Source organism: Cyprinodon tularosa, unplaced genomic scaffold, assembly GCF_016077235.1.
Source record: "Cyprinodon tularosa strain WSP-4 unplaced genomic scaffold, ASM1607723v1 ctg253, whole genome shotgun sequence".
Lineage (NCBI taxonomy): Eukaryota > Metazoa > Chordata > Actinopteri > Cyprinodontiformes > Cyprinodontidae > Cyprinodon > Cyprinodon tularosa.
Window position 1 is genome coordinate 414497 of NW_024038941.1, and position 72089 is coordinate 486585.

General features: G+C 39.9%; 1 protein-coding gene across 1 annotated transcript; it reads left to right on the forward strand.

Moving 5' to 3' along the window:
* The first annotated feature begins 13673 nt into the window (after positions 1 to 13673).
* Positions 13674 to 26815, forward strand: thbs1b (thrombospondin 1b). Its single transcript, XM_038288375.1, has 23 exons — positions 13674 to 13728; positions 13838 to 13915; positions 14015 to 14574; positions 14784 to 14859; positions 15372 to 15455; positions 15819 to 15928; positions 16267 to 16392; positions 18671 to 18767; positions 19526 to 19699; positions 19820 to 19996; positions 20085 to 20258; positions 20369 to 20496; positions 20586 to 20738; positions 21452 to 21670; positions 21763 to 21870; positions 22179 to 22338; positions 22427 to 22545; positions 23715 to 23949; positions 24045 to 24272; positions 24413 to 24684; positions 24767 to 24864; positions 24960 to 25099; positions 25210 to 26815. Exons 2-23 carry the CDS (start codon positions 13852 to 13854, stop codon positions 25215 to 25217), a joined length of 3510 nt encoding a protein of 1169 aa, XP_038144303.1. The 5' UTR covers positions 13674 to 13728; positions 13838 to 13851; the 3' UTR covers positions 25218 to 26815.
* Positions 26816 to 72089: the final 45274 nt, after the last annotated feature.

Consider the following 72089-nt stretch of genomic DNA (forward strand, 5'->3'; position numbering starts at 1 on the left):
AATTACGACTATGGAGCCAGAAAAGACCATTGACCCACTGTTTGACATTCTCCAGGGGGAACTAAAAAACTCCTGAACAGCATTGTATGGTTTAAAAAATGTATGAGGTTTTGGTGAGCAAAACAGAGAAGGAAATCATGTGAAAGAATCAGAAATGTAGCCAGGCTTTGCATTAATTATTATATTTATCAAGTTCTTAACTAAACATTAAAAGAAAATCTGCAAGAGCTTATTGTGACTGCTAAAGCTAAACTAAAAAAGCCCTCATCTGTACTAAGACTGAATGCAGACCTGTGGACTATTGGATTAATAGCTGCTCAAACACCTCAACTCAAACTATCTATTTGCCTTTTCTTCTCTTATCACATCTCCAATTCTGTGACCACTGTATCATATAATTAATTATATTCATTTACAAATAACTTGTATGGTCATTGGTATAATAGAGCATCAAATTGAGATACAGAAGTGAGAATGTATGTGCACACACCTTTTAAACAGGGAAATGTTTGTTGGTTTCTAGTAGTGTTGTGGCGATGCCATTTTTTGGCCCTGATACCTGGCTGTGCAGGATTCTGGGAAGGACACCTTTTTCTGGAGACGTGAGTCCCATTTCAGTCTTTGTTTTCGCAAGTCGTCGGAACCTGAACTAAACTCTGAACTTCCCTTCTCACTTCCAGTTCAGGTTCACCAGCGTTCTGAGTAACACTGGATCCAACGCATCATGCTTTCAATAAACCTGTTAAACTTTTTCTCTGGTTCTCTGAGTGGTTTCCTGCATGTGGGTCAGACCGTTAAAAAGAACATGACAGCCTGTTGCGTGTCAGAACAGATGTGTTCCACAATACTTTATCTGGCCAATTCATTTAAGAACCTTTAAGCCAATTGGGTTCTGAGTCTTCCTATATCAAAGCAAAAGTGGCACAAAACCTGATCTAGTTTATCTATTGTTAGGGTAACCGTTGATGTAGCCTACAGAAGACACAAAATCACTGAGCTAATTTCTTTTGATAGATTTTGACACCTGCAAGAGGCTGCCAGACTTTAGCACAAAATACTGTACCTGCCACAAATCCTGGCCTCTAAGTTTTCTTTTAAAGTACATCTATTAAACTTGTCTATCAATACAGCCCAATACATAGCAGTAGCTTAATGCATTAAGATGTGATTAACATAAATAGCTGCAGTTCAAACTGAGTATCAGAAGAGGAATGAAACAGGATAAAGTGACTGTAAACATGACACAGTTTCAAAATACCAAACTATTTTTAGGCAGATTCATATCTTGGCTTTATCGAGCTATAAAATAAAATATCCTGTGTGTGCTACTTTTATGCATAGTAAAAGAACAGAGAAGGGCAGTATCAGCCCAAAGAAAAGCCACATAGATTGGGGAAGTATGTAAAATACCATCTCTAAAAAAAAGGGTTTGGTCAAACCGCAAGAACCCTCCAGTTGGCACTACTGTTAGCTAATAACAGTGCAGTGGGTACCACTACATTCCAGCTACTCTTTATCTGCTCTGCTTTGGTAGTTTGTCTCCTTTTGTTGTAATGTTGTGCTATACCTTGTTAAACAATAGTTCCAAAATCACAAGTGAATAATACATTTAAATCCAGAAATATGTCCCACAATCTCAACCATATACAGACCAATAATAAAACAATATAGTTGGGAGAGGAAGAGATGATACTCCTCTAAGAGCAACTGTTGTTCCCTGAACTTTGCTAATAGGTAATTATTATTTTAATTAGTATCAGCCCCACTATGACCATTCAAATAAAGTTCTTATTTTAGAAGTAGAGCAGAAAACATCTGAGTCAGACCAAAAATACATTCTAAACATTTTTTTCTTTCAGTTCTAAAATAACCTATTTACAAATTATTTTTACATTTCTGCTTTTTACTATAAAATGTATTGAATATAATTAATCCAGGAGCAATATTGTAGGAAGTGTCAGCATCTTTTTGTGAAAGCAGCAGTTTAACTGCATCAACACTGCTGATGCTCAAAACATTTTACTGGAATCCCTATTAGTAGCAAATGGGATCTGCAGTAACACTCTCAGCAGCAGTAATTATATTAGATGATTCAGAAGATCCAGATGTCTGTTTCTTCCTCCTCAGTGCACAAAGCTAGGGAATGCAAATTACAATGTGCAAGGAAAGCCATGAAAAGAAGCTGGCACAACATAACATTCCTTCACATTGTGAGATATTAAGAATTCACTTGTAGGTGAGCCAGCATCTTTCCTTGAGTGCAGGGTGGAGCTAATGATCCTGGCTTAGAAACTTGGTAGAAATTTTAAGTGCTGTAATTTATTTTAATTTGTGGGATTGTCTGTGTGTTGGTTTCCATATAAAGTAACACATTTAATGCTATGATTAAAACTTTCCTTTTTATAAAGCTTGTAGATAGAGTGGATCAATTTGTCCCGAGCTATCTTTATAGTTATACTGCTATAGGATTAGACTGCTGGAGGACATAGGGACCACTTTCCATCTCTGTTACCCTTCTATTCTCCATTCTACAGTTTTAGTTAGTTCAATTCCTAACTACTGTATGTCCTTTCTGGTGAGAGCATCAGCTGGGCTGCTGCCATCAGCAGGTCAAATTACAGATGATGGATTTGGGCCTGTTTTTAGTGCTTGTTCTTTTGTCTTCATTCCTAGATTTAGCTATGGGCTCCGTTTTTACTGTGACTAACTGAATGTGCTCTCTTTCATCCCTTTAGGCATAAAAACTGTCTCAGAGCTTATCTGCTTGGCTAGAAACACCTATGTTGCTAGTTCACTGATACTTTCCTAGCATACAAAGTTTTGTATGCCTGCTTCTGTCTCATTGATACCCCAGTGTGCCTCAGCAGAAGGCCACTCACACTTTACCAGGGTCTGATGGGAGTTTTTCCTCTCTACTAACACTGCATGCATGCTTGGTTTGAGGGACTGTTGTAGATCTAACTACACAGTGCAAGCAGATATCTATTGCTGCCACATGTTAAGCCAGAAGGAGGGAATCTTGCAGAATCAATTGCTGAATTCAATCAGCTGGTTTTCCATTGATAGAAAACTTTTTTTTTTGCTTTAAAAAAGTATAAATATACAGCGTGCAGGTAGCACAGAGGTTAGTGTGCACAACGGAGGCCTTAGTCCTCGACACGGCCAACCCGGGTTTAAATCAGACCTGTGGTCCTTTACCGCTAGTCTCTCCCCTCTCTCGTACCCCCTTCCTTGTCACCCTATTGCCGTAAAAACAAAAAAATATATAAATATAAGTGATTTTTGTATCTAAATGTGTAATCAATTCTGTGCTGCAGTTCATAGTAAGGATCAAAATGGGGGGGATTATTTAAGTGACTGAACGTGGCATGGTTGTTGGTGTCAGAGCGGCTGGTTGGAGTATTTTTGTATCTAGATGGCAAATGCCTTCCAGAGGTCAGATGAGAATGGCCAGAGTGCTTTGAGCTGGTAGAAAGGCAACAGTAACTTAAATAACCACTCATTCCAAAAGAGATTTAAAAAAAAAGAATCATCTCAATATATATATCAAACTCTCTGATGAATGTTTCCAGTACTTTGTTAAATCTAAGCCACGAAGGATTAAAGCAGTATAAAGGGAAAAAAGGGTCCAACCTGGTATTAACAAGGTGTGTCTAAAAGTGGCTGATGAGTGTATATGGACACATTCTGTCTTTTTGAGGTCACCAAGAGCCATCGTAATCATCTTAGCAGACAATCTATGCACAAATAGTTTATCCACAAAAAAAGGGCAGGATTTTCTCTGTTGAATCAAAAGATATGCTGCAAGGTTTCTTGAACTTTCCTACTTTATCTGGAATGTTCTGTTCCCTATTCCAGCTTTAGGTATGATGAAAGATGAATATCTTAAAGAGGTGATTGGAATCTTGTTGAAAAGTATGACATCATTAATCCTTTGAAATGCTTGGATGTTTTTAACAAAATCTAGCAATTGTGATTTTTATTGAAACCAAATATATTGTTACTTATTTTTTTATTTGTCCTAGTATAAGTGCCTTTACATTTAAGACTGAGTTTAGAAAAAAAAAATCAGAGTGATGAATGTTTCTGTAAACAAATAATACATCTATTCTAAGGCTATACACATCTTGTTCTGCAATGGACCGGCATCCTATTTAAGATGTACCCTGCCTTTTGCCTATAATCCGGTGGAGGAAGGCACCAAACTTTTTTTGACCCTGATGGATGGATGGATGTACGGACGGACGGACGGTTGATTGGTGGCTTTATGTATCTTTACTGAGCCTGCAGTCAAAGTCAACTAAAGAATTTACTTTTTTCTGGATGACTGGCCAAAGTAATTGAATTACAGCTAAATCTTTTGTCCTCAGTCATGGCATTCTATTTGAAAACTAACAAATAAAGGTTTTGCACCACAAAAGACCGTCTAACTCAAAGGTAAATAACCCTCTCTTTACAACTGTCAATAGGTGAAAGAAATAGACAACCATGCACACTCCACTCTGTTCATACTACATACTCAAATAGATAGCATCATAGATTTGTCAGCACACGTGGTGATGAGTTGGGCTGTTATCAGTAACTCACTGGCATTATTAAAGTGAGAGATGATGAAATATAGGTCAGTGTTTTTTCCTTGCTTATCTGGAAAGAATAACTTTGGCCTTTAAATGTCTTATCCACTTTATAAATATCTTTTGACTGATGGATGTAAAATTGAAAGCCCTAGAAAGGGGGAAAAATGTGTTTCTGCTTCAAGTGTTCATCTATACGAGGGTCAGGAAAAATATACCTACACTCCTTGCTAGTACTGGGTTAAATGTATTATATATGCAAAGAAAGAAAACAGTTTTTGTTAGCCATAAACAGTTACTACCATAGCCATAACTAGCTTTGAATTTGCATTCCTCATCAAAGTAGTGAACTTCCTTTTAAATTGCTAATTTCTTGCTATAGATTCAGCTTTTAGACATAGTTATTAAGTTTTCAGATGTGTTTGTCAAGGTGGGGTACAGGTTGGTTGGTTGCACCCAAATGCAAAGACGAGGGAGGCAGAGATGAGTTCTTGCAGGTTTTATTAAATCAAAAAGGCAACAAAATCAAAATCCAAGAACAAAAAGCAGGAAACCAAAAAGCATGAGACCAAAAATTCTAAGGCCGATTAGGTCATAGCGCAGCGCCGAGACCTGGTCGGATTCCAAGACTCCTTGTTATGCTGCCTAAAAATGCGCCCTTGTTTTGTTTGATTTGAACAGTGGTGTCAAATGTACACACATTTGTTACTTAAGTAGAAGTATAGATAATGCAGTTTAAAAACACTCTGGTAAAAGTTGAAGTATAAACTTGACCTCTTTACGCAAGTAAAAGTGAAAAAGTATGTGCTCCAAAAACTACTTAAAGTATAAAAGTATAAAGTAACCTTTAAAAAAAAACACAGCCAGATGCCACTTTACATTTTAAATCTCAATCTAACAGTGGTGAATATTGGAAGTTCAGTTTTATATAATACAAGTATGTGAATAGTTCCGTGAATAGTTCCGTCTGAAATAAATTTAAATAATTGTTTAATTGTTTTTGAGTATATGTGGTTGGTAATGTTTGATTTATCTAAATGCTTTTATCTGTTACTGTGTAAATGCGTTTGGCTGTAATTAAGGACAGATTCTAATATATGATTTTTATTTTTTACAGTAATTGCTATTTTGCACAATTTGCTTAACTAAGTATCTTTTGTTGTTGAATATTAGAGATTTTGCATTTATATTTTTTATACATACATTATTTAGATTTACTTACAGGTGCTGGTCATAAAATTAGAATATCATGAAAAAGTAGATTGATTTCAGTAATTCCATTTAAAAAGTGAAACTTGTATATTATATTCATACATTACATACAAACTCATATATTTCAGATGTTTATTTTGTTTAATTTTGATGATTACAAATGACAACAAATGAAAATCTCAAATTCATCATATCAGAAAATTAGAATATTACTGAAGACCAATAAAAACAAAGGATTTATAGAAATGTTGGCCAACTGAAAAGTATGAACATGAAAAGTATGAGCATGTACAGCACTCAGTATTTAGTTGGGCCTCCTTTGGCCTGTATTACTGCAGCAATGCGGCGTGGCATGGAGTCGATCAGTCTGTGGCACTGCTCAGGTGTTATGATAGCCCAGGTTGCTCTAATAGTGGCTTTTAGCTCTTCTGAATTGTTGGGTCTGGTGTATTGCATCTTCTTCTTCACAATACCCCATAGATTTTCTATGGGGTTAAGGTCAGGAGAGTTTGCTGGCCAATTAAGAACAGGGATACCATGGTCCTTCAACCAGGTACTGGTAGCTTTGGCACTGTGTGCAGGTGCCAAGTCCTGTTGGAAAATGAAATCTGCATCTCCAAAAAGTTGGTCAGCTGCAGGAAGCATGAAGTGCTCTAAAACTTCCTGGTATGTGGCTGCGTTGACCCTGGACCTCAGAAAACACAATGGACCAACACCAGCAGATGACATGGCACCCCAAACCATCACTGACTGTGGAAACTTTACACTGGACTTCAAGCAACGTGGATGAAGTGCCTCTCTTCTTTTCCTCCAGACTCTGGGACCTTGATTTCCAAAGGAAATGCAAAATTTACTTTCATCAGAGAACATGACTTTGGACCACTCACCAGCAGTCCAGTCCTGTTTCTCTTTAGACGCTTCTGACGCTGTCTGTGGTTCAAGAGTGGCTTGACACAAGGAATGCGACAGCAGAAACCCATGTCTTTCATACGTCTGTGTGTGGATGTTCTTGAAGCACTCACTCCAGCTGCAGTCCACTCTTTGTGAATCTCCCCCACATTTTTGAAGGGGTTTTGTTTCACAATCCTCTCCAGGGTGCGGTTATCTCTCTTGCTTGTACACTTTTTTCGACCACATCTTTTCCTTCCCTTCGCCTCTCTATTAATGTGCTTGGACACTGAGCTCTGTGAACAGCCAGCCTCTTTAGCGATGACCTTTTGTGTCTTGCCCTCCTTGTGCAAGGTGTCGATGGTCGTCTTTTGGACAACTGTCAAGTCAGCAGTCTTCCCCATGATTGTGTAGCCTATAGAACTAGACTGAAAGACCATTTAAAGGCTTTTGCAGGTGGTTTGAGTTAATTAGCTGATTAGAGTGTGGTACCAGGGGCCATCAATTTTGAACCTTTTCACAATATTCTAATTTTCTGATATGATGAATTTGAGATTTTCATTTGTTGTCATTTGTAATCATCAAAATTAAACAAAATAAACATCTGAAATATATGAGTTTGTATGTAATGTATGAATATAATATACAAGTTTCACTTTTTAAATGGAATTACTGAAATCAATCTACTTTTTCATGATATTCTAATTTTATGACCAGCACCTGTATATCTTTCTACACCTTTTATAGAATAGAATAGAAAATCTCTTTATTGTTCCACAATAGGGAAATTCAAGTGTTGACAGCAGCAAGAAGATGATTGAAAAAAATTATCACACAAATGTGGACCTTAGAAACATGTATAAGTATAACACCACAGGGAAGAGTTAAAATATAAACAATAAGTACTGTACTTTTAATAATATAAAATATGTGAACCTGGAGAATAAATAACCAATATACAGCTATGGACATTTTTACAGTGATAGATATTTGAAGCATCAGAGATGCGCAAAATGACAGCAGCATGTTATTTAACCGACTAAGGTTTCTATCATTACATTGGCTTTTATTTGTTCATGCTCCAACTTGTTGTCACCTTTATTAGACTTTGTAGTCTTTGTTCACTGTACAATAAAAAAAAAGAAAAAAAAGAACAAAGAAACAGTTTTGAAAAGTTTGGTATTCATTCTCCTCCTGCTTTGTGTGTCAACCGTCACAGTTGCTAAGCCACAGAGCATAGCAGAAAAAACTGTGGAAGGCTAGACTTCTTCACAGCCAAAACTCTTTCGGTCTCCTTATTTTCAAGGACTTCGAAGAATCCAGTTCAGGTAGACTGTGTCCTTGGAGGACGAAGCCCATAAACACTGCCAAACACTTGGCTAATCAGTTGATATGGAGCAGGTGTGGATAGAAGTAACTAGAAGGGAGCTTGGGGTAAGGAGACATGCACAAGGGGGCAACAGAGAGTAACTCAAAAAAAAGAAACATAGCATAAAAATAACACAGAATGAAAAATAAACCAAAGATCAACAAAACAGAATGACATAGATAACTCAAACGTCAAAGTCCAAAAAGGGAGAACAGTGCTAAAGTCAAGGCCATTCGAAAAGCTTAATTTTTGCTTTCCTCATCTGTTCAAACTCGGTTTTGCAGGAGGTGCAATCTTAGAAGTTGGAACTGTTGGAAATAGTCATCATTTATTTTTTCATCCACTTTCCAAAAGCTTAAACTGGTATTAATAAACCTTTAACAGCATTTAGGCTGCCACTTTGGGGAGAAGATTTAGATGATGTTACACTATTTTCTAATGAGCATCTTTTTTAGATCTTTCTTCCCTTATTTCAATCCTTAGCTCTTGATTTGAAAGATGTTTATAATGTAACGGATGAGTGCATGTAAACCTTTTCGCTTATCTAAACCAGGCATCTCCAAAGTCGGTCCTCAAGGGCCGCAACCCTGCAGATTTAAGAGGTTTCCCTGCTCCAGCACAGCTAATTTACATTGATTAACAAGTTTTTGCTGAATTGCAGTCAGAATCAGCTGTGCTAAAGCAGAGAAACCTCTAACATCTGCAGGACAGCGGCCCTCGAGGACCAACTTTGGGGATGCAGATCTAAACTCCCCTTTCAATTCTTTAATGATAAAGTGAAAAAGAGGGTATGCAGAGTTGAAAACATGATGAATTTGGTGTAAATAGGAGAAGCTGGCCAAACCAGTGATAAATTGCAAGGAGGGGATGGATTAACTTCAAGACCCCAGGGGAAGATCCTAAAGTTGATTGTTTTTTCCGGATATTAATCTGTCAACCCATTAATGCTTTACTCCGTGAGGTGTGCTGGAATTTATCGCAGTCAACAAGTGAATTACTCCACCTGCTATCACTTCCACTTAGCTTCAACTCAGCCAACTATGTATTAGTGTTTTTCCAATGAAGCATGATCTAAATTCAACACATGCACATGGAGCCCTCAGGATAACACACATGTTTTACCACTCTTTAATCATTCCCCTTTTTGACGCTACATTACCGGAAGGTGACTTACAGCAGGGAGGCCTGGTGGAAAATCATGAATGGGAAGGAAGCCTGCAGCTGGGTCAGGACCTGTCACGAGGCTGACCCTCTGCAGCAACAGTGAGGAAGGTAAGTTCTCTTCAGCTGTCATTAAATGTAACCCATCCACTCCCCGTATGTAAATGTTAATAATTTATCATCTAATAACGTACATATCTGTTGTACATTATCTTTTTATTTCTTCTTTTTTTAAAACCTTTTTTAATTATTTTGTTGTTTTTCCAAGTCTTCCTTTCTCTCCCTTCTCTGTTTTATTCCTAAAACATGAAGTTTAGGTGAAATGGTTTCTCTATCTTCTGTGTCTCAGTGTTTATCCTGCTTCTTGCCCAGTGATCACTGGAAAAAGATACAGTCCCCCACTACACCCTAACCCTGAGGATAAAGGCTACAAACAATGAATGGATGTTTTAATTTGAAAAAGCATTTTAGTAAAGTTTATTTTCTTTGCAAGGGTTGAGATGTGTATGTTTATCTTTTTACTGTACAGTAGAAACATGCATATTACTTATTCAAAACAGACATGTTTAGAAAAAAAATGTATATAGAGGGATTTTGTCATAAACCTGTATCAAGCAGATTGTTCATTCATCCATCCATCTATTTTCTAACACGCTTACTCCATAGTGGGGTCACGAGGGGTGCTGGTGCCTATCTCCAGCTGGCAATTGGCGAGAGGCGGGGTAAACTCTGGACAGGTCGCCAGTCCATCGCAAGGCAACACAGAGACAAACAACCATTCACGCACACACTCACACCTAAGGAGAATTTAGAGAAGCCAATTAACCTAACAGTCATGTTTTTGGACTGTGGGAGGAAGCCGGAGTACCCAGAGAGAACTCACGCAAGCTCAGGGAGAACATGGAAACTCCATGCAGAAAGACCCCAGGCCAGGATTATACATATTTTGAGAATTTCCTATACTTCAGAAAACCACCAGTGGTGATCAACTTTTATTTGGCCTTTTGCCTACATGAGTTAACACTTTTCTGAAGTTGTAATTTGTTTGTGTTGCAAAGCAGAATAGTTAACTTTACCCAGAGAAGTAAATGTTTCTCCTACATAGGTTCAAACAAGTACCATCTATAAAAGGATCTGATCATTGAGACTCTTTGGCACAGAAAAAACCCAGCTGGACTTTGACCTGAGGACCCCTCAAGGTACCGCTCCATCTCAGGACATCGAACAAGCCGTTACCATCATTTAGTGCCTCCATGTGTTTTTAAGCACATAGCTTTGAAACCTGTTACACAGCATACAATATATGTGGGTCTTAAAAATCCAGAGAGGTAGTCAAAATAAAATCGGTTTGTCTACCTTTTCTTATTCTCTACACTCTTTGCTCCTTGCATGTTGTTGTGGTACATACAACGGAGGCAGCAGTGGCATAGGATGCAGAGGTTTGCCCTACAGTTGGAGGGTTGCTGGTCTGAACCCCAGCTCCATCCACCTTAGTGCTGTGTCCATGGACAAGACGCCGTCTTTGCCTACCGATGGTGATCAGAGGGCACGGGGAAACCTATGTGTGGCAGTCCTCTTTTTCTGTCAGTGTGTGTCAGCTGTGGCTACAATGTAGCTTACCAACATCATTGTATTTACTGTATACCCAAAAAAAGAAAATTAAATACAATCCACTGGACTTTGTTTCCAAGTTTGAAAACGTTTCGCTTCCCATCCAAGAAGTCAGGAATAGCGTTGGGTCCGAGGCTTTATACAGCAGCACAAAAATACCTTGTTTTTGTTTTCAAAATATGCAAATTGAAACCGACAAAGGGGTCCACCCCTTTGGAATGGGGGTTGTTTGGCTTTTTTATTGGCCTGCAATGCCCCATACCCACCTAAGTGTCTGAAAGATTGGTCGTTAAAGGTAATTGTTGGCATGGATGGATGAATTGGTGAGGTCCTCTGCTCTCCTGTGCAGAGGCTGGGGCTGCCTCTGTACAGTGCTTTGGAGTCCCCCAACTTGAAAAGGTTTTATTTTTAATCTTTACTCCTGCTTATTAGGGGTATAAATATGATGAGACACCAAGGTAACTTTGTTCTGAAATAAAGCAAAGTACAAACAGTAGAAACGGATTGGAATTCTGGCAGATGCAATCTGGAAAATGGATAGGAAAATTGATTATTACTACAGTGACTTGGCTGAAAATAAATGTAATATTGTTAAATTAAATTAAACTGGTTTACCAAACACTAAACCAACCTCCTCGTATGGATACCCCAGTCCTAAATCGTACATAAAAAATTAAACTGTGGATTAAAGAGAAGAGAACATTCAAGAGAAAACCTGGGATTCTGAATGATCTGAAAGTTCTTCAGTGAATCCGGCCTCTTTGGTCAAAAGAAGAGTCACATATTACTATTACCTTTCAGAAAAACCTGTCATACTCCCAGGCCTGGGTGTAGGCCGGTTTTTCCCTTTGCAGGGCTGGACGGGCAGGTGCTCCTCATCAAGCTGATTCCCAGCTTTTTTAAGGAGCTGCAACCAGGAGGGGTGCGTCAGTTTGTTAATGCTCCAGCGTTGGTACAACTGCTCCTGAACCAAGCCTAGCTTCTTAGCTTTGCCTGAACCTAACCCTTTACTCTCTGCTCCTTCTCCTAGAACCCGGGATCCCAAGCCTGAAACCGCTCCAGAGACCTCTTCGCTCTGGACTCCTCTCAGAGGCGTTTTCAGTCAGCCTCTAAGAACCAGTGAAGCTTCGGGCCTCAGAACAATAAAAGCCCTCCTGCCTGAGGTCACCTGCCTGTCCACCCTCAGACACCACCATCTGATCTCACCCACCGGACCTGCACCATTCGCCTGGACCACTGGTCACCTTCCTCCCAAGACAGACGCCAACCGCCCTCTCTGAGTCTCATACATCCCTCACTCTTCAACCAGCACTGAAATTTTGCTCACCTGTCACCTAACCTCTTCCAGCAGTATTCTGACAATCCTGATTCTCTTCAGATACTCCTAGATAGAAATTGTGGTGCCATGTAATGTTCACTCAACAAGACATAAAAAAAATATCTATTTGCTAGTATATAAGTGAATATGAATAATCCATTACTCAAGAGAAAAATCACAGAATTAGATGATTGCTAATTGTCTTGATAAGAATGTAAAGACATAATATAAGAAATAAACTGATCTTATAAATAGATAATGAATCTCCTGCCAAATTAATTGTCAAGTTCCTGAAGGACAACAAAGTCAGTGTTTGGGTGTAGCCATAACAAAGCCATGATTTCAAGTCCTTGGAAGATTTGGAGGCAAATTAAAAAGGTGAACAAAGTGAGACAGGCAACAAACTTGACTCGGTTATACTGGTACTGTCAGGTGTAATTTGTGCCAAATGTTTAAGCTGAACAAAATTTTTGTTCGGGTTAAAAAGGTTTGATCCAATAATATACATTACGGTAAACGTAATTCCTTGTTCAGTGTCAGACTTGTTTTATTGATAATATAAGAATATTAAACTGAGTTTATTTCCATTGTATTGCAGTCATGTTTTTACAGATGAAAGTTCAACCCAAATTAATGTTGGATCTGGATATATACACTCCCTTTTAGAAATGTGTTATTCTGTGGTTTTATTCTAATTACATGATAAAATAACTACAAACATAATACAAGTATTACATGTTGTACAAAACAGTTTTAAATTATATGTTTCAAGATTAAAGTCCCCATAATTCAAAAAAAGCTATTCAGGTATTCTGCAGCTCCACCTTGAAATGACTCAGGAGTTCCTGCAGTGAACTCATGTCGGCTCCTAGCGGTTGAAGCTGGAACTGCAACAGGTGTATGAAAACGGGCAGACTGAAGCTTACCAAAAAACAGGGGGCAAGAAAAGCTTTGAAACGTAAGGGAAACATGTCTAAGCACTAGCATCAAAAGAATAACAGTTTCTTAAAATAAAATAAAAACTTTTAAATAGGAAATTCTCATGGGACATGATTTTAACTAATATATTTTTGTCTCAATGATTGACTGGTTTAGAATCATTAAATTCTGAAATATTCAGAGGCATTCAGTGTGTGGTGGAAATGCTCCAGAGGTGTGATGGATGGACGTAGGGAGAGGGAACGAATCACTGGCCCATTAAGAGTCTGATTGCAGCGCAGAGACGCAGGTCCACCTCCCCCCTCCACGCACTGTCTCCCTCTCTCTCTCTGCCTTGAGCTAAAAGGGATAAGCTCGTCCCTTTTGCTCTCCTCCCCATGATTGGACGATGCCGCGTCTTAGGAAAGGCATCAAACTATTTAAATAACACTTTGTGCTCACTCAGTTGAAAAAGGAAGCTTTAAGCGGTGGATACCCAAAGAAATTTTTTTTTTCAATAACGCAAAAAAAAAAAAAAAAAAAGTAAATATCTGTTATTTTTTCCTTTTCACTGTGGATTTCTAACCTTTTAAAAAACATTGGGGACTATTGCCATTTTTTATATTTTTCCAAAGGATTGATTACTGAAAATTGTTTTTCTTTAATAAAGTGGACAGGTGAGTGCATTTCACTTTAAGAAGCAACTTTTGCGCATACAGTCTATCTTTTGCAGCTTAGACTAAAGTCCTAAATTGTTGGATATTTTTAATTTACTTGCGGCATCAGGTTCGTGCTGCACCATGAAGGTGGCAGGGATATTTTTGTTGTTGATGCTGTGGACCTGTGAGGGTGCGAGAGTCGCAGGTGAGTTGAAAATATTTATATATCAAATTATTTCCTTCTTCTTTTTCTGTTTTTCAAACATCTCCAACAGCTTAGAACTGACTTATTATTTACCTGCAGAGAGTCGAGAAGACAACAGTGTGTTTGATTTGTTTGAGCTCATCCGAATCCCGAGCAAGAACCACGGGGTAAGCCTGGTGAAAGGAGACGACCCATACAGCCCCGCCTACAGGATCTTAAACCCGGACCTTATTCCCCCTGTCCCCGAGAGCGCCTTCAGGGACCTGGTGGACTCGGTCCAAGCAGAGAGAGGTTTCCTCCTTCTGCTCAACTTCAAGCAGTTTAAACGGACGAGGGGCAGCCTTCTGACCGTGGAAAAGCGAGACGGCTCCGGAGTCGTCTTTGAGATCATCTCCAATGGCAAAGCCAACACCTTGGACATCGTTTACTCCACTGAGAAAAAGCAGCAGGTGGTTTCCATCGAGGAAGTGGATCTGGCCACGGGTCACTGGAAGAACATCACGCTGTTTGTGCAGGAGGACCGCGCGCAGCTGTTTACGGGATGCGAGGAGGTGAACACCGCTGAGATGGATGCGCCAATACAGAACATCCTGACGCAGGGAACGCCGGCCGGCGCGCGGCTTCGGGTCGGCAAGGGGGCAGTGAAAGACAAGTTCATGGTGAGAGTGGAACACTGTAGGGAGAATGGGAAGTTTTATTGTGCGGTGCCTTAATTTAAGATTTATTTTTGAAGAAAATGTTGCGCTAAACAATTGATTTATGCGCAATTGCGCACACAAGTCATGGACTGATTATTTAAGGGTTTATCCCATTTTTAACAATAAAAATCATTGTCCCCCATTGATTCTGATTACATTGATGGTTGCAGGGGGTGTTGCAAAACGTGCGGTTTGTGTTTGGAACAACGCTGGATGCGATCCTGCGCAACAAAGGATGCCAGAAGGGTAAGTGATATTGACCAAAAGCCCCAGTGTGCTTAAGTATCTGCGTCAGGCATTGCAAACTCAAAGGAAGCTGCTGTCAGTGAGTTTTTGTTTATTTGTAATTTACATGCTCATGTCTATCAAAAAGCTCACAAGTGGTTTTTACTAGTCTCTGAGGAATGGCAGCTTACAAATGTCTTAGGTTGTTGTGGTCTGTTTACTCGTGTCCGATCTAATTACATTTCATATTAATTTAAAATGGAACTAGATGAGTCATTAAGCAAACCTACACTGAAAAAATGAAATCCAATTAAGGCATTTTTTTCTTGTATTGAGGAGGGAAGTAAGACACTTTACGTTTAGAATAAGAAAAAAACAATTGTGCTGTAAACATATTCATTCCATTGGCAAATCATCTTATTTACCTACTCAACTGAAGGCTAAATTTACTTAATTTAAGAAATTTTTACTTATCAGGATAAGTTGGAATTTTTCCAGCTTTGACATTTTATATGTTTTGTCTTGTATTTCAGCTGCTCCTGGTGAAACAATGATTGCGAATAATCTGAATGGCTCATCCGCCATCCGAACAGAGTACATTGGACACAAGACTAAAGGTAAATGCCACAAAATTGTGCTGACACCTAGATTTGATCATATTTTACTTGTAGCTCTAAAAGCTCGCTGGTAGGTAAGAGATTCTCAAAATAATCTTGAGAAGAAACAGTATTTACAGAAATACGTAAAACAACATATGTATGTATAATATAATGTATGATCATAGAGCAGAAAACAAAGTTGTTCCATTTGCTAGTGTGACAGAGGGTATCAGCTGTTGGGGTGATAGTAGAGTTGTTAAACTTTTTATTTTGCACTTTCAGTAACAAAATAGTATTATAAGTGTTATATATACCAGGGTAGACCTTAACATCTGTAATCGACCCATCCCTGAAACATAACTCTTTTTTTTTCCTGTTAAGATCTACAGATGGTCTGTGGCTTCTCCTGTGAAGATCTCATCAGCATGTTCAAGGAGCTGAAAGGCCTTGGTGTGGTTGTCAAAGAACTGTCCACTGAGCTCCGCCAGCTGGTAAGAGGAAGAACATCTCTGACTTAGTTATAAGTTACATACCAGGACAAATTTTATCTTATAAACAGTCTGATAAATTTGTCTGAGTTAGTTAGTGAAGCATCTGATTTTCATTTTGCTACAGACATAAATATATTTTTTTAAAATAACTGATTTAGATCAATAAGCAATTACTTTTTTTATTTGCTAGCTTTGGTTAAGTTGCTATAAATGGAGTATCTATAGTTTCCTGAACTCATCTTGTGCTTAAGTTTAACCATCTGTCTTAATGTGATACCACTTCAAATATTCTTATATCTTATATTTATGTCATGTTTTTTTTTTTCTTGCAATCCTAGACAAATGAGAACAAGCTTATTAGAACCCACATGGGCATACATAGTGGCATCTGCTTCCACAATGGCATTAAACACAACAACAAAGATGAGTGGACCGTAGATGACTGCACTGAGTGCACTTGCCAGGTAAAACCTTCCTCTCCTGAGTTAGTATTTGTGTTTCCTGCATTCTAAATAGTCACTGAAATATGACAGGATCAAACCTTCACACAAACTCATGTATTAAGATTATTTAGACTGAAGGACGAACCTCTAACCATCACCTCAGCTGCTTAGGTTAGTAATCAGTAGGTTGTATGCTTGGCAGGAGGCTAACAGCTTTTGGTGTTGTAATGACATGTTTCTTGTCAGACATTTAACATCAGTGTGGTCCTTAGGGAGTTGAACAGACTTTAAGTGGTGTCCATAATTAGGAACAAGACCTTGGCTCTTACAAAGTTAGGATACTTGGCAAGAATTCTACGGATCATTCAGTTGACTTCAAATCCTTTTTTTCTCCTCCTGCTTCGATCTACACTATATTGCCAAAAGTATTTGCTCACCTGCCTTGACTCACATATGAGCTTAAGTGACATCCCGTTCCTAATCCATAGGGTTCAATATGACGTCGGTCCACCCTTTGCAGCTAGAACAGCTTCAACTCTTCTGGGAAGGCTGTCCACAAGGTTTAGGAGTGTGTTTATGGGAATTTTTGACCATTCTTCCAGAAGCGCATTTGTGAGGTTGCACACTGATGTTGGACGAGAAGGCCTGGCTCTCAGTCTCCGCTCTAATTCATCCCAAAGGTGTTCTATCGGGTTGAGGTCAGGACTCTGTGCAGGCCAGTCAAGTTCATCCACACCAGACTCTGTCATCCATGTCTTTATGGACCTTGCTTTGTGCACTGGTGCACAGTCATGTTGGAAGAGGAAGGGGCCAGCTCCAAACTGTTCCCACAAAGTTGGGAGCATGGAATTGTCCAAAATGTCTTGGGATGCTGAAGCATTCAGAGTTCCTTTCACTGGAACTAAGGGGCCAAGCCCAGCTCCTGAAAAACAACCCCACACCATAATCCCCCCTCCAACAAACTTTACACTTGGCACAATGCAGTCAGACAAGTACCGTTCTCCTGGCAACCGCCAAACCCAGACCCGTCCATCAGATTGCCAGATGGAGAAGCGCGATTCGTCACTCCAGAGAACGCGTCTCCACTGCTCTAGAGTCCAGTGGCGGCGTGCTTTACACCACCGCATCCGACGCTTTGCATTGCACTTGGTGATGTATGGCTTGGATGCAGCTGCTCGACCATGGAAACCCATTCCATGAAGCTCTCTGCGCACTGTTCTTGAGCTAATCTGAAGGCCACATGAAGTTTGGAGGTCTGTAGTGATTGACTCTGCAGAAAGTTGGCGACCTCTTCGCACTATGCGCGTCAGCATCCGCTGACCCCGCTCCGTCAGTTTACGTGGCCTACCACTTCGTGGCTGAGTTGCTGTTGTTCCCAAACACTTCCATTTTCTTATAATACAGCTGACAGTTGACTGTGGAATATTTAGGAGCGAGGAAATTTCACGACTGGATTTGTTGCACAGGTGGCATCCTATCACAGTTCCACGCTGGAATTCACTGAGCTCCTGAGAGCGACCCATTCTTTCACAAATGTTTGTAAAAACAGTCTGCATGCCTAGGTGCTTGAATTTATACACCTGTGGCCATGGAAGTGATTGGAACACCTGATTCCAATAATTTGGATGGGTGAGCAAATACTTTTGGCAATATAGTGTATATCCTCATTGTTTTCCGTCATTAATCAAATCCAGCTTGGGAGCAGGATCATGCAAACCTATAGTGCATTCATGCGGGTTGTGCTGGGTGGCAATATTTGGTGTTTTTCTGTGTCCCAAGATCATTTAAGCCCTTCTGCAGGACTGATTACTCTTTTTTTCCTGAATTTGTTCTTATGACAACTGTCCTGACCTCAAGGGCAGGTGGTTGTCAACAAAGAGTTTATCCATTCTCTGCCAGAGCTTCATGTTTTGACTTTTGTGGCACAGTTTGTTTGTTTTACCAACAAACATGGAAACTGAAATGAATACTGAAAAAATTATTTTCTTTTCATGGTTTAGGGTTCAGTATACTTCATCCTCCCAAATGGGAACACGTCTTTACAACCAAAAAATGTGATCTCTGCTATAGTAGATGTGTTGTTTCTATACTGAGGCAGAATTGTCTAAACTATAGTGGAAGTTACTGTAAGTCACATTTTTATGGAGTTTAAAGACATAATCATCACCATTTTAAATAATATGGCACCTGTCATGGTGGCTTTTACAATCAATAGTTTTTAAGATTAATAATTTATTAAGTCTTTTTTACCAATCTCTTATCCTCTTTACCTGATTTGGATTTCTTTTCTTGTGTGTAGAACTCTGCCACTGTGTGTAGGAAGATCTCTTGCCCTCTGATACCCTGTGCTAATGCTACTGTTCCAGATGGGGAGTGCTGTCCACGATGTGGAACACGTAAGAAATGATGCCCTCATTTGCAAGCACTTATCTTTGACCATTAACTGTGCAGAAAGAAAAGTATGTGAGGTCCTGTGTGGGAAAATGCACAACACACACACAAATACAAACATACATACAAACATACATACATACATACATATATATATATATATATATATATATATATATATATATATATATATATATCCATCCATCCATTATCTTACACGCTTGTCCCAATTGGGGTCGCGAGGGGTGCTGGTGCCTATCTCCAGCAGTCAATGGGCGAGAGGCGGGGTACACCCTGGACAGGTTGCCAGTCCATCGCAGGGCAACACAGAGACACACAGGACAAACAACCATTCACACACACACTCACACCTAAGGACAATTTTAGATATATATATATAAAGCAGGCACTTTAGAGTTCACAAAATCATACATTTCAAATTCCTCATGTAATGAAAGTAGCAGTAATAGGGGAACTCGTCACCGAATCTAACAATGATGTTTTGGAAATTATTACAGAAAACATTAAAATTATGTAATGTGTCATCTTATCCTGAGTGTTAGTACTATGCATTGGCTCTAAACAGAGGGCCTTCTCTTCCTCTGAGTCCCTGCAAAATCCTCTTTATTAGCGCTTCACATGAGGAGATTTCTCTCTTTGTTTATGCTTAAGGGTGTTTAAAAAGGGGAGCTGCCTCTATGGAAAAGAACTTTAATTGTTTCCCTCTTTTTCATATTCTCCTTCGCCGCTCCCCCTTGCGCAGCGAGTGACTATGCAGAGGACGGCTGGTCGCCCTGGTCTGAATGGACCCATTGTTCTGTGTCATGTGGGCGGGGCATCCAGCAGCGAGGGCGCTCTTGCGACCGTATCAATAATGTCTGCGAGGGCACCTCTGTGCAAACCCGTGATTGCTATCTTCAGGAGTGTGATAAACGCTGTAAGTAAAAATAAACAAGGGCAAAGTTTGTTGTCATATGTAAAACATAATTTTTAGTTATTAATCCAGCAAATTACTTCATTCTTAATAAACCCTGATCACATTTTTTTTAATATTCAGTCAAGCAAGACGGAAACTGGAGTCATTGGTCCCCCTGGTCGTCATGCTCTGTTACCTGTGGTGCTGGTGTCATCACTCGTATCCGCCTCTGCAACTCTCCCACCCCTCAGCTGGGAGGCAGGGACTGTGTGGGAGAGGGCAGACAAACAGAAAAGTGCAGGATGTCTCCATGTCCAAGTAAGATCTACCTACTTACCTTAATTTCTTTGTTCAATGCTCATTTTCCACAGCATGGGTACAATTTGGTCTTCTCTTTTCTCTCCAGTTAATGGGAACTGGGGACCCTGGTCACCTTGGGGTACATGCACCCTCACCTGTGGTGGTGGAGTACAAACCCGTAAACGCCTTTGTAATGATCCTGCCCCAAAGCATGGCGGTAAAGAGTGTGTTGGAGATGCAATAGACAAACAGATGTGCAATAAGAAAGCTTGCCCTATAGGTAAGTCATTTTAATTAACATTGTAGTTTTGGAGATTTGTTATCACTTAAGTATTTTTAAAATTACAAGCAGATGACATGAAAAATATGTTTTCACTGCACTATTTTTAGATGGGTGCTTGTCCAACCCCTGCTTTTCTGGGGCCAAGTGCAGTAGTTTCCCCGATGGTTCCTGGAAGTGTGGAAAATGCCCCATCGGCTACACAGGCAATGGCATAAGGTGTAAAGATGTTGATGAGGTATGAATTCATGATAGGAGGAGCAAAAATAATTCCCTTGGATGTCTCATTTTATAGTAACACACTTTTTAATAATAAAAAAACAACAGTGCAAGGAGGTCCCAGATGCTTGCTTTGAATTCAATGGCGTACACCGGTGTGAAAACACAGAGCCGGGATACAACTGTCTCCCCTGCCCCCCTCGCTACTCGGGACCCCAACCGTTTGGCAAAGGTGTGGAGCAAGCTGCTGCTAACAAACAGGCAAGTGCAGACCTGGCTCTCCAAGATGGTCCAAAATATTTTTCTTTAAATTTACAAACTTTCTTTTAAATGCAATCAATTTCTCCGTAAACCTACTGTCACATAGTCTTCTCTTTTTCCATGTTAAATGGAAAATGAATGTTCCTATCACTTGTAGGAGATATTTCTTGTTTTCATTATGCTAAACAAGGGATGAAAGGTGCTTTTGAGGTAATGATATGTTGGCATTCATTTTTCAATACTTATCCATCACCTAACCATCTGGGGATGAAAGTTTGATGCACTATACACAGTTTGATTTGTTTAGGAAATAAGTGAGACTGTCTTCTAGTTTAAAACATCCATTTAAATGCAAATTTAAGTCAATATTCATCAGTGCAAATTGAATGGCTGCATAGTGTGTTGTGGTTATATTTAAGTAATTGGAATTGTATTATAAGCTGATTTATTTTATTAACTTGTTTAATATCTAAGTTAAACATGAAATACAAAGATTTATTATACACAGACTTACAGTTTCCAGCAAGTCATTCTGTTCATTACAAGTCAATGTCAATGATTTAAAAATGCTGGAAACCTAGTAGTTGGTTCACCATCTAGATGAACCAACTATGTATGATTATGCATAGTGTGACAGCAATATTGGGAAAATATGTGGGATTTAAAATGGACAGCATTAGTCTGATAAATTGGTTGAACCTTTCAATCTGCAGGTATGCACACCGCAAAATCCTTGCCTAGATGGAAGCCATGATTGTAACAAAAACGCCCGCTGTAACTACCTCGGACACTTCTCCGATCCCATGTTCCGCTGCGAGTGTAAGCCTGGTTATGCTGGCAACGGTCATATCTGTGGGGAGGATACAGATTTGGATGGATGGCCCAATGCTGATTTGGTGTGTGTGGAAAATGCTACTTACCACTGCAAAAAGGTTTGTCAAAGTCGAAAAAAGGCTCCAAGGTTTTGGTTTAAATTACTTTTAATATTACTTTCTAACTGTCTGACCATTTTTCTGTTATTTAGGACAACTGTCCCAATCTTCCAAACTCAGGGCAGGAAGATTATGATAAGGATGGAATTGGAGATGCATGTGATGACGATGATGATAATGATGGCATTCCTGATGACAGGGTTAGTGTTTGTGTTCTGATATATTACTTCTCATGATGTCTGGCACAAAAGTTGACTGGGGCCACAGTTGGGAAGCAAACGTTTCTCACAGATTTTTAGCCAAAACCAAACATTCCAAAGCTAAGGCAGAGAGCTAAGGCACCTGCATTGTCTGACACTAATCCCAACATTAGAAGTGAGCCTGAAAATAAAGCACCTTTTCATCTTGCTCTGCTTGCCCCGTGTAAATAGACAGGTTCAGACAGCAAAAGATAAGCACTGCAACTGAAAACCTGTCATCAGTTGCTCATTTTGTCTTTGCCAAACAGGACAACTGTCCGTTCGTGTACAATCCCAGGCAGTATGATTATGACCGCGATGACGTTGGGGACCGCTGTGACAACTGCCCTTACAATAGTAATCCAGACCAGACAGACACAGACAACAACGGCGAGGGCGATGCCTGTGCTGTGGACATCGATGGAGATGGTAGGAATTAAATTTTCTTTCATAAAATTACTTTAAAATGTTTCTAAAATTTAAGGTTTTCTCAACTTATTTTCCACGTACTTGCCAGGAATACTGAATGAAAAAGATAACTGTCCCTATATATACAATGTTGACCAAAGAGACACAGATCTGGATGGAGTGGGAGACATGTGTGATAACTGTCCTCTGGAAAATAATCCCGATCAGGTGTGTGGACACAACACGCAAACACCCTTTCCCATTTCCTTCCGCCTCAACCACCAACAATAATTCACATTCAGCTCTCAGCTTTTCTCTCTTGCTCAGCATATATCTGTCTTTCAATTGAGAGGGAGCCTCGGTGATTAGCCTTGTGTGGCTGTCTAAGCTTTATCACGCCATGTAATGGTGGAGCAAATCCTGTATGCAGCTCAAGGGCACATTAGTTCAATAGGGCATGGTGGTGGGGAGGTCTTTTCAGTGGCTCATTGACATTGGCTGGCTAATGTGAGGGAAGAGGCCCTAGGCTGGATATTATTGAGGAGTTGGCTGGTCCTGGGGTATGTGCATGCCGTGTCAATGCAGCACAGGCTCATTCAATCCACCTGTGCCATGCTACACTGAGAAATAGGAATGTGTTGAACAGCAGGAATTGGGCAGAGGGTTTGGGGGTAGAATAGGCTTTGTCAAAGCCTTGGTTTCAGTGTTTTTATAAACAAATTGCACGCTGCTTTAAAAGCCTAGAATACCCCTGTTCAACAAATAATAAAACTGTTTAATACTTTCAAAAGCTCTTAAACTAAGGAATTTTGAATAAAGCAACCCCGCTTCGGCGTTGTTTTCATATGCAACAATAAGCGCTTCACCCCAGCTGAGAGCTACAGAATACTCAACAGGCTTTCTGCCGCTAAAGCAATGATTATTAGGCTTAATAGGGGAACAGTTGGAGTTCTATCCATCTTCTCCCTCTTATTCTGTCAGGGTGGCAGTGGGGCCGGTGCTTATCTCCGGCAGTCTATGGGTGAGAGGCAGGGTACACCCTTGACAGGTCAGCAGTCTGCCACAGGGCAACACATAGACACACCAACCATGCACACACTCATACCTAATGACATTTAGACATGCCAATTAACCCAACAGTATTTTTTTTGGACTGCATGCATGGGAACATGCAAACTCCATGCAGAAAGACCCTGGGTCGGGGAATCAAACCCCAAGCTTTCTTTATGCAAGGCAACAATGCTACAAACTGCTATACCATGCAGCCCCACAATTACAGATTTTAGAGACAAAAATATATTGAATTCCAACAAAGCCTTAAAAAAAAATCAAAGTTTTCTATTTTATCAAAGCCAGCATTGTACTTAAATATGCTTTTGAACATTAACTGGTTGTAGGTGGATTCAGATGATGATCGAGTGGGAGACAAGTGTGACAGTAACCAGGACATCGATGAGGATGGACACCAAAACAACCTGGACAATTGTCCATACATCCCCAATGCCAATCAGGCTGATCACGACAAGGATGGTAAGGGAGATGCCTGTGACCATGATGATGATAACGACAGCATCCCTGATGACAAAGACAACTGTAGACTGGCATTCAACCCCGACCAGCTGGATTCTGATGGTAACAAAGAGTTTTAAATACATTACATATTTTGCTAAAACATTTCAAGTCATCAACAGATTATCTTCATTAATTAGGTTATGCAAATTTTTTAGGCGATGGCCGTGGAGATGCTTGTAAGGATGATTTTGATCAAGACAACGTGCCTGATATCTATGACGTGTGTCCTGAAAACTTTGATATCAGTGAGACGGACTTCCGCAAGTTCCAGATGGTTCCTTTGGATCCAAAAGGCACCTCCCAGATTGATCCCAACTGGGTCGTCCGTCATCAAGGCAAAGAGCTGGTTCAGACTGTCAACTGCGATCCTGGTATTGCAGTCGGTATGTGAACTAATGTTTTAGGACATTCTAGTTTTTCCAAATTATTCTAAATACATACAAGTCAAGATAATGTTCATCATAAAAAACAATTTCCATCTTTTTTAAGCCATTTTTTTTTTACTCTCCCTTTTTTTTAACAGGTTACCATGAGTTCAACTCCGTGGACTTCAGTGGAACTTTCTTTATAAATACAGAGAGAGATGACGATTATGCTGGCTTTGTGTTTGGCTACCAGTCTAGTTCCAGGTTTTATGTCGTGATGTGGAAGCAGATCACACAGACATACTGGTCAAGTAAGCCCACCAAGGCCCAGGGCTACTCAGGCCTGTCCATCAAAGTGGTTAACTCAACCACCGGCCCAGGAGAGCACCTCAGAAATGCCCTCTGGCACACAGGCAACACTGCAGGACAGGTACGTTACACTTGTACTGTTCATTTTAATCAGACTACTGTCAGTCAGACTAAACTGCTGATCCTTACTTCTTGGCTGTCAGGTCCGCACTCTCTGGCATGACCCTAAAAATGTCGGATGGAAAGACTTCACTGCCTACAGGTGGCATTTGATCCACAGGCCGAGAACAGGACTTATTAGGTGGGAATGAAAAGATTCACATTAAATTTTTGTTCATGAGCCTCAGGAGTTTACATTTTGAATTTTAATCTCTCTTTTTTTTTGTCTTTCCACAGAGTTGTGATGTATGAGGGTAAAAAGATAATGGCAGATTCTGGTAGCATCTATGACAAGACGTATGCAGGTGGCAGGCTAGGTCTTTTTGTCTTCTCACAAGAGATGGTTTATTTCTCAGACCTTAAGTATGAATGCAGAGGTAGGTAACTTTGAGGAATGTTTAAAACTTGTAATACATAAATGTTTTAGCTGATGCACATATTAGACTCTATGCTAACTATTTTTTTCCTTCTCTTATTTTCTCACCAGATGCATAACTTGATGATCAAAATCCCCAGGGAATACATATTTTTTGTAAAGTAACAACATGATTTTCTGCTGCTCAGTCCAGGAGCTGATTTATTTCCGCATAACTTTTTTCTGTGCTGTGCACTCTCCAGTGGGTCGAAGGTCATACTGTTAGCCTCAGGGTAACTTGAAGTAGGTTTGGGCAAAGCACCAATTGGCCAACTTCTGGTTAAGGATCAAAGATTATTGAGAGCTGAAAAAAACTTTGACTTTGCAAGATGGACACCAACAATGGGAAGGGTTCCTCTGAAAAAAGTGCACTTCAAAGCCTTTATAATATACTCTGTTCCATATTTCCAGCCTGTGTGCCTTCCTGCTTTATTTTTTTTGGATAGACATCCCGAAGAAAGAAAAACATATATTCTATTTTTCCCAGACTACTTATTGTATGGTTTGTAAGATACATTTGACGATTCAAAGAGTAAATACAGCATAGTTTAGAATGTTCTGCTGTTAGGGACTTGAAGTGAGTTAAGGGGTATGTTATGGGAGTATGTGTTTATTCATGTACAGTGTGGAAGATTAGCCATGAATGAATAAAGAACGACTTTCCACCTAAGAATCTCTGTTGAGTAGAGAAATTAAGTTTAGCATAATTCTAGTTTAAACCTAAGAACCCTGAGCTTTGCCGATATTGCATTTGTTTTTACTCAGGATTAGATGAAAGTGATTTTCCAAGTTTAAACAATGAAATGAAATCAGTTAACCTGGTATCGCAAAGCCAAGATTCCTTACAAATTGACGATGTCATACACTTGGTCAGTGAAGAGATTTCTTTCCCTCAACTTTTGAGGATTTCAAGATGAAAGGATGTAAATGCATCTACCTTATTGACTCTTGCCTACAGTGTAGGCAGCAAAGGAAGTACCAAATAAGTAAAACTCCTCCCAATAACAGATTCTTTATTCTAGTAAAAACTGATAAACTGCTTTACAGGGTAAATTGGGTATTCCTCACTAAGAGCTTTTTTATATGAAGTTAGTGTGATTTTTGTACCTTTTCTACAGAGAAAAGATATTTTAAATATACAAATATTACCTCATTACTGTTTATAACACGATAAAACAAAAATAATATTCATTCTTTTGAAATAACAGGAATCCTAGTGCTACTCTGACATGAGCTGTATATAGTTTTGTATCTAAAAAAACAAAACTGAGTTCCCAGGGCCTTGATGCACCCCAGAAAAAATGTGTGTGGGAAGGAAGGGGTTATAAATATGCTTTGTAACAATTTTTCAGTGCTGTTTTGAGCAAATAAATTATTGTTTTGTTTGTCATAGCTGTTTATGAGAGCTTGACTTGTGCGTGCGTGTAGATACATACTATTTAAATAATTTATCAGGATGTGTTGCCTTGTTAAAGGACACTTCTGTCTGTATAAACAGTTTGCACACTGACGCGAGGATGTCCTGTTCTTTATCTTTTTACCATGTTTTGTTGTGTATCTGTTTCTATTATTTTGTCTGTATACATTTTCCTAGTTGTATAAAGCAAAATGCTGTTTTTATTCATTGCAAATTTTTGTTTTCCAACTTTTAGAAAATAAATAGCTGTTAAAATGTAAACCCCGTCCTGGGTCATTCTTCACTTTATTTCAGTTTTACACAATATATAAAGACAGTTATATGGATAAAATTTCAAAAACACATGTGAATCTACAGTATTATCTAAAGCTTTGACAGAACTGTATAAAATAATGGCAGTTTACTTAAAAATTAAAAAAAATCATGACAACCTACTTACCCGATTCAAGACAACAGAATAGCAAATTATACAGCTTGTTGTGATAGTTTATAATCTTATGAGTTGGGGTATTGGTCACACGGTCACACAAACCTAAGATCACTTCAGTATGCTGACAGAAAGCAAGTAAACTTACCTTAAGTCCCACTAGACAGATACCTATTGGTCCAAGTGCAGGTCTTAGTTGGACCTGCACTTGTTACTTATCGGGATAAGTACCAAGACCTGCTTGTTAACAAACAGATTCTTTGACCCAGGTGTGTAAAAGCAGCAATATATCTTAAAGGTCACTGGACACTGGCCCTTCAGGAATGGAATTAATAAAACCCTTTATTTAATCTGATTCAGATTGTTTCAGGTTAGCAATGAATTGAAATTAGGAAAATTGGGTGGTCAGAAATGTGGAAACCTCTAGAAATGCAGGGTAGTATGCCTTAAGGACAGTTATTTTACATACTGGTCGAAGCATACGTTTGTTTATTTAACATTAATGCTAATTAGCCTCAATTAGCAGCAGCCCACTTGGGTTCACCATAAAACCGAGACGGGCACAGCTAGGCGCTGTGATTATTAAGACACAAAAAAAAGATTATTTAACACAGTTTGGTCATAGAATCAATTACATATTTCACTTGATATAACTTAAAATAAAGTATAATGTGCACATGTTTTTTAACAGTGACAAGCAGACAACTTTCATAGTGATGGCCAACAAGGGACCAATGTGCTCTGAGGAGTGGCTGAAAACAGCAAGGTGCCAGAATAAGAACTAGCTCAATAATAGCCTGTATGAACAGGACCTCCGCTTCCATCAATCCTGCTCTCCAACGTCTGCTCATTGGAAAACAAAATGGATATTCTCCAACTGGAACTCTATGTAACTGCTGCGCAATCATTCTGACGGAGTCTTGGCTGCATCCAGCAATACCGGACAGTGCAAAAATGCTACTGTAGATCAGTCACCAGCTTCTGCTCTCCAGACATCAAGTTTCTGACTGTTAACTTCTATCTGCCCAGAAAGTTCAGTCTGCTTAGTTTCACTGCTGTTTATGCGTCTCCCAGCGCTAATACAAAAAAAGGCCATGAAGACTCTATACCAGGCTATCTCTGAGCTCCAATCTGCACACACAGAGGGTGTTTTCATAATTGCTGGAGATTATAACCCTGTAATGCCAAATGTATCGTATTTGATACATACGGTTTCTGAAATGTTTTGCGTCTGACACCTTTTGCATAATTTAATAGTAAAAACTTTGCTCAAAATCCTATTGTACACAATCAGATATACCTGATAACAGAGGGCAGAAGACTACACAAAAAATAATCTTGACTTATCGCATAGTAATAAATTATTAACATCAAAAATGTGTTTTTGTTTTTTCTTTTTACATATTTTGTTAAAAGGCCAAATAGGGACTTCAAACCAAAAAAAAGTTATTTTCTGTTTTTTTTTATTCTTGGATCGGGCTTTAAAGGGTTAGCCAGGCTAACTTGAAGACTGTTCTCCCTCATTTCTACCTGACAACTTATTAAATATTGATTAGTATGCCATGACTGTGTCAGCCTACATTAACAAATGCATTAAGGACGTCAGCATCACCACCCGAGCCAACCAGTGAATCGTGGATTAAAGGAGAGGTTTGGAAATCGCTAAAAGCACAGAACTCAGCTTTCAAGTCTGTTGACAAAGAGGCACTAAGAACAGCGCATGCCAACTTAAACCGTGCCATCAGATAAGCAGTGTTGGGCACGTTACTTTGAAAAAGTAATTAGTTATAGTTACTAGTTACTTCTCCCAAAAAGTAACTGAGTTACCAACTGAGTTACTCCACAATAAAAGTAACTAGTTACTAGTAAAAGTAACTATTGCGTTACTTTTGCGTTTCTCGCCCCGTAAACCTCACCACCCAGCCCCCACCTTCTCGCCGTGTGTTTCCAAAGCCAGCTGAATAGAGCGGACGACAAAGACAAGAACCTGCAGACAGTTTAGCATTTATTGCAACTCAACGTAAATGACATCAGGGGGGAATGCGATGTGAAGTTTTATAACAGGACATTCAGATCCGGTGAGTATATGAAATTAATAACTGGGGATGTCTAATTCTGAAATCCTGTGTGTTTGGGTTGTTATAGTTACTGCAACATCTATCTATCCATCTATCTATCCAGATGTATACTCTGTGTGAGACATAAAATATGGATCTTCATCCCTGCCACAAAGGCCATCAAATAATGTTTAAAATAAAAAATACAGTAGGTTGAGAAGGCAGAGTATCCATCCATCCATCCATCCATCCATCCAGATTTCTCCCTTTCTCCATACAGGCTATCATTTCTGGCTGTTGTCAGGTTAATCATTTGATCGTTCACGCTCTCCACAGTTCTCCTGTGGCGCGAGCACAGGGCGACTGTTGCGCGCCTTTAGCGAGCATGCGCGTTTCCTGTCGCTTGCGCGGTGAATCGTGCCGCCTGCGCTGTGTGGAGATGCAGAGGAAACCGTTATGTGATGGGGAAACGCAGCTCGACGTAACACCGGTATTTCCATGTGGAAAACGCTGTTTTGCTGCTGGAGTCATCCTCACTCTCCATCTCTCTGTGTGTGCTGTACGTTAACACCCACCAGCAGAAACACCCACCTATTCAACTGACAGACGGAATCTCATCCTCCCCTCTCTCATGACAAGGCGCGCACCTCTGGATGACCTAAAAAATAATCTTTAATATCTCTTAAACAAAAGTAGCACAAACAATATTTTTTTCTGCACAAATCTGCACTAACGTTGCACTAACCATTCAGTCTATTTGCAGAGTTTTTTGACGTGGGTGGGGTGTCAGCTTCACGCAGCTGCGCACGAGTCCTATCATGAAAAAAGGTTCATTGTGCGACCTGAGTAACGCGCAGTAACGGGGTGTCTGCAATGGTAACTGCGTTATAGTTACAGTCAAAGTAATTAGTTAGATTACTCGTTAGTAAAACAAGGTAACGGCGTTAGTAACGCCGTTAGTTTCAACGCCGTTAGTCCCATCACTGCAGATAAGTAAAGCAGAACCACATCCAGAAGATCCAGGATCTTTTCCATGACACCAGCAACACCAGGAGGATGTGGAAGGGCATTCAGATGATCACAGACTACAACACACCCTCCCCCCCCGGTAGATGCAGCAAACACTGACTTCCTAAATCAACTGAACAACTTTTTTTGGAGTTTTGAGGCACTAAACAGAACTCCAGCAGTAAAAGCTGTTCCACACTAGGGGGAGGAGGCACTAAACCTGGACGTAGCTGAAGTGAGGAAAACTCTGAGGAGAGTCAATCCAATGAAGGTCCCAGGGCCTGATGTCATACCTCGCTGGACCAATCCGTAGTGCCAGCATGCTTCAAGTCTGCCAACATCACTCCGGTTCCAAAGAAGCCTCAGGTCAGCTCAATCAATGATTACCAGCCTGTTGCACTGGCTCCATTCATGATGAAGTGCTTTGAAAGGCTGGTTAAAGAACACATCGTCTCCGGTCTGCCACTAACATTCGACCCGTTCCAGTTCGCTTACCAACAAAACTGATCCTCTGAGGACGCTTTTTCTGCTGCGCTCCACCTGAGCTTGGCAAACCTGGAGGAGAAGAACACCCACGTGCGGATGCCGTTCCTGGACTACTGTTCAGCTTTCGACACCATCATCCCACAGCATCTGATGGGCAAACTGAAACAGCTGGGATTCAATACACCCCTCTGTAATTGGTTGCTAGACTTCCTCACCAACAGAGCTCAGTCAGTCCAGGTTGGACAGAACACCAATGATGTCATCATCCTAAGCACAGGTTCCCTCAGGGCTGTGTCCTGAGCCACCTGCTGTTTACCCTGATGACACATGACCGCGTCCCCAGGTTCACCACTAATCACATTGTGAGGTTTGCAGACAACACCAGGGTGGTGGGCCTCATCAGAGACGACAACGACCTGGACTACAGAGAGGAAGAGGAGCAGCTGGTGGACTGGTGCAAAGATAACAGCCTGATCCTGAATGTGGAGAAGATGAAGGAGATCATCTTGGACTTCAGGAAGAACCGGCCTAACCCCCCTCCACTGGTCATCAACAGCTCAGCTGTGGAGGTGGTCAACAGCACCAAATTCCTGGGGATGCACATCACAGACACCCTTACCTGGAATGTAAACACCACCTCGCTGATCAAAAGGGCACAAAAGTGCATGTACTTCTTGCAGAGGATGAGGAGAGCCCACCTGCCCCCACCCATCCTCACCACCTTCTACAGAAGCACCATAGAGAGCATTTTGACCAGCTGTCTCACTGTGTGGTGTGGAGGCTGCAGCGCCTCAGACTGGAAGAGAGTCAGAAGAGTGGTGAGAACAGCAGAGATGATCGTTGGGGCTCCTCTCCCCTCCATTAAAGACATTTCATCCCAGCGCTGCGTGTCCCGAACCCGTAACATCAAATGACCCCTCACACCCCCACTATGGACTGTTCTCCCTGCTGCCCTCTATGAAGAGACTTCAAAGCATCAGATGCAGGTCCAGCAGATTCCACAACAGTTTCTTCCCCACTGCCATTAGACTGCTGAATGTTATGTAAAATGGGTTATTAAAAAAAACAAAAAAACTGAATGTTAGAACTGTAACTATAAAGCCATATGTTTACATTACTGTTGTTCATCACAATGTTTTTTCCTGATTACTACTGCTTACCTTATCAAGGCTGCACTTTAAAAATGAAATTGTCTAGAGAGCTGTTCTTAACGAAATTTCTTTTTGTTTACAATTGTGTATACAAATGACAAAATAAATCTGTCTAAGTATCTAAACTTAGCATATTAGTGAGCGACGATCTGCTAAGCTGTTTGGCATTATTAATGCCATAGTATAACATTTTTAGCGTGACCTTACTGTACATAGAATTAACCTCATATGTTTAACCTTATTCCTCCCACAGTCCAAAAAAAATGACTGTTAGATTAATTGACTTTTCTAAATTCTCCTTAGGTGTGAGTGTGAATGGTTGTTTGTCCTGTGTGTCTCTGTGTTGCCCTGCGATGGACTGGCGACCTGTCCAGGGTGTACCCCGACTCTCGCCCATTCACTGCTGGAGATGGGTACCAGCACCCCTCGCGACCCCACTCGGGACGTGTCAGATAATGGATGGATGGATGGATGGATGGATGGATGGATGGATGGATGTTTAACCTTAAAAGGAAGGACATAAACTATGCTAAGTGTGTTTTGTTGAGTAACAGAGTGATAACCCAGATGATCAAGTTGATCAATTTTAGGAAAATCCATAAAGTGACAGAAGCTAAGTTTCTTTCTTTGACAGATACAAGCATTGGAAATTCAGAGGACGTAAAGCTTTCCTCTTTGCAGTTCCATTTTTAAGAATATTTTCCTGGCTTATTCCGTCACTGCCATTTTTTCAAAAATCAATGCTAATCAAGTATGAAAAAATCTCAGGTGCACCAAATTTTCAGATTTTTTTCCACCATCATACTGTCACACACATCTATACTCACTGCATAACAACATAATATCTGGATGCTTGCAGGGATTAAAGTTAGCAGGAGTAACAAAAAAGTAATAAACTGGGGACACAAGTGCTGTCATCGTAGAGTGAAGCATGATACTCAAGTAAGACAATTTTGTTCAGCTGAGAGCAGTTTAAGTTTACTAATCCCAACGGTGGTTATAGAAATAGGCCAGAATTACCTTTACTAGTGTCCCTCTTATAATAAAGTACATTTTAGTTAATCATGAACTATATAGACATTTATTTGAGCTTCTAACTAATAAATCCGCTCCTGGTTATTCTAAGATACTAGAGCAGATTTTAGCGAATCCAAGCTGTCAGATTTTATGAAATCTTTTAACTGAAGATACAAGTTAGATTCTGAATCTGAGGAATATACAGATATAACTGTATTAGTGCAAGAACATATCCAAGTGATTAGTCACATCTAAATACTCTTTTAGTATCATTTGTTTTTATTTTTAAACATCTGGCAATAAGTACACAAAGGCATAAACATAAACGTAAGGATGTTTATACATCAGAATTTCCATTGAGTCAGAAGTCTTTTTTCTGAAAACAATTTTAGCTTCATGTAGAGTTTTCCAGCTTCAGGCACTACCTGGGTCAAAGGTCAGAGCACATACTTGTCAGGAATCCTGACATGCCTGCCAACAATCACAGGAACTGTTTTGTTCTCTTGGGGGATTTACAGTTTTTAGTGACAGCTTACAGAAGGCAATTACAGAAAAGTAGCCAAGGTGTTTGTGCGATTATGTGACAGTTAAGTCACATAATTAAAATAATAATATAGTTCTTTTGTAAAGATGGCAGTAATTTTCCTAAAATGGGCTCATCTGGGCTTGTGATATAGGGTGTATTTGGGGCCCTTCATTGCAATGTTCTGAAAATCGGGCCCCAAGTGTCTCTTAAGAGAGTGGCAGTTCAGAACATGCAAAATATTTCAACTATAAACCTTTATCCTGAATGTGATTGTTTGGTGGAGAAGATAGCAGCTTGAGTTTAAAAATAGATGCAACTATCCATTAAAAAAAACACATATTATACAGAAGATTTACAAGCCACCAATCATACATCCAGGTTTGTACAAAATAAACAGTATATAGGCTTTTACCAGACCACCTTTCAGACTTATGTTGGCCATCCCTTTATTTTCTTTGAAAATGTTATTCTGTTCCCCTTCAAGCCTCAAAAGCTGTATGTTCAGGTGTTCCCAAAGAGCCCTCTTTTGCAGAAGCATATTGTTGGGGATGTATTAATAAAACATAATATTCACTTGAGTTAATTGTGAATCAGTCAGATGTTGGATGATGGAGTAGGTGTTATGCTACAATGAGCCAAATATTTTTAAGGTTTTAATTCAGAGGTCTGACAACAGTCGTATGGTTCAGATGGCCACTTGATAATGGTTTTCTTGGTCTGCACTGCAGGAGTTAAACAAACACATATTGACTTTCAGATGCAGTCTTTGTGGTCATCGGCACTTCACATAAGCAGCTGTTCTGAAGCCGAAATATGACTTTTAATTATTTACATTAATTGTTCTTGAACGTTACATGCATGAAACTGTTTAAAAAACTCTTTTGGGTACATGATGTTAAAACAAGTATATAATATAAATAACTACTGACAGAATCACAACCTAAAATACAAATGTTAACAAAATGGCATTTTAAAAATGTATCGTCACTAGTGTAAATAAAATTTTAAACACTTTTAAAATGATAAAAGCACTCTTTTGGACTAAATGATGTTCCTTTTATAAAATTAATTTCAGTCTTTATATTTTTTCATTTTCAGCCTTCACATTTAGTTATTTTGAAACCCCTGTGTCCATTCAACTGTTTGGAAATGAGGGCAAGCCAATTCTCTTCACAGAGGCTTTTTACTAAGTAGCTTAATTAATATTGATAATTGATTAATTTTTTTCTATGAATGGCTTTTTTGGAGGTGATTCACAGCAGCTTTTCATGTCTACAGATCTGACCATTACATTTTTTCTAAAGTTGTTTTAAAACGAGTGATGTTGAAGTGTTTTTTCTATGCTATGTTTAAATTTTTCCAAGTTAATAGCACAGGAGGGCATTTCCATTTTCTATTGTTTGAATAAAGATCCATTTAGTAGCTTAAAAACTTTGCAGTTTGCAAATAATTTTTCTAAACCAATTTTAAAAATAGTGTTAGCGTTGAATTGGTATTCACACAGAAGCCAAAAAAATTCAGACACACCTAATTACATTTAAATAAATTCTGAAGCAAATGAACATGGCAACAGGCATGTAGACACAAGGATAAACTGAGGAACAATGAATACTGGCTATTGATTAAGAGCTTAAATTGGGAACCAAACAGGTGTGGGAAATAGAGCAAATGAGGAAACACAGGTGCAGTTAATCAGCAAATGTAATTAACAGCAGCTCTGGCTAAGGGAGAAAGGATTGAATGGGAAAAATACAAGGAAGAATTAAAGGGGGGCAATCAAAAAATACAGCCATCATGACTGGATAAAGTAAAAAAAAAAACTACTAAAAATGTTTAGAAATATGCCAGAGATATAAACGTTTTTCTTTTTTGAAAATAAACTAGGAAACACCTTTCAAATGGTAGGCAAATCTAGTAAAATGGCAGCAATAACATAGCAACAAAAAAATATATACGCTGCAGGTCCTGACAGTGTTCAATTCATAGAAAATAGATTTAATACCATTTGTGGAAAAACTATAGCACTGAAAAGTTTTCAATTTCTCTGTAAAACTTCAATATCTAAAATAAAACTTTTTTTTTTAAAGAACCATCAGTTTATGTCTCTGTGTAATTTTTAAAGCACAGAATAACCTTCAGCTTTTTAAAGAATTGAGATACGTTTTTCTTCTAATAGAAATTGATATTTAAAAAAAAAAAGCAAAAAGAAGCACATCATCTAAAATCTAATGAGAAGAAAAAGTTTTTTACTGTTATTTTGTTCTGGGAATTCAATGCAGTTATTTCATAGCTGTTAGAGTTGTTGTTGTTAAATGGTAGAAGTCTAGGTTTGGTTTCGACCCTTCTTTGACCGGTTGTTGTTTTAGCCTCTGGCACCAACTAAAAAACTGGACAGAGACTACACAAAGCTGTTTCTAGTGAGATATTAACTACTAGTATCAGTTAAAAGAACACGACTTGACACTTGTTTAACTGTCCTTTTTAATTAATGGCATTTAACTAAAACAAAACTGACAACAACTTCTGCAATAAAATATATTCACTTCCTCTCATTTTAGTACAAATCCTATCATTTTATTAACTGTTTGAACTTGATCATTAAACTATTTACATTTATGTCAGCAGACTTTTAAAAAATAAATGCTACCCACATCAATTCAGTGGTCAAGAACAATGGTTAATGTTCAGCAGAGACAAGGAGAGCAAAACTCCATTAGTGTGCTATTCATTAACTGAGCTGGCAGCAGATGACAGAAGATGGACAGACTGAAGGAAGAAATGGTGGCTTTTAATTTCCTGAAGGGAGAACGCCCTGCTTCTGCTCCGTAGCTTCTGTTTAACCGGCAACCTGTAATCCTGGCCACGCACTTGTTTCGAGTTACAGCTTCAAAAAGAGCCCCCTCTGCCACAGCAAAGTCACTGTGTATCCATTCAGTACTGCCTCGCTCTCTTAGCAAGCGTGACACAACCATGCATTAACATCACTGTAAAACCCCAGATCTAGTAATGACTGTCAGAGCCAGCTGGCCAGCTGCTGCGGTTTACAATGATTTTAGAGGAACGAGTTTATAGGGCCTTTTTGTGAGTATGATAATACCATTGTAAGTTTTTCAAACCAACTCATTACACATCTTGGCCATTGTTGACCTTTATAGTCTCTTTTTAGAGGGTTTCAAATTCAATCTATTCTTTTTACTCTAAAAGATAATAATAATGGAATAATTTCCAGTTTGTTCAGAAATGAAGCTCAATTAAATCAGGATTTTATTCAAATTTACACCAAATTTAGGGGAAAAGGAGACTAAGATGGGCTGAAACACTAGAATGGAACATCATCAAAAAAAAGTAATTAGATAATAGATTAAAAAAAAACAAAAACACACTACACACAACTCTTAATTAGTCTGTCATAGCAGACAAAGAGTGCTACTACAGAGTGCATAAATGTAACAACAGATGCATACATACATGAAACTAAAAGAGGTTCCTACTAGTGTCTAAGAATGCCATACATTTTTATTTTTTTTTGGGATTAACCTCCGTCAAATTGGTCATTCAGCAATTTAATTTAACAAGGAACCCACTAATGCTTTACACAAATAAGTAAACTAAAAGGAACCCTGTACATTCTACCTGATTATCCATCTTCTGAGGACGTATATATGTTTTGTATCACAGCCTAGAACAGAAGGATTTAATAATTTTGAAGCTTTTGAACCTTGAAGCTTTTTCTCTCCTGTTCTTTTTTCTGAATAGAGATCACTTGGAGATCTCTATTCATTTAATTTATTTAATAACCCTGAGAAATCTACTATTCATTCCCGGGAGAAAAAAAAACAAACATGAAAAGGCATCTTTGTGTTTGTATGCTCCATCAATCTGACCTACTGATCTAGTTGATTTGTCTCTGTAAAGTGCCTTGAGATGACATGTGTTATGATTTGACGCTATATGAATAAATAGAATTGAATCGATTTAATCAGGAATAAACTCCCAGTAAACTGTAAAAGTGCTAAACCCTAAATTGCTTTAAATCCTGAGTAAAAACTTTTTTTCCCTTAGAGTGATTAAGAAAAAAAATAACCAACTTTAACTGTGCTATTTAAACATGATCAGTTAAAGTTTGTACTCTGACTTTATCAGCTTTTAAAGTATTTTTCCATGTGTGTTTTCCTTGTCTTGACAGTAAAATGTGCTGATTGAATGAATTTATGACATTTTTCAGAAAATCCAATAAAAGAATACATACACATACAAACATTATGTATAATCAATTACAGAAATAATGACATATGTATAATTTATTTATTATGTATAAAAAGGTATGAAGAAGTGAACAGTAAGAATCTAAATACAGAACCTCCTTCTGCATTGCACCAGCACTAACAACTGCATGGCCATAAGGCCAGTTTCGACACATTTAAGCTAAAAGGGTTATATCTTATTAGTTTAGGACAGGCAGTTACAATGACAGAAACAGAACCCCAATCTAGCGAAGAATAAGTCCTCAGGTGTGTCCTTCCCTGCCCTTTCAAAACATACCTGAATATCAAAGGTTGACAGAAATTGATTGTTGGAAAAATAAAGATACTGGGTGATTTCTTCCTGCTTAAGGAAAACATTATCTTTACTTAAGTGGAGCACAGGGTTTTAGGTTTTATGTAGTTTACAGACTTCCAAAAAAATTAAGTTGCAAAAGCCAACCAGACTATGAGCGTATAACGAAATTTATCAGAATAATTTTCCTTTTAATTTGTAGTTTTATTATATGCGACATGTTTAACTGTTACTTGATTTAAATGTTCATAATCATGCAATAAATGTGTCTACTGGACGTTTAGTAAGCTCTGCAAACATTTCATTCACATGTATGTAAAATATTAGGGACACTTGTGCTAGACAGATTTTAAAACATTAAGCGTCTTTGCAGTGTTGCGTGAGACCCTATGGTCCCACTGGATGTAAACATTTAAGGCAGGAACACCTGTGTCTCGTCTGTCACTAGAAAGAACATAATGTATGTATGAAGGGTGACGTTGCAGTTACCTCAAACAAGATGGTTTGGATTTGGATACACTTAAAGTAGGTCAGGAGAGTCAGGACTGACCCAGAAACCCATTTTAGTATTTGCAAGTAGCATGATATTTTTATTACTGATAGTTTCCTTATCAATAAGCACACAATTATCTATTCAAAAGGCTGGAAATACGTCCAAGGAACATGTAGGCTCTAACATATTTGGTCCATCTGTTTATGACTGCTTAGATCTGCATCTCTTTCTAACCACTGGTATAAGATCTTTAAATTGTCTTTTTTTTTTTTTTTTTTACAGTTTTAATGTTTTGAGGATACAGATATATAAATAATCTCTTACTTGTAATATCTTGGAGGTTTTTTCATTTCAATGAGATTGTTAATCTCATTGGTAACAATAAGATTTGTCAATACTGAGTATAACAGAATATATACCGTAACTAAGTGGCTCGCAAATGTGAGAACATATTTGCACCAAAAGCAACTTTAACGGAGGGTGGGAGTGCCCCTCAGGTAATTAAAGATTCACTCATGGTCTTGATTATGTTTTTAATTATGCTCCATTGCAAAACATTTCAGAAAGATGTATGTGTAGTGTGTGACATCCACTGGACATGTCTGTTTGTTGAGCAAAAAGGTTGTTTTTTGTGGATGACCTTTTTCGCAAATCGTTATACAGATAAGAGATAATTTGGCATCAAACTTTGGACGGACGGACGGATGGATGGATGGATGGAAAACCTAAAACATCAATGTTTTAGCTTTGGATTATATGAGACTGACCAATGTAGAGTAGCATTTTATTGTAAATATGCGTGAATCTCACCTGCTTTGTTTCTATTTATTTTTTTTCAAAAAGTTAAGGATGGATTCCCCCTACCAATGGATTGTTTGGCATTGTAAACAGCTGTTGTTAGTGGTTCCTACAAACTTTCCACTTCTATAAACTACTGTATATTATTGTTCACCTTTGCCTGTGTATAAAATAAAATTTGATTGCACAGGGAGAATCTCAGCAGTAGGTCTGAAGTGAAAAGCAACTCCGAAGGAGACTCTGGAATTTGAATGGGTCACCATTAAACCTTAAATGCTTTGATTTCAGTGCTTACATAAAGTCTATCCCAATTTTTTGTGTGCTGCAAGCATATCACATTATCTTCAGGGGTTGCCTACTATTTAGATCCATCTATCTTCACATCAAACTGAATAACTTCATTTTCCCTACTGAAGTAAAATATTCCTCAACCATGACGGTACTATCAAGGGCCTTGATGCATTATGCTGGTTTAGTGCTCTTAAACAAAGGCAAAATTGGTTAACACTCCAACATGAACTGTGCATCTGTGCAAGTTACAGGCAACCATCTGGCTTCTTTTCTAATTAATGCTTACTTTATTCAGTATTTCAGTCAGTGGATGATCATGTCTTGGTCAGACTGTAGTCTTTCCACTTTTAGGTGATGGAAGGAAGAAAAAAAACCTAACTCTCCTTTAAACCTCTCCAAAGGTTTATCCCTGCTCATGATCCTGTTGGTTGGCACTTAATACCTTTGATTGTGAAGGTCACATTTGGTACCACACATATCTGATGGCAAAACTGTTTACCGGCAACATTCCTTCACCAATAAAAGGCTCCAGTTTCAACCCTTTGCTGGAACAGACTTTCTGTAAAACTCTGGTCTAGTGCCTGCAGAGCTACTCAGGGGTAGACATTCTGCTCACATTACCAGGTCAGCAGCATTGCTTTATATGCAGCCCATCAGGGAAAGTTTCAAGTGTTAGCTGGGAAAAAAAAAAAACTTTAAAGGTTATGGGGAGGGGTTATCCCTGTTTTTAATATCACGTTCCTGATAAAAATTGGACATTTCTGTGTGGTGAGACAGCAAGTGCATAATTCAACAGCTGTTCTGTGTTTCCTCTTGGTAAACGGATCCAGATTTGTCATTTTTGTGACAGCAGCCCTGATAGGGAGAAGGGAGACATGTGATGGCGCTGTATTGAGTTCCATCCAGACCCATTTTGTGTTCTCAATTGGTGGCCTTGGACAAAAGGAGCACAGAAACCAGAGCTTGAGGTAGAGCTGCACTTTCACTGTTAGCGAGGAAGGCTAGAAGAAAGGAGTCCTTTCTCTGTTCATTCTGGTTAACTGTACTGTACACCTCAGAGAAGCACTCAGCATTAAAAAGAGATGGGTTGTCTTGCATAAAGGACAACACACACACACACACTGACAGACATCCTCTCCAGGCTCATCTTTGCTTTCTAGGGCCTTAAAGAAAGGCTTGGTGGAGTTCAAGGGACTTTGTTTTGACAAGAATTAATATCCTTGCTGAGTCACAACAATCACATTTGTTTGGAGTAAGTTTAGACGGTGAGGGGAATTATCTGATAATGCAGGCTTTTGTGAAAAAAAAGACTCTTTTCATTGCAGCTTTTAATCATTTCAGACTCTTGGTGTCGTGTTGACACATATACACCTCTCTGAGTGGATGTAGCTATTGAAACCTGACAGATTTCAGTGCCTCTTTCACACACCCATACAATGAGGTGCAGAGATGTTTATAGAAGGAACTAACAGCTTTTGTTATCCTAGCAAACAATATTGTCTGAAGATTAATTGTATCATCCCTTGAAACCTTTGCCACCTGCACTGTTACAAAGTATTTGTGACACAGCAAAAAAACAAAACGTGATCAAGTAATTATTGTTGGGAGCTGGAGAAATTCCACCTTTCTCCAGCAGAGTCCGCCGTGGATCCTCTGAGGGAGCCTCCTGCACAGCTGCAGCTCGTCAAGATCATCAGAGGATCCACTACTTAAGCTGTCTTCAGACCTTGCCTCAATGCCGCAGTGTTGTTCCAGTTGGTCAGCGCTTAAGCCTAGATCCTCAGAGTAATTCTATGACTCTTGAATCCAGCTTGGATTCTAACCCTTGTATCTGTTTTCCAGGAAACCTGTGCCTCCTCTGTGAAAGCTCAGGAAGAGCTAACCTGCCGAGCCGACCCTCAGAGCCAAACCTGAAGATTCACAGAGAACCTCCAAGCAGCTCTGGACTAGAGCTGGAAAACCCAAAGCCAAGGTCTGTTCAAATTAGTCGTGAGACGCTGAAGCAGCAAACGGACTCTGCTGATGAACTCTTCTCCAGAACCAACAGTGACTCTCCCAAAGCTAACCTCAAGAACCCTCAAGGTACAATCAGTAAACTTCAGGAAATCAAACCTCTGTTGGCAACACTAACTGAACTGTCTCTCACGCAGACTCCGGTGAACCAGAACCCAGGCCCCGAACCTGAACCAGTATATTCTGTGTGCTTGTCCATAAATAAACTGTTAAACTTTCATCCTTGTGTCCGTCAGTGGTGTTCTGCATTCTTGGGTCGCTTTTAGTGAACCCATCATGACAGAACACTGCGGCCAAACTCAAGGCCCAGCAGATCACCTCACCCGTCGACTGGAGGAGCAGGATGCCCAAATTCAGGGACAAACCCAAATGCTCCGTGAGTTATACCGTCTAATTGACACTCATAACCAGACGCTACAGAGCTTTGCAAATTATCTGACCAGCGCTAATGCTGTACCACAACCATTTCCGGGTCCAGTTCAACCTCCGAGGTCACCTGCAGTGACGTCATCAGAGTTCCGTCCTAGTCTTCCAGAAAGATTTTCTGGTAACATGAAAGATTGCAAAGGATTTTTATTTCAATGTCGGTTGATTTTTCAGAACTCCCCTGGCTGTTTTTCCACGGATCACAAGAAGATAACTTTCATTTTCTCGCAGTTAACAGGAAGAGCCTTAGAATGGGCTCAGGCAAGATTTGCCGCTGACGATAGCTTAAACTGTTACTACTCTGATTTCATTTCTGAATTTACCCAGGTATTCAACCAAGAAACTGACCAAACTATTGATTCAAGAGCTCTTTTCAACCTTAAACAGGGAAACTCTTCGGTGGCTGAATTTTCCATTAACTTCCGGGTTAAAGCGGCAGCTTCCGGTTGGAACCAAAACGCCTTAAAAGGAGCCTTTTTCATGGCATTAAACGAGCACATTAAAGATGAGCTCGCAACCCTCGACGAACCTGCTACCCTCGAAGATTTAATTCGCCTCTCCATTAGATTGGATAATAGAATCCGTGCCCGAAACAGTTCAAAGAAGCAGGGTACCCTTTCTTCTGCCTCACATAACGTGACTGTTTGTTCTTCCTCTACAGAGCAGCTGCCCATTCAGAGGCCTAAGTCCCAGACTCTACCGTTGCCTGTTCAGGCCTCTCATTCGGGCGAAAGGGATGTCGAACCCATGCAGGTGGGACACACCAGGCTCACTCCAGAGGAGAGACAAAGGCGTTTTCTAAGCAAACTATGTATCTACTGTGGTGAGAGTGGACACTTCATTGCTTCCTGCCCGGTTAAATCAAAAGCCTGGGCCCGCCAGAGGATCTGAGGAGTCTGGCGGGCCAAATAAACACTAAGAAATCTCCTCGACTGTTGCTGCCTGCCACGCTTTTCTGTGCTAACCAAAGCCTCTCCTTCTCTGCATTCATCGACTCAGGCTGTGAACGTAACCTAATCGATTCTAACCTCGTCCAGCAACTCCAAATTGAAACCATTCCTCTGTCTCAGCCTCTCAGTGTATCCGCTATTGACGGAAAAAGACTCCATCAAGTTACCCACCAAACTCAGCCCCTCGAGCTACTTCTGTCAGGTAACCACCGAGAGACAATAACATTTTTTGTTTTTCCCTCTGCATGTTCCCCGCTGGTGCTCGGTTTCGAATGGTTGGAGAAGCATAATCCTCACATTAACTGGACTGAACGTCACCTGGAATCATGGTCCATCTCATGCCATGAGACATGCCTTCGTTCTGCTGCCCCCTTGGTGGGGTCTCCTAGAGGTGGGGGGGAGATGGACTCTCCTGACCTTTCTTCAGTTCTTTCTGAGTACCATGATCTTGCCCCTGTTTTCAGTAAGGTCAGTGCGACGTCCCTACCTCCACACAGACCATACGATTGCGCCATTGAACTTTTACCTGGTGCTCCTTTACCTAGCAGCAGACTGTATAACATTTCCAAGCCCGAGAGGGAAACTATGGAAAAATACATCAACGAATCATTAGCTGCTGGTATAATTCACCCTTCATCATCTCCATTGGGCGCCGGATTCTTCTTCGTAGGGAAGAAGGATGGTTCCCTGAGACCATGTATTGACTATCGAGGTTTGAACCAGATTACTATTAAAAACAAATACCCACTGCCTCTCCTTGCCTCTGCTTTTGAACCCGTACAGGGAGCTACTGTGTTTTCTAAACTGGATCTACGAAACGCTTATCATCTCCTTAGGATCCGTGAAGGCGACGAATGGAAAACTGCCTTCAAAACACCCTTGGGCCAATTCGAATATCTAGTCATGCCCTTTGGGCTAACAAACGCTCCAGCCTGCTTCCAGGCCCTCGTAAATGATGTTCTCAGAGACTTTCTCAATGTGTTTGTTTTCGTGTACATTGACGACATACTCATCTACTCCAAAAACCTCGATGAACACAAGAAACATGTCCGCCTTGTCTTACAGAGACTGCTGGAAAACAAGCTGTTCGTGAAAGCCGAGAAGTGCGAATTTCATCAACCTTCAGTCACCTTTTTGGGGTTTGTGCTCGAGGGCGGCCAGGTAAAACCTTCTGAGGACAAAATTAAGGCAGTTTTAGACTGGCCAGTTCCAGAGAACCGCAAACAGCTACAAAGGTTTTTGGGTTTTGCTAACTTCTATCGTCGGTTTATCAGAAACTACAGCCAGACAGCCCTTCCTTTAACTTCTCTGACCTCTATCAAACACAGTTTTCAGTGGACTCCCGAGGCTCAAGCAGCGTTTGAAAAACTAAAGTCATTGTTTTCCAGAGCACCAGTCCTTGTTCAACCTGATCCGGCTAAGCAGTTTATCCTCGAGGTGGATGCTTCAGATTCCGGTGTTGGAGCAGTTCTATCCCAGAGACTCGATTCTGATCAAAAGATACACCCTTGTGCTTTCTTCTCCCGTAGACTTTCTTCTGCAGAGCAAAATTATGATGTGGGTGACCGGGAGCTTCTGGCCATCAAACTGGCGTTGGAGGAATGGTGGCATTGGCTGGAGGGAGCTGAGCACCCGGTTCTTGTATGGACAGACCACAAGAACCTGGCTTACATCCAGTCAACCAAACAAGCTAATCCCCGCCAATCCAGGTGGTCAATCTTCTTTTCTCGGTTCAATCTCATCATCTCCTACAGACCCGGATCCAAGAACGTGAAGCCCGATTCTCTCTCTCGTCTCTACTCCGTCGATCATTCCGAGACACCTGAACCTGTTCTTCCGGCTTCCTGTACAGTGGGAGTGGTCAACTGGGAAATAACTGACCTCATCAACTCAGCCCTGGCCACTGAACCCGATCCAGGTAACGGTCCTTCTAACCGAACCTATGTTCCATCTTCCGTCAGGTCCCGTCTCATCCAGTGGATGCATGCCGCCAAATTCTCTGCTCACCCAGGAGTCAGTAGGACTGTAGCTCTCATCTCCAGACGCTTCTGGTGGCCCACTCTCCACAGGGACGTTAAGGAGTATGTGTTGGCTTGCCCCACATGTGCCCGTAACAAAGCCTCACACCAACCTCCTTCTGGCCTGCTTCAACCACTTCCTGTTCCCTCGCGTCCTTGGTCCCATATCGCCATTGATTTCGTCACCGGTCTCCCTGTCTCTCGAGGTATGTCCACCATATTCACTATTGTTGACCGTTTCTCGAAGTCTTGCCATCTTATTCCCCTCAGAAAACTTCCCACGGCCTTCCAGACAGCCCAGCTTCTCATCAAACATGTTTTCCGGTTACACGGCATTCCCCAAGAGATCCTCTCGGACAGAGGTCCACAGTTCATCTCCCAGGTCTGGAAGGCTTTCTGTTCCGCTCTCGGCTGCAAACCCTCTCTCACCTCTGGTTATCACCCCCAATCGAATGGTCAGACTGAGCGTATGAATCAGCAATTGGAATACACCCTTCGCTGCCTCACGTCAAACAACCCCGTGGACTGGAGCCAATTTCTTCCATGGATAGAATACGCTCATAACTCCCTCAAATCTGCATCTACTGGACAATCCCCATTTCAGGTCAGCTATCAACCACCTCTTTTTCCCGCAGACGAGAGAGAGATTTCGGTGCAGTCCGTCAACCAACACATCCGCCGTTGTCAAAGGATCTGGAGGGAAACCATCGCCACTCTCAACCGGTCATCTGAGTCAACAAAACGCTTCGCCGACGCCAGGAGACGTCCCGCCCCCGAGTACACCGAGGGGATGTCTCGAAAACTCTCCCCTAGATTCATCGGACCCTACAGGATCACCCGAGTCATCAACCCTTCAGCCGTCCGTCTTCAACTACCTCAGTCCCTCCGAATTCACCCTACCTTCCACGTGTCTCAGATCAAGCCTGTCTCCTCGAGCCCTCTGTGTCCACCGTCCGACTCCCCACCACCCGCCCTGGAGGTCGATGGTCATCCGGCCTTCACGGTTCGCCGCATTGTGGACTCCCGTCGACGAGGTCGCGGTTGGCAGTACCTCGTCGACTGGGAGGGCTACGGACCGGAGGATCGCCAGTGGGTTCCAGGCTCGTACATCCTCGATCCAGCCCTTGTCGAGGAGTACGAGCTTTCCTGCCCATCAACCTCTTCCGGACCGCCAAGGGGCGGTCGTTGAGGGGGGGGTACTGTTGGGAGCTGGAGAAATTCCACCTTTCTCCAGCAGAGTCTGCCGTGGATCCTCTGAGGGAGCCTCCTGCACAGCTGCAGCTCGTCAAGATCATCAGAGGATCCACTACTTAAGCTGTCTTCAGACCTTGCCTCAACGCCGCAGTGTTGTTCCAGTTGGTCAGCGCTTAAGCCTAGATCCTCAGAGTAATTCTATGACTCTTGAATCCAGCTTGGATTCTAACCCTTGTATCTGTTTTCCAGGAAACCTGTGCCTCCTCTGTGAAAGCTCAGGAAGCGCTAACCTGCCGAGCCGACCCTCAGAGCCAAACCTGAAGATTCACAGAGAACCTCCAAGCAGCTCTGGACTAGAGCTGGGAAACCCAAAGCCAAGGTCTGTTCAAATTAGACGTGAGACGCTGAAGCAGCAAACGGACTCTGCTGATGAACTCTTCTCCAGAACCAAAAGTGACTCTCCCAAAGCTAACCTCAAGAACCCTCAAGGTACAATCAGTAAACTTCAGGAAATCAAACCTCTGTTGGCAACACTAACTGAACTGTCTCTCACGCAGACTCCGGTGAACCAGAACCCAGGCCCCGAACCTGAACCAGTATATTCTGTGTTTTTGTCCATAAATAAACTGTTAAACTTTCATCCTTGTGTCCGTCAGTGGTGTTCTGCATTCTTGGGTCGCTTTTAGTGAACCCATCATGACAATTATAGCAGATGTAACTGTCTTAATAATCTTTGAAATGTTTATCTTTGTTTAATGTATGATATGCACTACCACTTAATACATATGTAAGTGGTTGATGCAATAAAGCTACATACTGCATGCGATACACAAAAATGCTCCAAAACTTGACAAATTCTGGAGACAGTCATTGTCCTTGTCCCTGTTGGATGCAATGATCTTAGCATTTAGAAAGAGTAAAATCCTCAAGGTGTTACTTCATCTGTATCATATTATACTTTCTGAGTAGGAGTTGATTTCCTCAGGTTAAAGAATTCTTACTCTTGAGTCTAGCTTATTTTCTCCCGCTGAGTCCTGTCAGGGTCTTGGTGAGGCCGGTGCCTATATCCGGTAGTCTATGGGCAAGAGGTGGGGTACACCCTGGTCAGGTAACTAGTTTGTAGCAGAGCAACACAGAGACGTACAGAGAGGGTTAACCATGTACACACACACTCACACCTAAGGAGAATTTAGAGAAGCCATTTAACCTGTTTTTGGACTATGGAAAGAAGCCGAAGTAAACGGAGAAAATCCACGCATGCACGGGGAGAACATGCAAGCTCCATGCAGAAAGACCCTGGGCTGGGAATCACACCCAAAACCTTCTTGCTGTAAGGCAACAGTACTACCCACTACTCCACCGCATTCTTAGCAGTTCATACTTTTGGTTAATTATTACGTTATTGAAAAAGTGCACACATTTATTGAATGTTAAATTAACTTTTTGCTTTCTACTAGGGCTGAAACTAATGATTTCAATTACCATTTACATTTTCCAACATGCTTAATCCCAAGTCGGGTCGCGAGGGGTGCTGGTGCCTATCTCCAGCTGTCAATGGGCGAGAGGAGGGGTACACCCTGGACAGGTCGCCAGTGCATCGCAGTGCATTCACACACTACCTAAGGGGACTTTGGAGAAGCCAATTAACCTAACAGTCATGTTTTTGGACTGTGGGAGTAAGTAGGAGTACCCGGAGAGAACCCATGCATGCTCAGGGAGAACATGCAAACTCCATGCAGAAAGACCCTAGGCCGGGAATTGAACCCAGAACCTTCTTGCTTTAAGGCAACAGTACTAAGCACTGCACCACTGTGCAGCATTATCAGCACTCCATACTTTTGGTTAATTATTAGGTTATTGGAAAAGTGCACACATTTATTGTATTTTAAATTTACTTTTTGCTTTCCACTCGGGCTGGAACTAATGATTATTTTGCTAATTAATTATTCTTCTTCTTATTAATATGTTAATAAATCTGTTTACAATTTTAGTATATTTACTGCTCTAAGTTGGTTGCTCTGTCAGTTAAAGGCATTACTATACTCTATTTAATAATTAATCAATTACTAAATGAACATTTTACAATCTTTTTAATGGAAATTGAGCTGATGATGTTTTTCTGTTTTGTTTACAACATAATCTCTTTACAATTGAATAAAACATTACCTCTTTCTTATACATTATATTTAGGGAAATACAAATCAAACTAATGGCATGTACTTGTTTTAACCGTTCATGAGGAGGTGTAGGAGGAATGTATGTGTATTATGTATAGTTTCATAAATTATATGGAGGAAATTGATCTTAACCAGACTTTGCTAAACTATTATTTAAATTTGTTATCTGTTATGTCTAATTCTACTTTAAAATCTGCTTTGAAATCTGCTGATAATTAGCAAGCACTCTTTTCACAATACAGCCAAATTGGACCATATGGAGGACTTTCAAACAACGATAAAGTCTGTGTTCCTGCTGATTTTCTAAAGCTTAAGATTATGAAGCTAATTACTGGCATTCCTTCAGGAACTTACAAACCCTCGATCCAAACGTGGCAGCTTAGGAGAACAGTAGGCTCCTTATACACCACTGTAGGACACAAACAATATGCTGTTCTGTCCTACAAGACTAAAGGTAACCATGCATTGAAATTTTTAATTTTCCAAACAAAAAAGCTTCTCAGGTAAAAAAACATATGTAGACCCACCTGTAAAAAGAAAATGACTGTGGAACTTTTATGAATATGGCCCAAATGGAATATCAGGTAACCCTGACATTGACATTTACCTGAGGAACTAAATATAGATTATAATCTATAAAGAGTTCAGGGTAGAAAGTATGAGACATTTTAAAGATTTAATTTTAAAATCAAGTTTTTTCAACTTACTTTTAAAAATGTTTTTGTGTTTTTTTTTTTTTTTCACAAAGATTATAGGCTAGGGTGTAATAAAATATGAAGTTTACATTTTTTTTTTTTTTTTTTGTATTAGTCATCTGTCTGGCTCATAGACCAGCTAATATTCCAGGGTAGACGCTACTAAAGTTAGCAACTGCTCTGCTCACTTTAACTGCTCACTTTAGCAAGCAGTTAAACGCCATGGAGAGCTCCAACTTCTCCAGATCTCATTTGACCTATTTTACTCACATGTATGCAGTATAAGCAATAATAAAAGTTTGTCATTGTTTGTTTTAATTTTCCCTTGGGTACCTCTTTGGATCTTTGATCACCTGGTTCTTAATCCTGAGCATATCCTCAACACTTTTTTTGGCTTCACACTCTGTGTAATCCTGCCTTCCTTCGTCTTCTTGGTTCTGATCTCGTCCTTGTTCTCAGACCTCCAGGACTTCAGCATCTGGAACTCTCTGGGTGACACCCGTCGTGTCTTGTTGCCAGCCTACCCGCTGGAACCAGCCTCATCCTCTGGGCTCAAACTTTAAGACCAGGTTAGTGACTCACATGTTCCTAATCATCCTCCGTCAGATTGACATGAACACTAACCTGTGTTCTCCCCTTGCAGAGGTTCCTGCCTGAAACACTCAGAAGTTCCATCCTAAATAAACATTTTTTTAAAACAAACTTTCTTTCCGCCACCCCTTTTGTTCTGAGCCTAAAACAATCTGATAAAATATGTAGAGATAAATAATGAAAAGACAAGGCTATCTAAAAGTGGATCTGTTGGGATCCTCAGGCTTGCCCACCAGAGGGCGCCGAGGATCCTCTTCTGCTCTCTTTGTCTTTTTCTTAGGGCTGGAGTCACTGTTAGGTTCTGGAGATTACCCTCTGCCTCCAGCAGAGTGCGCCGTGGGTCCACAGCACCACAGTATTTAAGCTGCCTTCAGACCTTGATTCCACGCCGCAGTGTTGATCTTAGTTGGAATCCTGTCTCCTTGTGAAGCTCTGGATGAGCTTAACCTCCTGTCTCCTCATGAAGCTCTGGATGAGCTTAACCTCCTGTCTCCTCGTGAAGCTCTGGATGAGCTTAACCACCTGTCTCCTCGTGAAGCTCTGGATGAGCTTAACCACCTGTCTCCTCATGAAGCTCTGGATGAGCTTAACCACCTGTCTCCTCGTGAAGCTCAGGAAGAGCACCCTCACTGGAACCCAGTCTCTGGTCTGCAGCTCTGGGAGAGCTGCATCACAGGAAACCAGTCTCAAGCCTGAAGCTCTTGGAAAGTCTAACCTGCTAATCTGCCCTGGTGAGCCAACCCGAAGATTCCTACGTGGATGAAACCTGACGACTTCTTTGTGGAGTTTCCCTAGAGGTTCCCATGTGGAAATTCCCCTGTTGTTCCCTGCGGTGAGCTGGAAGCTCAGCCTGAAAAATCCTTCGTGTTTTCCCCTGTTGTTCTCTGCAGTGAGCTGGAAGCTCAAACCCAGGACTGCCAGGCTAAGCCTAAGCTAGATGCTTAGCCTCACATGAACTCAGCTACCAGTCATCTTCCGTTCCCTGCACAGACCCCAGTGAACCAGCCCCCTGCCTGAACTGTTCCAGTTAATTACCTATGTGCTTGTGTCATTTAATAAACTCTTTGGACTTTTACCAGTGTCTCCGTGTGTGTTCTGCATCTTGAGCTTTACTCTCAGAAACCCAATCATGACAGGATCATTATACACAAAATAATGGCGTATGTCTCTTTGACTCATCACATTTCTGCATGATTTGGGATTGTGTAGCATTAGAGTAAGTTAATGTATGTCTGTACCTATGCTGCTGTTTTGGAAACCAAGAAAGATGATGCTGAATCAGTATCTACTCTAAGCCTTTAGTGTCACGTTTTGGTTGAGGTTTGGAGGACCCAAATGCAGAGGCAGAGAGGCTGAGGTGAATACTTGTAGTTTTAATGAAAAAATGGTTAACAAAGGCAGTCCAAAAATCCAACTAAAATGTAACAGACCAGAACCATGGAGACATCAAGGGAAAACACGTAGAAGGAGCAAGGGAGAGATGAGGGGAGACGATTGCAGCGATGACAGGACCAGCAACAACAGAGGAACCAACAAAGAGTGAGAGCAGAGGGAGAGCATATATAGCTGACAGAGACAAAGGGAGGGCTAACGAGCTGACAAGGAGCAGGTGTGAGGAGACAACGAGGGAGCCAAGGGGAAAGGAACACACACACACAAGAGGGCTACAGAGGACAACAGAAAAACATGAGAACTAACATAAATCTAGAAATTACAACAAAATAGGAATTAAACCAATAAAACTAGAAAACAAGGAGCAAAGTAAAGCACAACATAACCAAAACCATGACATTTAGCTCTATTTACTTTGGAAATGCAGTATGTGCACTAAAATTCAATACAATACCTAGTTGTATATCAGTGACTATTTCAAAGGAGTAAAAAAAATAGACTATAACTTAGCAACATCAAAAAAAACTATTTTAGATGGAAACTTAAAAAAAAATTAAATAAAATATGAAGTCATCACATATACTCACCAACATAATTTTTTGGGGGGGACACGGGGACATGTTCCCTGCACCTTTTAAAAAAAATATGTTTTGGCCCCTGCATTTTTTGCTGTCCAAAAAACAATGTTACGCTACAGTACACCAACACTCGTCGAGCACTAGGACCAAGAGGAAAACCACAGCGCAAACTGAAGCCCGCTTCCTTAAGTTTAGACTGCCAGCAATTACATTCCACATTCAGACTACATTCAAAAAACTGTGTAACACCCATCCTTAAACACCTTCACTGGCTCCATAAAGCAGCAGATCCACGTCAAGATCCTCGACCAAATTATAAAGCTTTCCATGACCTTGTAAAGTATATTTGGTTTATTAAAAGTGGAGATAAATAATATGTATTATTATTATATATTATTATCATCAAAATAGAAAAAAAAATTATCTAGCAATTTGAGTTTAAATATATAAAATCTCATAATAATTGTAAAACTATGTGTTTATTATCTAAATGGCTTGTTGCACCCCAAATTGTCCAGTTGTTTATGTCATGCATCCATATATTTTGTCAGGAGAGAGATAAAAGAGATGCAAGACTAAACAAACACAGAAGAACTACTAGAAAACACGTTTAAATTATACATTATAGTAATATTGAAAAAATACTAGCGTCCCCCCAACTTCTGTAATAAAACATTTCGTCCATGCACATACTGCCTATGTTCCTCCTCTGTTAAAGTTTTCTTCTTATTTTATGAATTATATACGGTAAAAAAAATAAATAAATAAAAAAAAACATTTTCAGCCCTGGTTAAATATACTGTTTTTGTCTCAGACAACAGACACGGTGACCTAATTCATTCCTGTTGGCATGGCAGAACTTGAAAATGACAGGGTCACAACCACGAGTAAGAAGGGACGTTACAGTTCAGTCTAGGCCTGTGTCTTTCATCTTCTGTATACTTTGGTGCCATCAACCAGTTCAGATGAAAAAGCAAGAAATGTGACCCTAATTTTAAAGATGCTTTAGAGGTTGTTTGCAGGAGTGGGACATCCTTCGTAGTTACGTGGATTTCCCAAAAACCTGTATCCACAAGGAGGAGTGGTGTGAGTAAGGCAGCTGAGGCATCAAAAAAGTGGCACTAGAATTCATTGTTTCACTGAAGATGTCAATGTATTGACATAGCTGGGATTCAGATACACTTTCTAAGATGTTTTAGCTGGAATCTATCGCAATTCAGTTCAACTAGTAGATGTCTAACTGCTCCACTCCAGTAAAAACTTACCACTCCCTATTAAAGGTATTGGACATGTACTGGTACACTGTATGTATTTTCATATTTGTCTTTCCTTAAAATCCTAAATGCTTCCGTAATTATAGTGTAAGATTTATGTTTTTTTAACCATGTACTTATGTTGTTATCAAGATGGCAATTAAGGAATCCAGTCGTTTTAGGATGCTGTCCACATGAAGGCACTAAAACCTTCCCATTTATTCCCACCCAGCACCATGAGTGGCAGTAGCCACAAAAACAGGCTTTAATGCCCTGAGCTTATAAAATCGTGTCATTTTAAATATTTCGCCTGATGGTGTCTAACCTTTCAGTTCAAATCAATTTAGTTTGATCACAGAGAGCCGATTTACAAAGAATGTCATCTCAAGACACTTTGCAGACCACACAGTCAGATTGGTTAATTTCTATTTTTTTTTATTTAAGGAAAACTTAACAGGATACAATCCTAGATGAGAATGTGGTGAGAGAAGACATTCGTCTGCATTGTGTTTTTGACTCTTCTCTATTTGTTAACATACAAAAAAGTAATAAATCATGCTTAAATTATTAAAGGTTTAATTCAAAGACAAAGGATATCTAATCCATCACAACAAAAAAATGTTAAAATGGGAAAAAAATCATTACAATCAGTAGGTTATTGTTCTGAGCTGAGAATGGTATGTTGAATGAAGTTTGTCTTTAAATTCATGAATATTTTGTTCCATAAGCTTAATGTGGGTTAAAAGAAAATTATCTTTTGGGTGACTTAGAGGTGCATACTGTATAAATACGGGAACCCCTCAAAAAGAATATGTACCAAATACATAGAAAGAATATGTACCAAATACATAGAAAGAATATGTACCAAATACATACATATCACTTAACGGATATATATATATATATATATATATATATATATATATATATATATATATATATATATATATATATATATATATATATATATATTTATATATATATCTCACATAACTGTTATGATCTGCCATTATGAACTTTTTGGTTTCTCAGTTAAGCTTTATTTTGTTCTATATTGTAGAATTTATATCTTAGTTCTACTCTTCCTTGTTATCTCTTTGGCATTTTTGCATATATTATTTGCTATTATTCATTCTCTTATTCTTAGGTTATGTTTTCCATGGCTTCTTTATCCTCTAGTTTTCCCCTTTGCCATTCCTTATTTTGTAGTCATTTAGTTTTATCATTTATTTTCTATTTACAGTTAAACACTGTTTTCCTTCATTACTCTTTGTTGTCCCTTTAAGGCCCCTTTCCTTTTTCCTTAGGTCCTTTCTAGCTGCTTCTGTCCGCACCTGCTCCCAATTAACTACTTATTCCACTCTTTGTTCTGTCTCCCTTACATAATCCTCCTCTGTCGTTAATCAGTGCTGGATTTTCTTTCTTCCTTCAGGTATGTTTCTCCTGAGGTTCTCTAGATTTTGGTTATTTAATTCCCAGCCTGTTTATTTTTTGGATTTGTGTTTTTGTACCATTTACTTCACAGGTAAAACTGCAATAACCATTCCGCCTCCTCTACTCTGCATTTGGCTTCAAACAAAATCCACCAACCCTGACATTAACAAATAAAGTCCCCATTGAGATAAAAATCACCTTTTCCAACAAAATAAAAAATAAATAACAAAAACCATTGCAGAACATGTAAACTGTTTATAGCAATAGCATTAGTAAATACTATTTGAAAAATTAAAACCGTTTGCAAAAAGTTACATCAGGCATAAATATACTACATTTAAACTACTGACTATTTAAATAATTAATCTCTCAGACCATTAATCTAGCTTTTACCTTTTTTAACACAGAAATGAGCCTCTTACCTATTTCATGTACACTACTCAAAAAAATTAAAGAAACACTTTGTAATCAGAGTATGGTATCAAGTTAATTAAACTGCTGGGATATTGATTTGGTCAGGTAAGTAGCAGAGGGGGTTGTTAATCAGTTTCAGCTGCTTTAGTGTTAATAAAATTAACAACAGGTGCACTAGAGGGGCAACAACGAGACAACCATCAAAACAGGAATGGGTTTTATAGGTGGAGGCCACTGACTTTTTTCCCCTCCTCATCTTTTCTGACTCTTTTTCACCAGTTTTGCATTTGGCTAGGGTCACTGTCACCACTGTTAGCATGAGGCGCTACCTGGACCCTACAGAGGTTGCACAGGCAGTCCAACTCCTCCAGGATGGCACATCAATACGTGCCACTGCCAGAAGGTTTGCTATATCTCCCAGCACAATCTCAAGAGCATGGAGGAGATTCCAGGAGACAGGCAGTTATTCCAGGAGAGCTGGACAGGGCTGTAGAAGGTCTACAACATATCAGCAGGAGCGGTATCTGATCCTTTGTGCAAGGAGGAGCAGGAGGAGCACTGCCAGAGCCCTACAAAATGAACTCCAGCAGGCCACTGGTGTGAATGTCTCAAACCAAACAATCAGAAACAGACTTCACGAGGGTGGCCTGAGGGCCCGACGTCCTCTAGTGGGCCCTGTGCTCACTGCCCGGCACCGTGGAGCTCTATTGGCATTTGCCACAGAACACCGGAATTAGCAAGTCTGCCACTGGCGCCCTGTGCTTTTCACAGATGAGAGCAGGTTCACCCTGAGCACATGTGTCAGACGTGAAAGGGTCAGGAGAAGCCGTGGAGAACGTTGTGCTGCCTGTAACATGTTCAGCATGACCGGTTTGGTGGTGGCTCAGTGATGGTCTGGGAAGGCATATCCATGGAGGGACGCACAGACCTATACAGGCTAGACAACAGCACACTGACTGCCATTAGGTATCGAGATGAATTCCTTGCACCCATTGTCAGACTCTATGCTGGTGCAGTGGGTCCTGGGATGCACAACAATGCCCGGTCTCATGTGGCGAGAGTATGCAGGCAGTTCCTTGACGATGAAGGAATTGATACCACTAATTGGCTCCCATGCTCGCCTGACCTAAATCCAACAGAACACCTCTGGGACATTATGTTTTGATCCATCCGACGCCGCCAGGTTGCACCTCAGACTTTCCAGGAGCTCAGTGATGCCCTGGTCCAGATCTGGGAGGAGATACCCCAGGACGCCATCCGTCGTCTCATTAGGAGCATGCCCCGACGTTGCCAGGCAAGCATACCTGCCCGTAGGGGATAATACAAATGACTGAATACCATTTTGAGTTGCTCCAATGAAATTTCAGCAAAATGGACTAGCCTGCCGCATAATTTTTTCACTGTAATTCTCCTGTGATGTGAAGATCCCAAGGTTTTTTTTTTTATGTATTATTTTAAACTATAGCCCTAGAAATAAAATAGGCTTAATAAATACCATAGAAGCTACATTTTCAAAAAGCGTCCCAATTTACCCACATTCACCAAAGCATTCATCAAGATGCAAACATAATATTGTGTTAAACATTTATGGTGTCGTGGTAAAATTATATCTTAAAGTACTTTACATAGCCTACCTGCCTTTAGGTGGTACTTGAGACTGGAAGAACTCCTGCAGTAAACTAATTCCGCATTGCACAGCAAGGTGCAAGCAGTTTTAGTCTTGTGGAGTTTTCCATTGGAATCTTCTTAGAAATACATTTTTCCTGAAGCAAACTCTGCGTCTTTATAGCTGCATCAATGTCAGCACATCACGTTCCATATGTTTATTTTCTAGGAGGCCTAAACAGGTTTGAATATACAGTATATATATCCGTGCTGTAATAATATATATAATCATAATCAAACCTCCTCTTGTGTTTTAAAGTTCTGTAAGCAGAAAAGTGATTCAAATTCTTCTATATTTGGGATCATGTGAAGTAACTACAGAGTTACTTGACTAACTACATAGTTACTTTAACTGAGATCCTTTTTTTCTCACATGCAGAAACAACACAAGTGTTTATTTTCGAAGAGACTCTCAGGTGAGCGAACTCATTCATCAGCTAGAAACATTTAGGGGTTGGCTGCCTTTAGAAAAAATACAGAATTGGCCAGGTTCTTAATGCATTTTTTAAGGATGTAGCCAAAACCTGTAGAAATGAAAATAAATAAATGTATTTTCCAAATGCTGCAACATTCCTCTGTAATACCTTTGAGTAAAATCAACAACCAGGTTAATACCAGCTTCTTAATATAGTAGAGATAGTTTGTTTTACATATATAAATGATGGGTTATTCTCTCTGATTCACTCAGTATAGTTAAAGATATGTCATCGTCTGACTTGCTTTTGTCTCTGTGACGCTAATGTGTTTCAGTCAAAACTGCCCTCTCACCCGGGTCACCATGCCTCATCAGCCTTGTTGTTATCCCTCTGTTTGCTCCAGTGCACTGCAACAGATCCTCTCATCATTTTGTTCTTTTGCTATTTTGACATAAAGCACTATTATACATGTTAGAGAATCAAGTGTTGTTTTTAGAATAGTGCTGTAAATGTTTATTAAAACAGAAAAGTAATTTCACAAAAGGACATTTATTTGAAAAGGTCTGTTTTCTTTTTGCATTCCAAGAAAATGGAAAAGTCAGGAGAGCTGTACAAAACAAAATTTAGTTTTGAATACACTGTGCATACAAATTGACAATAAAGTCCAAGTCTAATCTAAGAGAAGTATTTTTAGCCCAATAACTCTACAATATGCTTGTAGTTCCGCAGAGCATGTGGCTATTTTTGTGCACCTGTAAATGTTTGAGAATGTGTCCGCACAAAAAACCATCTGTTCTCCAGGGTGGGTTCAGTTAAATGAAAGGAAGAGAATATCCCTTCGGCTGCAGGGCGGCCTGGATGCAATTAGATTCCAATCTGAGTGGCGAGAGGTGGTCGGAATGTCAGAAATGCCCAGTTTAACCAGACTGTGGCTGCAGTAGCCAGATGTGATTGGGCTCAGTTCGCTTTGGTTTTGCCACAAATTGCCTGGCTAATAATTGAATGCCACAGCTGCAGGGTGTTCCAAGAGGTGAAAGCTCGCAGTGAGAAATCCCAGACACCACACCCCTAACAAAATACAAAGGGTAATCTAAACAGCCAAAAAAAAAAAGTTAGAATCACAGTGTTCAGACTTAATTTGGGAGCTGGGTTTAACATAAAATATGGAATATGATCATTGTAATTAAATTGGTTATAGTCATTTAATCAAATATATATTTTGATAAAGTTTGCTTGTTAGAATAAAAATTTCTTTAGAAAATAGCAAGCATAGGTCAAAAATAAAATTCTGTAACATTTAATTTGGTATTGGACTTTATTTTAAACTAGGTCTGGTAAATGTAGGACCCATTGTATGTCTGAACTAGTCGAGGCTAATAGGGGTGTACTTTGTTTGTCTGAAGAAGACAGACGAATGTGTTTGCTTGAGGCTTTATTTCAAGAGAGCACAAAAAATAACATCTAATTGCCCCTCCTGTGTACCATATCAGAGGATCAGATTGCGACCAGTGACTTTAACCACAAATTGTATGTTGCTTCATTGCTCAGGCTCAAAGCTAAGTGTTGTGATAGCGCTGCTTTGCCAGGAAATCCCAATACATCCAATTTCGGCAGCAAATTTTAAAAATCAAATGGTCCTCCATTGCTAATAGATAGAAGGGATAATTACTGGCTTTGTTTATATGTTTAAAGTACAATTTTAATAGGCAAGAAATAGCATGTACTAAAAGAAAGCTAAATGGAACAAAGCTCTCCATAATATTCTAAGTCTAGTTTTCTAAGTAATAAAATCCTATAAAGTTGTTATAAATTTCTATGCCTTCTTTTGTTTTTTTAGCTTTGCAAAAACAAAAGGACTTTTAAAATTCAACCAATTCTTCTTGGCATAAACTTATCTTACCGTTGGCATGAAGGTTATACAATGTTTGTGCTTTTTATGATTCATTTAAAGCTGGGAATGGACACTACAGCTGTAGTGGTTTAGAGATCATGGCAGGAATGGTTGTTCCTGGACATCCTTCATTTAGTTGCACCGTTGCTTTTAACAGCCTTTCAGGTTTTCTCTTCAGTCTTAGTGTTCTGGACGAAAATGCTTGTTAGTCTTGGTCACAATGTAAATGTTTCATATGCCAAGGTTATAGTCAAGTTTTAGTCGTTAAAAACTCAAAAATTCCCTTAATCTCTGACTGTATAAAATATAAGCCTTCTATATATGTCAATAAACCGATTTAAGGCAAAATATATTCTATATTTTTAAATCATTTACATTTGAAAATATGCATCATGGATCAGTCTGACTCTATACTTTCTTTTTAAATAAAATGCCAAAATTACTATATTTAGAAAGAAATGTTTTTTTGTTTTTTTTTAAGGAATTCACATTTAATCAGATGATTGTCCATCCTCACCATTCTCCCCTGTTTCAGTCTCCCTCTCACTGACTCTTACATTTTTTTATATGAGAAACTCGCATATGTCCAGATTTGGTAAAAAAAAACACTTGGTGTTCACAAATCACACTGATAAATTATCAAAACCAGTCATAACAACCAGTCATAACAACCAGTCATAACAACTCAACAAATCACAGCAAGGATTAACCATCAATTGATTGACACACCATATCACATGACAGCTACCCATTTGGCATGACAACAAGAATATGTGCTGCTCCTCTGCCTCTGTTACCATGACAGCTAATTCTAGGGTTGCCACCCATCCCTTGAAATACAGAATCGTCCCGTATTTGTAAGTTCAATTATGCATCCAGTATTGAACTGATAAGGGATGCTATTTGTTCCGTATTTTCACGAATAACTAAAAAAACTTGTAATTTCAGTAGCACTTGTGCACAGAACAACTCCACTGTTGCGAGTGTGATCCATGTCTGCGCGTCCTGATTCTCTTTACTTACATCTCGTAGCTAGAGCTTAGAGTTCTACTGTTCTTGATCCACCTTCCCCTTATGACATTGTCTGTCTAAAGCATTCTCCACTCAGTAATCTTTCTTCTTGGAGCGTTTGTTATGGTTACCTGGTGATGGTCCTCATGTTTAGTTCTAGTTCTACAAACTGTGCACCTATGCACACCAAAGCAAAGTATCTGTTGCAACATTATTCATTACAAGTGCCCAGCTGACCTGCTCAAGTGCATTCAAACAAATATGTAGAACTCTATACATGAATACCGCTAGTCGGAAAACGTTTTTCTGATGTTGTTTTTTCCTTGAACTATCTAGCCTGTCTGAAGAGAAAGGGAGGGAGAGAAAGATGCCAAACATGCATGAAAACGATGATACTGCAAGAAATACAAGCCACGCTCAAAGAATAAAATAAAAGTATGGTTGTGTGTTGAGCTGAAACGGGACACAATTTGGTTAAAATGCAGAAAATTGCGTCTAAGAAATACAAAATTTTGTGGGGGAAGACCCTCTGCCGCCCGCTCAACATCGGATCGGACATCGGATTTTCTCCCGACCTCATGATTCCTGATAGGGAGGTGGGCGTGAGAGGCTGATCGCCCCTCGTTACCCCCTGTACACTACACGACGGCGGACGCACGATCAGGCTGATCGGAAAATTCTCGTATGACTGAAAAATTGCCCCGAAAAGGGCAAAAAAATCGAACAGAGTAAGCCACCATCTCAGCTTTAGATTGAAGTTAACAGGATTTTACATTTGCAGGAATATCAATGCAGAGAGCCTTAATGTGCTGCTGTGGTATTTTCTCTCATCGTTTATCCCCACATTAGCGGCTGTCTATCGCTACGATTCATTGCATCTTCTTTTAAATGGATCATCTTAAAAGTCTATTCATAGGTCCGGTGTGGTGTCCGAACACTATAAGTGGTGAATATAAGGAAAAATAAGCACAGAAACAGGCACAGCATTGTTAATCCTCCAGTTTTTAACTAATAGATAATGTTTTTTGTTTGTCCAACAAATGATCAACATTTTTGTCTAGTCTTCTTCACGATAACAAAAACTAACACACTTCACATCATTTTTTTAGTCATCTAATAGCCATGTTTATTTCATTACCTTCATAAAGAAAATATTTGTCAATTAAATGTTTTCGTCACAATAACCTTTGAAAAAAACAACACTGTTTGGACTTGAAATCATTCAATGACCCAAACTAACATATTAATTGTTTTTGTTTTAACTAAAGCAGGTTAGCAACAAGCCTCTAGAATAGACTTTTCAAAGCTAAAGCCTCAATGTTGTTCACTATCCTTAAAAGCAGGCCCTGTGCTGGGAAACCAAAGATAGTAGGTGGGGTTTATCTATGTATTCAAACCTAAGTGTAAAGTTTGACCATGTTGGTTGGAGGAAAATATGGGCTTCATCCTTTGCAAGTGCACTTACAGTTAATTTATGCATTTCACTCGGAATAATTACTCAAATAAAAAACTTAATCCCAAACATAGTATAATCTTAGAAGTCAAAGGAAATCTCCATCTGTCCAAATACGATGTCCAGGACTTTGCCCACACAAAAAACTACTCTTGCTCAGTTGATGAGTCATCATGCTATTTTCTAGCCACTTTCTGTTAATGTCAGATTACGACTGTTTTCGTTCTGGTTACAAATGTCTCAACAACGGCCTTTGTGAGCACAGCGGGGGAAAAAACCTTTCAGAACCTTTGTGAATCCAATCAAAGCTCAATGGCAAGAATTTCCATACAACATATACGGCTCACAAAATTTAGCATACTGACAAAACAGGCCACTAATCGTCTTTTGTCACTACAAAAAATTCCTGGTGTTGGCTCCCAGCAACCAGGACTTAGGGAAGAACAGGAATTTGGTGTGACAGCCCTGTCGCAGAATTTAGTGCTTCTCAGGGTGCAGCTGACCGGCTGCCGAATGTTTGGGTGCATAAGGGATGGGAAGAGCTGTCAGAAACTTAAATATGTGATTTGACTGAATATCAAAACAAGGTAACAAGTTTGATTAATGAACCCAGCCACTCTTTATCCAGCCTGAGAAGAACCTGACAGCTGAAAGGAGTATCTATGAGGTGTATGACAATGCTAAAACAGACATATTCTTTCCGCTAATCATTCATTCTTTCAGCCTTTGAATTCAGATTCATGGATGTCTAAAGGCTTTCCTATGTTGGTAACTATCTTTATTTAGTGTTGTCTTTTTAGATATTTTTTTTCTCCCAAGCAATTGGGAAAAAAAAAACACAAAGTAATAACCCTAAAAAATGACACACAACTGAAAAAAAGGGGAAAAAAACTTCAGCTGGGACTGCTATTTTCAATATTCTACAAACTGCAAAGAATATCATCGCTAACAGGTGTTGCACTCCTAAAATTGGCTTACGGCATTGCTTGAACAAAACAGTATTTAAGTGTAGTACTTTTCAATTAGCCAGCAGTCTCTTTGTTAATATTTTTAGTTATATGTCAAAAAACAACTGATACAATACATGAACTTTTCTAGGGGAAACAAAAAGCAGCGGCTATCTTGAAAGCATTTGACTCTGAAAACATGACATTCCAAAGCATCATAAGCTTATTGTCAAATTTAAAGGTATAGGTTTTTTTCATAAATTTTAATCATATTCCTCTTTTAGTGTCCTTTAAATTTTACATTGCAATATTTTTTCCATTGTATTTAACCTATACTAAATAAAGGGGGCAATGAGCAGCTTGCAGCTCCCACTGCTCATTCTTAAAGGAGCAATAAGCAAAGTTTCACCAATGGGTGATTCTGAAGACAAAAACAACTCTACAATTTAATACAATGTTTCATCAGTTGTAGCATTAGGGCACCTTATGCCGAACCTGAATTCCACAGCTAGAGCGATTGATTTTTAAGTTGAGGGCAGTTCTAGAGCACACTGAAGACAAGCAAGGTGAAAGTGGTGCATTAAGTTCGATGAATGCTGTGATTTTGGTTCAGTCAGTGAAAATGTGATTGATTCTGCACCTGAAAAAGTATCCAAAGCAAAATTCACAGGGTTTAAAAAAATTTGAAATTTTTGTTTAGATTCAAACATACAGCAAAAATCTTGGCCAAATATGAAGCTGGAAATGCGCTTAAGAGGTTTCATGGTGGCTTTTCAAAAAAGCTGCTTTAATTTAGCCCTAAGGGACTGTTCGTGGTCCTACCTCCAGCACAGACACCAGCCAGCTTCTGCCTTCTTTCTTCTTGGCTAACTTATCTAATTCACTGCTGTCCTCCTTCAATCCTCTGGAATTATCTTTATATCTAGTCCCAGCCAGCTGTAGACTATCCTTGCTCTGGCCCGATATACCATTGTCCCTCTATGCTCTCATCCTGAGTTAGCACCGGAAGTCCCCCAGAGGGGGTCAAAGCTGCTTAGAGTTCTAGTGCCCTCTCTGCCGATGTTCTTGCACTGATTTCCCTCTCCTCTTGATCTCCAGAATGCCGTCTCACTTTACATTGGTTGTCCTCGAGATGTGTGCCCAAATGTGGGACATCAGGGCACAGAACTGAGTTACAGATAGACGGAAATAGCACTCAAAGCTACCGTCATCCAGCTGTAGCCTCTGGAAGTGATGGACGCCTACAGCTTTGCTCAGATTTCAAAAGTAAAAAAAGCACTGCAAGTCGCACCATAAACCCACATCCTAGATGTTTAGAGGAAACCAACAACCAGTAGAGTTAATGACGTATAAGGTTTTCACCCTGCCCTACAAATTACTTTCGCTGGTCAGGCGAATGTCAAGGTAAGCAAGAGAAGATTAAACTACCAAAATTTATACAGATTATGCATTCAGTGTGAATGCACCATAACATTGAATAAAATCCACATATCAACATAAGTCTAACATAGCCATTATACCAACAAAAACAAACATTTCACTTCATGCTCCGATCCAGGACAAGAAAAGCTCCAAGTCAAACTAGGGCTGTGTCTATATAATGAGCTATATGGCATAATGAGTCACGTATTCTTCCAAAAAGTGCTAATTACGTTTTCCTACCTCCTACTTGTCTACTATCATTATTTGAGTGAAATTTCTCATGGCATTGCTGACTCATTTTCACTTTGGCTTAAGCGTCTTTACCAATATAATGCAGAGGCTAAATCTTTGACTTTTCTGTTTTGTCTAAGAGCTCTATTAGTAGTTGCTTGGTTCATTACTTCTTTGCATGCACGATTTTCATTCAGCTATAAAAAATAATAGGCAAACAGGGCACCATAATCTATTTGGAAAGCCTAGAAATGCAACCATAGTGTGTGGCATAGACAGTTTTAAACTCATACTATGTGACTAGGCCCCTATTCCACTATAGGGTTCATATCACAAATGTATTTCAGCAATTATTGTCTTTGCTGCTGGGCAAAACCAGTTGGCATAGCAGGCAAAATTGTATGGCAAGCAAAAGGCTCCACTATCTCATTGATTCTGCTGGTTACTATTAACCTCGACATGGTGACAAGGAAATTCAGGAGTGAGAAGCAGTACGTTATTTATTTTTGAAAGCCAAACAAAACTGCTGGCATCACAGGTCCTTTAGAGATGTTCCTAGTTCGGGAAGTTGCAGTTTTTGACAGCCGACAAAGCACCCTCTCTGACTGTAATCCAGCTCAATAAGCTAGCACCCCTGGAGGCTAACATATGTATTTCAAAACAGTGCCTTTGCTGATTCATTGTCTTGGTAAAGAGTCATAAGTGAAATGTCCAAATGCTGAGCTGCTACGGTGTTGCAAGTAAAATTTTGCACAATTTACTTATTTGATGTAAATGTTTTTGAGACCCAGCTTACAATGTAATCAAACATTAATTTAGAGCACCATACCTCATCAAGACAGAAAGAAAATAAAATATATGTTGACTTTTCACGTTTTTGTCTAATTTCATTCTTTCTTGGGAGAAAGGATAAATCCCTAATGTCAATATTTTGTCAGCACGCTTTCTAAGCAGCTGAGCTAAAAAAATCAACTTTGTCAACAAAAAAGGATGACTTTTTGTTGAGATCTCTGAAACAGTGTTTTTTTTTTTTCTGGTTGGTACTATAATTGCCCATTTCATTTCCAAAATATACCAATGCGGACCCTTTGATTAGAGACATAGTCTGCTGAAAAACCCAAAATAAGCAGAGGTTTCCTGATTAAAAATAGCTAGAGCATAGTTGAGCTAGCCAGCAGAAGGGCTGTTTCATGTTATACTGCTACCGGCTATTCCTGTCATTTCTCCACAGGGTTCGGATAAACACTTCCATTCTGCAGACTCGAAGACATAGTTAAAAGACCGCGATTACAGCTTTGGGAGTGTTGTATAAATATCTCCTCTGGGAGAAAGCTGTGTCTTGACAGCCGCAGTTCCTGTTCCCCGTTTCTATTTAACATGTTTCCAGAGATTTTTCTCTCTCAGGCTTGTTGACCTGTAAAGTGAACTGTTTCTGCACGTGCTGAGACTTTCCCTTTTCCTAAAAGTAGGCCTTCTCAGACAGTCTGGCTCCGAGGCTGTGGTTCTGTCTTATATGAGTAAAGGATGTATGTTTATTCTTCTTAGTCAATGTCACCCTTACATGTTCAATGAAAAAACCTCTGCCCATGTTTTTCCTTTTTTATTGCACACGCAAAACATGCATGTCAAATCAGTACAAAAATACAATAGAACATTGCAGCTTTCTATGACATATATGAAACCATCTACCTGATGACACTAGGAACACCTTTTGGTAACAAATATGTAAAACCTTCTTCTCCAGGTTTAACTCTGCAGCCTCCAGATCCTGGAGGAAAAGCAATGGGAAGCGCCTGAGTAGTGAATGTGGTTGTCAGAGAAAAAAAAAGCCATCCCTGTCCTTTTCATGTGGTTCCAAGCTGTCCCACTGGCAGCTAACCACTTGCTGATTTACACCACAGCAGCAATACGCAATCCAAACACACTCCAGACAAAACATGTGTTAATTTGGCTCTTTTAGATTATTGAGGAAGACAAAGTGAAAATATTTACCACCAAGGTCATCATTAACATTATGCATCATGCAGCTGACATATTCTACGTATTCTAAAAGCAATTTAAATCGTAATAATTATTTATAAAATTATATAATTTCAGACTCTAAACAATGATCCCACGTTTGTCCCCTTTGATTGTTTGTCTGGCTTTTAACTGTCTGTGTTTTGTGTTTCCTTCCCTATCAGACCACCTGAGCAAAGTCTTCCAAATTAAAAAGCTCAATCAGTTACATGTGTATTAGAGGGGGAAACTCACATCCCCACCATGATGCATGTTTAGTTTGAGGTTTTTGTTCAACATAGACATGTTACAAATCTCATTATAAAACTAACAGCAAACAAACATAAAGAACAAATTGCTTTGTAATTCTGTTGCCTTAAATGTTTTAAAACAGAAAACCTTCCATTGTTTCCATCAGAATCACAGGACGTGGTGCCTATCCCCAATAGTCCATGCGCGAAGGCACGGCACACCCATGTCATTCTATCATAGGGGAATTTCAATGAAATCAAAAATTTCAGCTATAATTGAAGCACATTAAGAACCCGAAATGTAAAAAAAAAAAAAAACAAAGCAATGAGGCTGTTGTCACATTGTTGTTCATTTTGTCATGCATGCTGGCCTATTGAAAGCATGTTTGAAGGTAAAATAAATTAAGTGGGAAGTCAAGTTTGTGCACCACATCTGTTATGAAATGGAGTCAATGCCGCTATGGTGTGCTGTATCATTATCATGTTCCTGTTAGATGTAGTGAATGTAGTATGCATTTAATGATCCAGCACTCTGTGGCCGCCTGGCAAGTCAGTTGATTAAACTATGCACGCAATACTGTCAATACTGTTATACCAATATAACATTGTTAACATAGATTATAATAAGTGAGATTAATAGAGCTCTCTACAGATCTTCTTTGCAGTTTATAGAATATTAAAAAATAGCAGACCCAGATGAAAAAAATTTAATTTTTTTTCAGTTGTCTGTCCTTTTTTGGGGTTAGAGATAGATCAATACCAATTATTTTGCCTATAATCAGTAAAGTTATTGATGTCAGTTACCAGATGAATAGCTGGTGTCCAGATATGAACCATCCATGTACCAGTTTGGTTATTGTCTAATTTGTCACGCTCAAAGCCTCGTTGAAGGCCTTCAACATCGACCACAACACATGGGAGCAGGCAGCGCAAGACAGAGGAATGTCCAAAAAGGTGCCAAAGCTTGCGAGGCAAAGCGAATCGCTGTGGCTGTAGAGCGTAGGCAAGCCAGGAAGATCAGAGCTGCCAATCCTGCACCAGACGCCACCATTCCCTGTCCGCATTGCCCAAGACTTTTATGTGCACAGATTGGCCTGACCAGCCACCTGCATACTCATAGACTCTAACTTCCCCAACCATAGGATGAATAGATGGTCCTTGTCGTATCGACGGACGAACAGGATGTCTCTAACTTCCTTAAGCCCAAATTTTCCCACTGAGAAACAAAAAATGTTATTTAAATTCTACTCAACTATCCATCCATCTTCTTCCATTTACATGACAGGGTCACAGCAGGGTAGTTGCCTATCCCCAGCATACAATGGGCGAAAGGAGGGGTACACCCTTGATAGATCACCAGTCTGTCGCAGGGCAACACAAAGACAGAGGCATAACACCATTAACAAACAGTCACACCTAAGGACAATTAATCCCCATTTAATCTAACAGTGATGTTTTTGGACTGTGTCAGGAAGCCGGAGAGAACATGCAAGCTCCCTACAGAAAGACCTTAGAGCAGAAATCAAACCGTGTACCCTCTGATTGCAAGGCACCAGTGCTTCAAAGTGCTCCACTGTGCAGCCCCCATTCAGTTATAGCCCATTCTATTATTTTTATTTTGACAAACTTGCTTACAAAGCTGCATATGTTTTCTCTCTGCTATTGCAACACAGTAGGATTTTTGAAAATCTTTGATGTGTTAGAAGAACATGAACAAGATCATTAGAGAAGAGTACAACTGGATGCGGATGTAGCTGGTTTATATTTCTTTTTAATATGTCCCCTACTTGGGAAAATACTGTCTTAAAAGAACATGTGTTGAAATATTTTTATCTACACTTCAAATGGCAAAAACATGTTTCTTTCCTAATAAAAGTGGAAATACCAGGCGAGCTTTACAGCTTACTGATGCACTACTACAAAGGGTAGATTGGGATTTAATATAATACAGGTCTCTACTGTCTGTGTGAAAAAGGATGGGAACAGTCAAACTCGGCTCCCTTTGAAGCTTAGAGTACTTAATTTTTTCTTCTCTCTCGAGGCTGCATCTTACCTCCTCGGCGTATCCATAAACCCAAACTATGACATCTTTTATTTGTTACAGTATTTGCTTACACAAAAAATGTTGTGATAGAAATTAGGTTAATGGGTAATATCTTTTAAATCTAGGATACATCTCTGCACAGATATGGACAGAACACATTCCAAACACAGTCTGGAGCCATTATAAAATGCCATCTTAAAGGTATAGTACAGGATGTTTTTTTTCGAGTTGGATCATGAAAATAAGGGGTTGTCCTAGATGTCAATCGTTCCAACATGTTCTCATTATCAGTTCGTATGAAATCGTAAGAAAAGTTATGCACAGTATTTTGTAAGTTTTTGACGTCTTTCCTCGAAAAAAAACAGATGAGTGCGCATGCCCAGCTAGACAGACGCAAAAAGCAGATCCGCGGACGGACGTAAAACTGGGAAAAACAGTGCAATAATTACTTCTTGATGTCTCTCACTAGGTTGCTTGCTGTATGCTTGCTGTATCTAGGTTGCTTGTATCTTAGGGTTAGGGTTAATTGTATGTTAAATTCTATGTTATTGAATGGTGCGTAAGATGCGCATGCGCAAGGATATGTTGTCTCGAGGCAAGACGTAAAAATACGACGAAATACGATGAAAAAAAACATTTCATATGAACTGATAATGAGAATGCACTGATCGTTCTGGTGATATGTTTACGTAAGGCCGTCCAATATATTTTTTCACTTACCGAGGGTGAGTGTGACATAGTGGAAAAATTGCAAATCTTCTTTTGGAAAGTAAGCTTGTGTTGGGATCCAGAGGCTTGCCCACCAGAGGGCGCCGAGGATCCCTCCCTGATGGTTTGTTCTTCTGTAGGGATCTGGGGTGCTGTCTACCTTCCTCCACCAGAGGGGGTACTGGATCTCCTGAAGCTGGAGCTGACTTCACCAGCTGCTTCTCATCTGCTCATCAGGGGACCAGTACTTAAGTGGGCTGTGGACAACACTCCGGTGCCAGAGTGTTAGTTAGTCACGGTACAACAAACCCTGAGCCAACCAGCCTGTCTGATTCTCTGACTCCCCTGAAACCAGAACCTGAACCTAATCAGTTTTGTCTTCTCTGCTTCTAGGAAGAAACCTGACTGAACCCTGGAACTCTGGAAGAGTTTCCCTGCTGAAATCTGCCTGCCGGCTCTCAGGAGCTCATCTAAAGGATCTACTGTCTGAACCTGCCTGCCCTCAAGAAGTGGATTGGAAGAAACTCTGGATTAGAAACACTGATAAGTCTGAAATCGAGTCCTGCCGTTGCTCAGCCCTCAGCCAGCCGTCAGCCTCTGAACCCAACCCTGAAGAACCAAACCTCAGTCCTCTGACTGCCGTTAGCCTCTGAAACCTCCTGGTTCCCTCCCTCAGCTGCTTAGCCTGAACCACATCACAGAGAACCCTGTTTGACCAGTTCTGGATCTGATCCCCTGCATGAGCCTGAGATATTCGTTGTTATCTCAATAAACAGTTGAACTTTTATTCCAGTCTGTGTGTGTGTTCTGCATGTGGGTTAGCACCCTGAACCCAATCATGACAGCTTGTTTAAGTGATGAAAACAAGAACTTTTAAACAAAGCGTGCACTAGGATAAATGGGCTCTCCCATGCTCTCGCAAGCATTGAATAGGCGTTCCCTGTCAGAAGCGGGTACAGGGCTGTATATGTGCTTTTTTTTAAATGGAGAGGGCGGGTCTTTTCAAACATTTTCAAAAATCCTCCACTATTCCTTTAAACATTTAATAGTTTTCCATCTGACATATTATCTTAGTTCATAGTGAGGTACAATATCCGATTTGTTTGTGCTCTTTTTGGTTGACATAGTTCTTCATGGTTTGATGGTTGTCAGGATATGAGATTTATTTGTTTTTAGTATGTTTAATATGAGCAACATGCGGATCATTTCATTTTTATTTATTTATCTTTACAGCACATGAAGAACTACTGAAATTATTTTCACATTCCGCGGAGGGAAAGGGATGACTTTAGGGTTAGGATTAGGATTCACTCTGTGATAAAAAAAACCTACTGAGCCTACTGGCACAATCTGAAGCCGTCCCCTCAAAAATCCAAACACAAATGCAGTGCAGTTTAAAGACCACTGGTACTTTGTAATTTAATTTTTAATTGTTTTTGGACCACAAATACTTTGCTTGTATGCTTGCGTGAATCGTGCTGTGTGTGTGTGTGTGGAGCTTGTCCTGTTCATGTATGAATCACATATGTGTATTTGTGAAAATTGAGACAGAATTAGCTCCATATAAGGTGTCTAAGTATTGTAATTTCTAAACTTGATTAGCATAAAGATGCTTTAATGTAGTAAGAAAAGAGGCATGCTTTAGCTAGTCCTTTACCCGTTTCCTGAATTGGAATCTTTAAATGAATTTTGTTTGAGTAACCCATGATTTTATAGCAACAATTTGATATTTCTTCACGAGTGTTTTCAGAAAACTTACCCTGACCAAGGCTATGTTTTTAAGCCCAGTTAACTGACATTAGTTATACAATGGGAAAGCTTACTTTCAGAGGTTTTCCCTTAAATTTTTTTAAAGGTCCTGCACAATGCAGAAAAACCACACCCCAAAAGTGCTGCTGTTTAGGAGATACTCTGAACCAGTTCTTTGAGTTATCAAGTTTAACTCTTGTCAAACCTGCTAGAATCCACATTTCCACGTTGCCTGATTCTAATACTCCAGTTTTCTCAGATTTTCCATTCCTACCGCTATTTACCAAAGAAAACTCTCTCTTTTATATCTATTTTTAAAGGGGAATTGCTTTAAAGCTACAGTGTGTAATAATTACAGGGATATAAAGTCAGAAATTGAATATATTATACATAACTATGTTATTTATCATCACCTATGAGCTCAGCCTTTTACCCACAATATTTGCGTTGCCTTAGAATTCGTTATTTATAATTACATAGGAGCGGGTCTCGCAGCCATGGAGGCAGACATTTTTGCGCTACGGCAAGCGCAGAAGCAACAAACTAGCGATTGCGAGATCTCCCATTACGCTCGAAAGTAACTACGGCAAGTTGGGAGAGATGAACTGAGACGGTACTGAACAGTAGATGGCAGTATTATGCCTGAGAAGCGTTTAGTCTGCCTGAAACCAAAGAAGAAGAAGAAGCAGGTATACTGCGCTTCAGTAACAAGAAAGGTGAACAAGGCGGCAGGCGTGAGTGACTTTGCAAACTGTTTGGCACTGTGTGGCCAAACATCAGACGAATGGAGGATCATGCCTACTCTGTATCACATCGAAAAGCGGCGGACACCGAACCCCCGTCATCTAAGAAGCGGAAACACGACGAGAATAAACGCAAGCGTGACAAGAAACGGCAAAAAACACGGATCAACATTGGCACGGCATTTACACGATGGAAGTCACTGATGGAGGAAAAAGGTTTTCAAAGTGACGCTCAAGTTGCCAGTTTTCTGGACTTGGACTCTGTAAACGGGGAATATATACCGGTATTCTTCCAGCGAACACAATCTCGCTGTTAAACTAATGACTACAATTACTTCGTCTGTTTATATCACCATGCAAAGCAGCTCACCAAAACGTCACAACGATGTAGAAAAAAATAACGGGTATATTTATTATTATCAAATCTATACCCTACACAGACTAATGAAATACTATCTGTAAAATGATCTATGTAAACAAACCTCATTACTTGAGAAGGTAGGTGATTCCGACGTCGTGGAAGACATTTTGTCTTGTAACGCTCGCCGTATTGTTGGGGGGGAGAAGCGGTGGGGGGGAGATGTTCATGTTGCTGCAGTCTGCAGTCTGGACGTTAGATGTCACTGAAAATTACACACTGTAGCTTTAATTCTTCTCACACTAAAGATGAATGATCTAAACTTTAATCCTCTTTTGTCAGGTAGCCTCCTCCATGCTCATCTTTCAGAGCCTTCAGCCCTGATGGTAATTCTGAGATGAGGAATCATTTTCAACAACTTATTGAAGGGGCGGTGGCCTTGCATTCATGCCTTGGTACTGTCAGCTGCTGGTTGTGGTTTTGTCACGTGCATAGGAAAGATTTATGACCAATGGATTTTAGAATGCACTCCTGAGCAAATAGCCACCCTGTTTTGAGTTTGCAAAGGGTTTAATATAGAGACACATTGTACACACACTGAAGTTAACAACAATCTCAATGTTCTCCTGAGACACTCAATGCATTTAGAGTGCAGAACATAAAAAATAACTTACCAGAAGAGAGAAAGGGAACCAATTATCC

Coding starts and splice junctions, on each gene's coding strand:
- thbs1b (XM_038288375.1), top strand. CDS start 13,852: ATGAAGGTGGCAGGGATATTTTTGTTGTTGATGCTGTGGACCTGTGAG. Junction 22,339..22,426: donor TGTGGACATCGATGGAGATG/GTAGGAATTAAA, acceptor CGTACTTGCCAG/GAATACTGAATGAAAAAGAT. Junction 24,865..24,959: donor CCGAGAACAGGACTTATTAG/GTGGGAATGAAA, acceptor GTCTTTCCACAG/AGTTGTGATGTATGAGGGTA.